Here is a 72,089-nt window from a genome sequence, read left to right on the forward strand (position 1 = left end):
TATGGATTGGCTCGATCGAAATAGAGCCAATATCGCATGCCATGAAAAATCTATTCGAGTGAAGACCCCAAGTAGGGGAGAGTTAATTATTCACTGTGATAAGCGCAGGAGACTTGTGCCGATATGCACTTTTGCACGGGCACATCGTTCTCTTGTTAGTGGTGGCATGGCTTTTCTTACCCATGTTGTTGATACTCGTGATGAGCCACCACCCATTCGTAAAATTCCGGTGGTTAGTGAATTCGAAGTCGTTTTTTCGGACGAGTTACCGGGTGTTCCGGCGGAAAGACAAGTAGAATTTTGCATTGAGTTGGTTCCGGGAACTACTCCCATTGCTAAAACTCCTTATCGTTTAGCGCCGACGGAAATGCAAGAGTTGTTAAATCAAACCCAAGAATTGCTTGAAAAGGGTTTCATTCGACCGAGTTCCTCGCCATGGGGTGCTCCGGTTTTGTTTGTGAAAAAGAAAGATAGAAGTATGCGGATGTGCATCGATTATAGGGAGTTGAATAAAGTGACGATCAAGAATCGTTATCCATTGCCTCGGATTGATGATTTGTTTGACCAACTCCAAGGTGCGACGTATTTTTCTAAGATTGACTTACGGTCCGGCTATCATCAAGTGCGGGTCCGTGAGGAAGACATAGAGAAAACGGCTTTTCAAACGCGTTATGGGCATTTTGAGTTTGTAGTTATGCCTTTTGGTCTTACGAATGCACCGGTGGCATTCATGGATCTTATGAACCGAGTGTGCCAACCTATGTTGGACAAGTCGGTAATTGTGTTCATCGACGACATACTTGTTTATTCTAAGAGTATGAAAGAACATGAGCACCATTTGCGTGAAGTGTTGAAGACATTGCGGAAGGAGAAGTTGTATGCAAAATTCTCCAAATGTGAATTTTGGCTAAGGGAAGTTCAATTCCTTGGCCATATTGTGAATCAAGAAGGAATTCAAGTATACCCGGGGAAGATAGAAACGGTGAAGAGTTGGGGACAACCGACTACGCCTATGGAAATTCGAAGCTTTCTCGGATTGGCCGGTTATTATTGTCAGTTCCATCACCACATTTGACTTGGATTGTGCTTATACCTGTTGAATTGAAGTAAAGTTTGTAGCTTTAGTTGTTATTGTGAATTGAAATTGTGTTAAGACTAAGGATATGATGTAACCTTGGTTCATCATTCATCTAAGACTCATGAATGAGTTGTGTTCTTACTTGGTCTTAACATATTGTGTATTGATGGTGAATCTTGGTCAAAAGTTATGCTAAACCATCAACGAGTTGTACACTTGAAGCTACAAGCATCAAGGATGAGAACCGTGATGAGGATCAAGCACCAAGAACCCCACCGGAGCACTTACCTACTGTTTTTAGTATCTGATCACACCACCTGGGCCACTGTAAAGTTGATTTTCAGTTAGTTCGGTTCGAGTAGATGATTTTTCGTTTAGGCCTCGTCTTAATCCGAGTTACGGTTTAGGATTTATGGCCCTCTGATAGTCACTACACCCTATTAACGTTGTGCTGAAATTTCTGACCTACTCGCACTTAAACGGTCGCCACGGTCAAACGAAGACGAGTTAGGTTCTGAAAATTGGTCAGATGTTAGGGGACTCATATACGGAGCCATGGCCACTGATATGCGTCTTTTCGATTTACGTAGAGGTCGTAGAAGCTGACCGAATTCAGCCTATTGTTTCGATCTCTATTCTTGTCGAACTTACTTAGCTTTTATGATGATGAATGATGATGATGATGACACTTAAACTTATTTTATGCACTATTAGAATTTATAAAGACAACCTACTGACCTAGTAACCTTTGATTTAGGTTGATGACCTTTCGGACCGACTTACTACTTGAGTGCTTTCATTACCGACTTTACCGCTTTTATCACTGTGAGTTATAGCATCCCTTTTTACTTTAACTATTTTGGGACTGAGAATACATGCGATTTTTACGTTTTACATACTAGGCACGAGTACTTAAACTTTATATGTGTGTGGGTTATACAACGGCATAAACATTCCCCTTAGCACGGTAACGTTTAGTCATTGGTTTTTGAACCGGTGAACGCAAATCTTAGATATGGATCCATAGGGTTTGACATCCCCACTCGGGCTAGTCATGCTAGCATTTAACGGGTGTTTAATACTTCGTGAACATACGCACTCGCCAAGTGTACTTTCAGGGGGTTATAAACGTTAAGTCTAGTTACTGAGTGCCCACGGTTATGCATATACTTTTCATACTGTTTTGATACGCTGTTTGCAGCACAGAAATCTCGTGGCCTATCTTATGTTAATATTACAACTTAAACTATAGCTCACCAACATTCATTTTGACTTTTTAAGCGTGTATTTCTCAGGTGCCTAGAGGTTTATTGCTTCCGCTGTTAGACTTGATGTCATGCTGTTATTGAATTGCTGTTAAGGACCTGCTGTATTAGTTATCCGCTGCATTACTAGAGATGTCTCATTCATGGAACTTTTCTTTTGCATTCGTAGTTTATGTTAATTTCAAACTATGGCTTTGTAACGACCTTAGGGTCAAATAATTATGTTTATGCTCCTATTCATAGGATGCACGCTATCTTTTGTAAAAACGTTATCTTTTATGAATGCAAATCGGTTTTCAAACAGCATATAGTGTTTGACCATGTAATGATCCTGTTGATTAACGAACTGTACACGATAGTTTTGTACGGGGCGTCACAATAAGTGTAGCTAACATGTCAGTTTCATCAATTGATTCAGTTCCTTCTCCTAAAGAACATTCTCCTGTTCTTTGTAATTCTGGAAATTCTTCTAACAATTCTGCATGTGAATCTATAGTTTGAATATAATAATATGTATCATCTGCAGATTACGGTTGTTGCATGGCTCTATCAACAGAAAAGGTAACACTCTCGTCCTCTATACTTACGGTCAGTTTCTTACCAAACACATCTATTATTGCTTTAGCCGTGTTTAAGAATGGTCTTCCTAATATGAGAGGAACTCGAGAATCTTCTTCCATGTCCAAAATAACAAAATCTACTGGAAATACTAAAGTACCAACTTTAACTAGCATGTTCTCCATTATCCCTCTAGGATATTTTACTGATCGATCGGCTAGTTGTATACTTATTCGTGTTGGTTTCAATTCTCCAAGGTCTAGTTTAGCGTATAGTGAATACGGCATTAAATTTATACTAGCACCTAAATTTTCCAATGCTTCTATTGAACTAAGACTACCCAGAAAACATGGAATTGTGAAACTTCCTAGATCAGATAATTTTTCTGGTGTCTTATTCAACAGCACTGCAGAACAATTAGCATTCATAGTAACAGCTGAGAGTTCTTCCATTTTCTTTCTATTTGTGATTAGATCTTTCAGAAATTTAGCATATCTAGGCATTCCTGAAATCACATCAATGAAAGGAAGATTAACATTTATCTGTTTAAACATATCCAAGAATTTGGATTGCTCGGCTTCAAGTCTCTCTTTTCTCATTTTACTTGGGTAAGGAAGTGGTGGTTGGTATGGTTTAACATAAGGTTTAGCCTTAACTGTGTTATCTTCATTAACCTTTTCAACTACCGGTTCTTTTTCCTTATCTTGTTCAGGTTGTGGTTCTTGTGGAGTAGGAATAGCTTCATCAGAAATTACAGGTATTTCAGGTGGTTTAAGTGTAATACCACTTCTTGTGCTAATGGCTTTAGCTGTTTCATTCCGGGGGTTAGTATTTGTATCACTAGGTAGACTTCCCGATTTTCTTTCACCTATCAACTTTGCTAGGTTACTCACTTCTTGTTCAAGATTTTGAATAGAAGCTTGTTGATTTCTAAATGCTTGAGCATTTTGTTCATTGGTTTGTTTCTGAGATGTGAAAAATTGAGTTTGAGATTCAACTAGCTTCGACATCATATCTTCTAAATTTGGCTTTTTATCATCGGTTTGTGGTGGTTTGTTTTGAAAAATAGGTCTTTGCTGATTGTAAGTATTGTTGGATACTTGTTGATTGCTTGGACCTTGTTGGTTGTTGTATGGAACATTTCGGTTATAATTCTGGTTTTGATTGTAGATTAGTCTTGGCAGTTGATAATTATTCTGATAATTATTTCCAGGCGTTTGGTTTATGTATGAAACATTCTCTCTTTGTTCCATTGTTAGTTCAATACTGAGACAATCTTTTGTTAAATGTGGTCCTCCACACTGCTCACAACTAATTCGTATTGAGTGGATATCTTTAGCCATCTTTTTCATTCGTCTCTCGACAGCATCTATCTTTGCAGAAATGGAATCTAAGTCATGGCTAGAATCGGCTCTAGCTGCTTTAGATGATCTAACAATATCTTTTTCTTGGTGCCACTCATGTGAGTGGGAAGCAGTGTTATCAATAATTTTATAAGCGTCAGTTGCGGTTTTCTTCATAATGGAACCACCAGCTACTATATCTATATCTTTTCTTGTAGTGATGTCACATCCTTGGTAGAATATTTGTACTATTTGACATGTGTCTAAGCCATGTTGCGGACATCCTCTTAATAACTTTCCAAATCTTGTCCACGCTTCATATAGAGTTTCATTTGGCTTTTGTGTGAACGTAACAATTTCTCCTTGAAGTCTTACGGCTTTAGATACCGGAAAGAATTGTTTAAGAAATTTTTCAACTAAGACATCCCATGTATCAATCGCCCCTTCAGGTAACGATTCTAACCAATCTTTGGCTTCTCCCTTTAAACTCCAGGGAAATAACATGAGATATATCTGTTCATCCTCAACTTCTCTGATTTTGAATAGTGTACAGATCCTATTAAAGGTACGAAGATGTTCATTTGGATCTTCCTTCGGCGCACCACTAAATTGGCATTAATTAGTCACCATGTGTAGGATTTGTCCTTTGATTTCATAATCTGGTGCATTAATGTATGGTTGAGTAATTGCGTGACCTTGGCCAGTGCGTTTAGCTCTCATTCGGTCTTCCATACTTAGAGGTTCCAGATTCTCCATGATTGAATTTGTTGAATCTGAATCACTAGAGTATTCTGATTTAATGGGTTGTTCCACAACAATCTCTGTTTGAATGATTGGTGGTTCCGGAGGAAAGATTAATGGTTCAGGATCTCTGAATTGTCTCTGAATATTCTCCGGATTCTCAATTGTGAGGTCGGGTTCAAAAAATGGATTATCGAAAATTTGAATTGGAGTACTTGGTCGACTGGATGACGATTCTAAAGAAAAATCAACGGCGACAATATTTGCTAGATGTCTTGATCGAGTTACAGGTGGTGAACGTACAAAAGGTGGTGAACGTTTTGCTCGGTGCATTCACTGAATATCCTATTAGTTTTAAAAATAAAAATTATATAAGTTATCAAATTAATAGACTTTTCTGATTTTGCTCACGTTTCGAATAGCCAATAGATGCAGCAGGGAGCCAGAACCCTTTAAATCGGAAGCTCACAACTCAGCCACTAACAAATCCAACTATTACTACGAACCAGAAAATTTTGGATGTCTATCAATTTAACCGCTTAAAATAATTTTTCGTTGAAATTTAAAGAAATTTTAGAGAAGATATATAAAATTCTATGTCCTAAAAACTAGAGCGTTGAGAAATAAGAAAGAAAAATAGCGCGTCGAAAAACGTCGAAAAAAAATAAAAGGCTGAAAAATAATAGGCGTCGAAAAATAAAAATAAGAAAGTAGCGCGTCGAAACTTAAAAAGGAACTAAAAACTAAAAATTAAAAGTTGTGTCTAAAGGTATTAAAGCTTAAAAGAAATACTATATCCAAAACGGTAATTACTTAAAAAGTACAAAAATTTATAAAATGGTGTCGCAAAATTCTAAAGCACTTAAATCTTAGTCTAAAGAAAAAGCACTTAAGGGATTTTACGGCAAAGCCTAAAAATCTAAAAATAAAAATAACTATGGCAAAATACTAAGTTTAAAACTAAGTACGAGCGAAAAATACAAATATTACGCTAAAACGAATAAAAAGATACAAAATATAAAAATAAACTTAAAGTTGTAAAAAGTATAATTTTTATAAAACAGGGTCACCATGTGATCAGACTTATCCTAACCGTGAGAGGATCTTTCTCGTAAAATGGGGAGGGCGCCGTGCAAATTAGCTTGATAAGACTAATGAATCAGACCCCCAGTAAGGATAATCTCCTTAAAGATTAAAAATTAGCTTTTAAGCCTGATATCACTCAATCCTTGAGATTGACCTTAAAGATTGAGAATTACAAACTCATGGAATTCGATGATATCTAAACTCGAGCTTGAACGAGAAAATATTTTGATCAAAATTACAAACCGATTTGTTTTCTGAAAACCCATTTTTAATGCGTTCATTACCATTGAACGTAAAATCCTAGGAATTCACCTGGATTTCATTAGGTCACCTGAACCAAATCGGGTGTCAACCGTAAGAACGGTGGTTGTATAGCATGGTCGAAGACAGGACCTTGTGCCAGACCGAAAAACTATAGGGTGATCTTTACTATTGCTCCTACAAAGGATAGTAATTGCATCCGACAAGATATAGACCATAATTAAAAGCATGTCATGGGACATTGCCTTAACAGTTGCTTGTTCAACGCTTTCCTTTACAACCGGACGGTAGTTTACCGAAAGGTAATATACGGAACAAGTAAATTGGACTTTCCCAATACAAGGTTAGCAAGTGGGTGACACAAAACCATAAGTTTTGAGCTAAAATTTTCAAATCTGAAACCCACAAAACCCACAAAAACATTTTGCAAACACCGGTGAAGGGTTATTTCGAAAAACTTATCTAGGGTAAAAGCTAGATTGAATTTTCAAAAGATCAAATGTTTTCATAAAGATTCAATTTCCTAAAAGATCTAAATTTTCATAGTCATGTGGTACTATAAACCACAATGTTACTACCATTGTTCATGCCACCGTATAGAAATCACTGATGTACAAAGTGTGAAGAATAAAGAAGTGATTCTAGTATTTTTATTTCAAAACTATATTGCTTGAGGATAAGCAACGCTCAAGTGTGGGAATATTTGATAATGCTAAAAACGAACATATATTTCATAGCATTATCCTTCAAGAAAGACAAGCTTTTAGTTGCAATTGTTCTATTTACAAGTGATATTCGTTTAAATAATAAAAGGTGAAGACAAAAGACAGATTCGATGATTTGAAGACGCAAATGACCAAAAAGCTAAAAAGTACAAAGTACAATTCAAGTGGTTCAATTTATTGATGAGAAACGTCTCAAAATTACAAAAGTACAAGCCGCAAAACGCAAAGTACAAGATATTAAATTATACGAAAAGGCGTTCGAAAATTCAGAACCGAGACATGAACCAACTTTCAACGCTCGATGCAATGGAGCTGAAAGTACAAGTCAACTATGCACAAGAATATAATATAATATTTAAATAATTCATAATAAGAATAATAATAATAAATAATAAAAAGTTGTTAATTGAGCATAGTTAAAGGGTCATAAGTGAAAATTTTAAATCAATAATTCGCAACGAGATATTATTGATTCAACTTTGAATGGTAGCCAGCTAACATTTCACCTACAACAGCGTCAATCATTTGCCTATAAAAGCAAGGCAATGAGTAATGAAGAAACTACACCTTTTTCTTTTCCTTTCTCATATAATATACGATATATATAAATATATATATATTTATATTTTATAATTATAATTTTAATTTAAGTTTAATAATAATTGGGTTATTGTAAGAATGTTTTACGGGTTTTAAATCGAAACTCTGTCCGTGTAACGCTACGCTATAAATAATCATTGTAAGTTATGTTCTTCCTTTTTAAATTAATGTCTCGTAACTAAGTTATTATTATGCTTATTTAAGCCGAAGTAATCGTGATGTTGGGCTAAATATTAAGATTGGGTAATTGGGCTTTGGACCATAATTGGGGTTTGAACAAAAGACCGACACTTGTGGAAATTAGACTATGGGATATTAATGGGCTTTATATTTGTTTAACTGAATGATAGTTCGTTAATTTAATATAAAGATTTACAATTTGACGTATCTATAAATAACCACATACACTCGATCGGATTCGATGGGCGGGATATTTATAAGTACTAATAATTGCTCATTTGACCGGACACGGGGATGAATTAATAGTCAATGGACTCATTAAAACAGGGGTGGATTACATACAAGAAAAATTGGTGTAATTGTTAACAAAGTATTAAAACCTTGTTACAGTTTAAGTCCTTAATTAGTTGGAATATTTGACTTCGGGTATAAGGGTAATTTGACGAGGATACTCGCACTTTATAATTATGGCCGATGGACTGTTATGGACAAAAACCAGATAGACGTATCGAATAATCCAGGACAAAGGACAATTAACCCATGGTAATAAATTAAAATTAAAACGTCAAACATCATGATTACGGAAGTTTAAATAAGCATAATTCCTTTATTTTATATCTCATCGTACTTTCATTTATCGTCATTTTATTTATCGTACTTTAAATTATCGCACTTTTATTTTTACGCTTTATTTATATTTTTAATTATTGCACTTTTATTTGTTGTTATTTACTTTACTCTTTAAAATAAGTTATATTTATATTTAATATTTTGCATTAGGTTTTAACTGTGATATAAGTCTCAAAATCGACAAACCGGTCATTAAACGGTAAATCCCCCCAAAGTTACCTATAATTACTATATATTACTAAATCTAGTTTAACTACTTAATTAACTAATTTGACCTAGTAAGACACCTAATAATAGTGTCCACGGATCGACCTCCCGAGCTTTTCCTTAGCTATATTATTACACGATAGGTATACTTGCCTTTTGTGTTTTAGTTTAATTTATGTGATTTCCTGTAGTAAATAAATATAAAACTGATGTGTGCGAGGCGTACTAGGAAATAGTTTATATTTTATTAGGAAATACTATTAAATACGATACAATTTTACACCAGTTATTTATTTATTTATAGAGTGGATATACCTAAACCTTGCTACAACACTTATAGGCAGTGTACCTAATCGTACAGTAGCGTAGTTTTTAGTAAGTCCGGTTCATTCCACAGGGATCTTAGCCAAGTTTAACGCTATATTAGTTTTAACTTATAATTATAAAAATACAAATATATATATAAGTAATATTATTATTATTATAAAAGGGGGATTTTACCGTTTAATGACCGGTTTGTCAATTTTAAAACTTTAGTCGCAGTTAAAACCTAATGTAAAATTTTAAAAATAAATATAACTAAATTTTAAAGCGTAAAGTAAATGACGATAATGAAATTGCGATAAATAAAAGTATAATAAAATAAAATTGCGATAATTAAAAAGTACGATAATTAAAAGTGCAATTAAATAAAATGACAGTAAATAAAAGTGCGATAATTAAAAGTGAAATTAAATATGAAAATAAAGGAATTATGCTTATTTAAACTTCCATAATCATGATGTTTGACGTGTTGATTTTAGTTTATTCCCATGGGTTAATTGTCCTTTGTCCTGGATTATTTAATATGTCCGTCTGGTTTTTGTCCATAATAGTCCATCAGTCATAAATATAAAGTGCGAGTGTCCTCGTCAAATTATCCTTATATCCGAAGTCAAATATTCCAACTAATTGGGGACTTAAACTGTAACAAGGTCTTAATACTTTGTTTAATAATTACACCAGGATATCGACTGCGTGTAACCCAAGGTTTTAATACTTTGTTAACAATTACGCCAAGTTCCTTGTACATAATCCACCCCTTTTTTAATAAGTCTATTAACTATTAATCCATTCCCGTGTCCGGTTAAATGAACAATTATTAGTATTTATAAATATCCCGCCCATCGTGTCTGATCGAGTGTATAAGGTTATTTATAGGTACATCCAATTGTAAATCTTTATATTAAAATTAACAAACTATCATTTAGTTAAACAAATATAAAGCTCATTAATAGCCCATAGTCTAATTTCCACAAGTGTCGTTCTTTTGTCCAAACCCCAATTATGGTACAAAGTCCAATTACCCAATTTAAGTATTTAGCCCAACATCACGATTACTTTGGCATTAAATAAGCATAATAATAACTTAGCTACAAGACATTAATTTAAAAAGGTTGAACATAACTTACAATGATTAATAATAGCGTAGCGTTACACGGACAGAATTTCGACTTACACCCTTACCACATTCGCTAACATACACTTATTATTAGAATTTAAAATTAAAATTATAATATATATAAATATATATATGAGTGAGAGATGAAAGGAAAAAGATGGTATTTTGATCAACCAAACTGCGAAATTTATAGGGATGTGGCCAGTTACTATTCACCATGCGATCGCATGGTATTATAACTACCAGGCCATGCGATCGCATGGCCTCTTTTTCCAGCTCACATGAGTTTGTTTCTTCTTGGCGACGGTTTTATAAATATAATATAATATATATATAATTTTAAGAATTAATTATATATTATATTATATTCATGTGCATAGTTGACTTGTAATTTTTAGTCCGTTGCGTTGAGCATTGAGAGTTGACTCTGGTCCCAGTTCCGGATTTTCGAACGTCCTTGCGTACAATTTAATATCTTGTACTTTGCGTTTTGTGTCTTGTACTCTTGTAATTTCGAGACGTTTCTCATCAATAATTTGAACTACTTTGATTGTACTTTGTACTTTTGAGCTTTTTTGGTCGTTTGCGTCTTCAATTCGTCGAATCTGTCTTTTGTCTTCACCTTTTATTATTTAAACGAATATTACTTGTGAATAGAACAATTGCAACTAAAAGCTTGTCTTTCTTGAGGGATAATGCTATGAAATATATGTTCGATTTTAGCATTATCAAAAACTGATAGCCATTTCATACACATCCTCTAGAACACATCAATTATTATTAATATTGTTAGTATTATTATTATGACTAGTATTATTATTATTATCATTATTATTGACTATTGTTATTATTATTAGTATTATAGTTATTATCAAAGTTATACGTAATATGACTATTATTATTATTATTATTATTATTAGTATTGATATCATTTTGTGATTATAAGTATTATTATTAACCTTATCATAGTTATTATTATGAGTATCATTCTTAATGAACTATTACTAAAATTAATATCACTAGTAGTAAAAATGGTTATTTTATAGTTATTATTAATATTAGCATTATTATAGTTATCTTTAAAACTAAAAGTATCATTAATTTTAAATCTATCATCTTATTAAAAATTAGTATTATTACTAAGAATATTATTAGTAGTATCATAATTACTAACATCATAAGTATTATTAAAATTAGTACTTTACATAAAAATCAACATTTCGTGTATTATCCTTATCCTTATTATTATTAAATCTAATAGTATTAATATCATTATCTTAGTATAATCAATAATTTAAAAAACAAATGATATTTATATAAACATATACTTAATACACATAAATAAACTATATTAACACCTTATGTATTAAAACATATAAAATGAATACATTTAATTAAATAATGAAATATATAAGTTATTAATATAAAAACTATATCAATAATAATAATATATATATTTGTTCAATTACAAGTATATGTTTTAACGTATATACAAATAATATAGGTTCGTGAATCCGAGACCAACCCTGCATTGTTCAATGTCTTCATATGTATTTTTACTACAAAATACAGTATTGTGAGTTTCATTTGCTCCCTTTTTAAATGCTTTTGCAATATATATTTTTGGGACTGAGAATACATGCGCTTTTAAAACTGTTTTACGAAATAGACACAAGCAATCGAAACTACATTATATGGTTGAATGATCGAAGCCGAATATGCCCAACAAACCCCATCCGTTGTAGCGGATGCTTTAGTACTTCGATGTTATTTTTATCATGTCCGAAGAATTTCCCGGAATGATAGGGGATATTCTTATATGCATCTTGTTAATATCCGTTACCAGGTGTTCAACATATGAATGATTATTTTTGTCTCTATGTTTGGGACGTATATTTATGAGAACTGAAAATGAAAATCTTGTGGTCTATTAAAATGATGGAAATGATTATTTATGTTAAACTAATGAACTCACCAACCTTTTGGTTGACATTTTAAAGCATGTTTATTCTCAGGTATGAAAGAAATCTTCCGTTGTGCATTTGCTCATATTAGAGATATTACTTGGAGTCATTCATGACATATTTCAAAAGACGTTGCATTCGAGTCATTGAGTTCATCAAGATTATTACTAAGTCAATTATAGTTAGATATTTTATGAAATGGTATGCATGCCGTCAACTTTCAATGTAAAGAAAGTTTGTCTTTTAAAAAAGAATGCAATGTTTGTAAAATGTATCATACAGAGGTCAAGTACGTCGTGATGTAACCAAATGTAATGTATTCGTCCAGATGGATTAGGACGGGTCATTAGACTTGGATTTGGGTTGCTCCAACCATATGTGCGGCAATTATGGTACGTTTATTAATATTGATGACGCATTCAAACATACTGTTAAAATGGGGCAGATGATCAAAATGCAGAAACAAGTGATCAAACTGAAAGTGTTGGGCCTGAAATTCATCGACCAGCAGGTATTGAATCTGAATTTTAGCATGAAAATTTGGGACTAAGGGAGGGACAAAGTCAGAGGCAAAGACAACCTCCAATCTGGTCTCATGATTATGTGAGTGGAGAAGGGTTGTCTGATGAAGATTTGCAGAATATGGCATTTATGATATCCTTTGATCAAGGGCTGTCTGATGAAGATTTGCAGAATATGGCATTTACGATATCCTCAGATCCGGTGAACTTTGAGGAAGCAGTGAAGCACAATAATTGGAAGATGGCAATGGATGATGAGATCAATGCCATAGAAAGAAATGGCACCTGGGAACTTGTTCAATTACCAGCAGGTGCAAAAGTTATTGGAGTTAAATTGTAACAACCCTGCTTTTTCCGTTACTTTCGTTAACCTTCCGTTAGTTTATTTAACGGCGCTACTTGACGTTTATGTGTTTAAGTGTTATAAATGTGTACTTGATCCTTGGAGGGTTACAATAATTAATATGGGTTGATATTAATGCGAATAAATATTTCGGATAAAGAAATACGATAAAAATGATACAGTTTTGATAACTGCCTTTTGAACAACGAAACGCTCGGGTTTATTTTAATAATTAAATTATTAATTATTAACTTTTCAAAAATATTTAATTTATTGGGTTTTTTTAATAAATTAAGCGATTGTTTGCGTTTAACGATCGGGTTAGCGTTCCGAGCCTTCGGTACGACTAAACGGCACTTAAAACGGACTACGAATACGCGCTTTTGCAAAACGAGAGCCCGAGGACTCCCCCATGGGCCATTCGGCCGAAATCCCCAACCCCATCCCTTTTAATTTTAATTTTTGCAACTTAAGGGACTTATTTGTATTTAGTGATAATTAAACCATAGTATAAATTGGAGTGTTAACCTAAACTAGTGCATAACCCTCACAAAAGAATAGACAGTCGACTTTTTTTGCTTCTCCTCTCCCTCCCAACTGTAGCCATTCATCACCATCACCATACCTTCAATTTTCAATTTTTGATCAAGTCTTGAACACGAAAAGTGCAATTCGCATCGTCCTCTACGCGTTGGTGTATTTAATTTATTGATCAAAGGTATAATTTTACAAACCCTAGCTCTAAAAATTCTGATTTCATAAAGTTTTATAGTTTATGTTGTTCAATTGCTCGATTCATCGCGTTTGTATGTATTGTTAGTCATTAATTCGATCGTATTGATTGTTTTGCATGAAAACCGAATTTGATTCTTGTGTGTACAGAAAATTGAATTTTTTAAATGTTAATTATTATATTATAATCAGATTCCTTGCGAAAAACTATTGATTTTAGGCTTTGGATTCGCTTGATTTCGTTTCCGGATGATCAAGTTATGACTAATTGAAATTAGCGTTGTGTTTTTATGTGTAAGCAGAAATATGGGTTTGATAGTCCACGAATTGGCATGTGAAACTTATACCACTGGAAAGATAATTTAAAAACACTCAAGTTACACTAGGATATCAAGTCGTTTGCTTATGTATAACCCGAGATATGCTTGATTTAGTGTAAAAGTGGATTTATATAGCACTTGCATGAAAACAGCCTTGTATGATAAAATGTGTTAACTTCTGTGATTAAATCTTTGCATATTTGAAATGAACACAAAAATTACTTCACCTTTCATGTAGATATCATAGGCTAATTGTATCTAGATCTTCGGATAATCACGTGCGAATGTGACTAGCTAAACTAGAATCAAATCTGTAAATTGCTCTCTGTTTTATACTCTGTGGATTGTGTTTATTGAATGAGCATGTAAGCTTCTGGAATATGAATTTTTACATGACATGTGACTTATGGTTAGTTTATTGAAAACTCCGAAACTTTATGCATTGGGCACACTAGTGTCATACTTTGTGTGACTTCTGAATTGAGCTGAAAAACTGATCATTCAACTTGCATGAATAAACTGTACAAATTAGCTGAACAAAAATTGCTCGATTTTTTATATGTGTTAGTTTGACTTGTCCTTGAACTATTTCCATTGGTCTTGTATCAATTTCATGTTCTTAGCTCCGGTTATAGCCAAAACGAAATCAGTGCGCGGTCAGAAACTGACTTGGCAAACCCCAAATGTACCCCTTCTGATTCCTGACCTTTGATAATCGTATGAGACCCTGGCCAGACTTTTTGGAATCGATTTTGAGTATACCTATGATCTGGAGTTTTCTATGTTTACTTGAATTTTTTACTATGAGATAATGTGCTAAGTATGCTACGTGTTCATGAACATTGTGCACAACGGTAAACTGAAATTTTGAAAATGATCATTCATGGTCTAAAACGTGTTGTTTGACTTAGGATTGACATGTTGACCAACATTTGACATGAAACTATTTATGTTGACTTTAGTTGACCACATTGACCAAGTTTGACTTCCGGTTTGACTTCGGTTGACTTTGTTTGACCTGCATGAATTACTTGACATTCCGTTAAAGGGATTTTTGACGGGGTGTTACATATGGTATCAGAGCTGTGGCTATAGGGAACTAGGATACATTAGTGTGTCTAACTGTAGGTCGCATTAGTGAAGTCTAGTCTATAGCTGTGTGTCTCAGACAACTTTTATACACCATACCTGCACTATTTGCTTCACAATGCTACATGTAGGGCTACACATTACACCACATACATATACGCCTTATACCATACAACATGGACTTGGACTAAATATACTATATCACGAAACACATACGTACACACGAAGCCAGATTTAACTAAATTAAATTGACTACGCCATCTTGAACTTATGGAGTGATGTCGAATGGAAATGTGAGATATCGTAATGTAATGATCGGGATTACATTACGGTAACTCATATAGAAATTTCGACATCGCAAAATAAGGAATTGGGGCCGAGTCAAGTAGGTTACTTGGGTAAACAACGTTTAGAAAACAAACCGTGTAATCTTAAATGTGAGTAGAAACTTACACTGTGCAAATTAATTGTATTATAACTTGTAATCTTGACACAACTCGTCACTGCTCGACACTACCTGCCACCACCGATCACTACTTCTCACTACAAGGACACTACTTGAACACACTCGTCATTTCATACCACTATTCAGTACTATTTATCGTTGTTAACTACTACTCAACACCGCCTCTCACTGCTAGTCACGACTGAACACTACTTCTCACTGCTTGTCATTACTAAATACTACTTACTACTACCCCTTGCTACTTGCTACTACTCAATACTACTCATTACTGCTTACCACTACTAGGTAGTACTCGACACTACCAACACCTCTGTAAAGACCCGTCCTAATCCATAAGAACGAATACAATAACATATGATTACATCGTGAGGTATTTGACCTCTATATGATACATTTATAAACATTGCATTCGTTTTAAAAGACAAACTTTCATTACATCGAAAGTTGACAGGCATGCATACCATTTCGTAATATCCACTATCCAACTAAAAATTGACTTAATAATAATCTTTGATGAACTCAATGACTCGAATGCAACGTTCTTCAAAATATGCCATGAAAGACTCAAAGTAATATCTTTAAAATGAGCAAATGCACAGCGGAAGATTTCTTTATCACATGAGAATAAACATGCTTTAAAGTGTCAACCAAAAGGTTGGTGAGTTCATTAGTTTATCATAATCATTCATTTTCATCATTTTAATAGACCACAAGAATTTCATTTATCATTTCTCATAAATATCGTGCATGCAAAAATCATTCATATGGATTGAACTCCTGGTAACCGACATTAACAAGATGCATATAAGAATATCCCCTATCATTTCGGGACATCCATCGGACATGATAAAACAACATCGAAGTACTAAAGCATCCGCAACCATGGATGGGGTTTGTTAGGCCTAATAGATCTATCTTTAGGATTCGCGTCAATTAGTAGATCGGTTTACTAATTCTTAGGCTACCAAGCAAAAGGGGCATATTCGGCTTCGATCATTCAACCATATAATGTAGTTTCGATTACTTGTGTCTATTTCGTAAAACAGTTATAAAAGCAGCGCATGTATTCTCAGTCCCAAAAATATATATTACAAAAGCATTTAAAAAGGGAGTAATGAAACTCACCATACTGTATTTCGTAGTAAACATACATATAACATCATTGAACAAGTGCAAGGTTGACCTCGGATTCACGAACCTAAATCATTCATATATATATTAACACACATATTTGCAATCGAACAAATATATATATATATATATATATATATATATATATATATATATATATATATATATATATATATATATTAAATTTATTAGTTATATCATTTTTATATTAATAACGAATGTCTTAATTCATTTGATAGATTTTAAATAAATAAAATATTAATCTTGTTACGTTATATGTATTACGTATATTTTCATGTAACTAATATTTATTTGGAAAAATAAGATTAATAATAAAAATAAAAAAATTTGTATCTTTTTATGATAATAATAATACTACAAATAATTAGATTTAGTAATGATACTGATATTAATAGTTTTGATAATAATACTAATAATGATAATAACTATAATAATAATTTTTAATATTAGTGCTAATGGTTTTAATCTTAATAATACTACTGATAATAACCTAATGATAATACTAATAGTAATACTTATAATAATAATAATAATAATAATAATAATAATAATAATAATAATAATAATAATAATAATAATAATAATAATAATAATAATAATTATAATAATTATAATAATAATAATAATAATAATAATAATAATAATAATAATAATAATAATAATAATAATAATAATAATAATAATAATAATAATAATAATAATAATAATAATGGTAATTGTAATACTACATCAAAGAAGTATCCCTAAAAAAAACCCAAGTCCGAGTTTGAACCTGCGCGTCCCACTAACCCGATAACGCCTTTAACCATAACACCAATTCTATTTTTTTTTCTGATATAATGTGTGACCCATTTATTTTTATTCCCTTCATCGACACCTCATTATCTTTATCATCATCAAACTAACATCAATACTTATCTTAACTTCATAAAATCGTCATCATACTAAACCATATCAATTCATTATCGTCATCAAATTACTATTGACCTCATTATCTTTTATCATTTTTGATTCGTTCCAACCCCATGATCATACGTAACCCTCGTCATCTACTTCATTGTTTTTAAGCTTCTCGGCCCAATAAAAAAATAATCAACACATAAGCCCAACCGAGCACATGGTTCTCGGCCCAATTGTTTAACGGTTTATCACTAACCTATGTCTCGGCCCAACAAACTAATTAATTATACGGCCCAACCTCTCATATAAGTGAAGCCTCATTTGGTAACCCAATTAATAAGTCCAATTAAGTCTGGTGGCTGTTTGATTTCCACAGGTTGATCGACCATAAAAAAAATATTATAAAAACCGCAGCTAGTTGACATCATTTTATTCATCTTCATCGTGGCTTATAGCATCATGACATCATTTTTATAAAAGCATAATATCATTATTCTAACATTATAGCTCATTCTTCCATTTAAACATTCTTAGAATTTTAATTGATGGTTTTTAACATCATTCATCTCCATCATTCTTATTCTGCGAATAACATATACTCTCATCCCTCCATCGTCATCATGCTCACCATCATCATCATTCGTTAAATCTAATCATCATAAAATCACGTATCATTATTGTTATCGTATCATTATCTATTTCTTTTCAATCTCACGTCATTCATTATGATAAATATAATCATCCTTAATCATCTATTGGTGTAACAGAAAGCTTGCAAGGAATCTCGACCCATTCAACGAGTACACGCCCGACATGATATACATATCGGCCCAAATCGATTAAACAAAAGAGGATCCGTTCCTTTTTGCTATACTATAACTATTTGGAAGTTTAAAAACATATAGAATGATAGAAACAAGCGTTTCATTGGTTACCACTTTGGCCCCCACCTTTTCATGCTAGTCCACTAAAAAATCGATTCTATATACTTTCATTTCTTAATCAAAACGGTGGGGCACCAAGGAAATGTAAGAAACGATTAAAGTCATATGAGTTTAACTTTAATACTTATAATTGCACCCACTATCGAAAAGGAATTGATAAGTGGGGTAATCCGACTAGATAGATGTCGGCCAAATGCACAAGAAAAATATATAAAAGCAGCCATGTTACCTTATGCAAAAAGAACCTTCGGTGTTTGGTTTTTGGTTTTCTTTGTCTGATCGAGACGAGAAACAGTAAACGGGCAAGTGCAGCGGTTATGATGTTGGGCAATTTTTGTGGTGAATTGAAACAGAAAATACAACGGTTAAATGGTGGTTTACAAAGGAAGAAGTCAAGAAGAAGAAAGAAAGAAAAGAGATTGAAGGTGGCATTTAAGTGTCGATCATAGGTTTGTTCGAAGGGTTGTAGCTACAGCAACAACATAGTCACAATTGTGGTGCTTCAAGGGGTTGTGGTTGAGATGATGGTTCGTTGGGTTTTGGTTTCGTTTTTGTATCAGACGAGAAACAACCTGCAGTTGGTGATGGTTTATTCACGAATGGAACAAGAATATGTTTATGGTGATGTTCGAGGGTTTATGTGGTTTTGGGTCTGAAACCGAATAGAAACATAACCAAATAGCAGTGATCGATGGTGGTTTGTCAGTGGTGGTAGAATGTGATGAAGTGTTGGTTATAATCGGCGGGTTGTCAAAGTAAGAGGAGAAGATTTTTAATGACTCCTGTCTAATGAGATAGTTGCTTGTGTTATAATGAAAATGGTTGACAAGAATTATTCGTTCTAGCGAAAAGAAGACAGAAGAATAGAATTTAGATAAGGACATCAAATTGATTTGTAGTGATGATTGAGGCTCAATTGAATTCACGAGCCGAATAGAAAAGAAGAAAAGCAATAAAGGATATATTGATCTGTATAAATATCTAATTCATTTGTCTAGATTTATTATGTATTATAATATACTAAATTAGTAATTAATAATAATTAGCTAAATAAAATGGATCTTACAAATATTTAGATACAATATTTATAAATTACTATATACATATAATGATTTTGTATAGAAATTATATATTATATAATATATAATATAATATATATATATATATACACACACAAATCTATTTCAAATTAATTGTTCGCGAATCGTTGGAATTTGGTCGAGGTTAAATGAGTGTAAAAACACAGTTTAAAATTCTTGAGATTTAACTTAACAAACTTTGCTTATCTTATCGGAAACATATAAAGATCAAAGTTTAAATTTGGTCCGAAATTTCCGGGTTGTCACAGTACCTACCCGTTAAAGAAATTTCGTCCCCGAAATTTGATCGAGATCGTCATGGCTAACGATAAGAATGTTATTATGACGAATATGAGTCGATAAATATAGTTTTATCATCATTGAGTAATATGGATAAAACAATTCATTTATGTGAAGAGTACGAGTGAAGCTATCATAAAATAGTGAAATAAGTAAGTGTAGATTCGTCATATCTTTTGACGTAGATAGGATTTATTTCCGAAGTTCAAGAGATTTAGAGAAAATCTTTGTGATAAGATTTAATTCTTCGGTGATTGAGGAAATTAGAATCCTCTTCGGTTAATTGCGATGATCTGTCTCAATTGCTCTGTCGGATATTTCACTATAAACCCACCCCCTTCGTTTCCTTATTTCCACATCTCACACCTTCTATTCTTTCTCCCTCAATTCATACTTTAAAGCATTTGTCAATATGCTTCATCCAGTTCTGCTTCTTGATATATTCCTAACTTTCATATCGGTCATTCTTCTTTTTCATCTACCGCCGGAAGAATCTATTTACTTCTACTATACACTTGGTTTTATAGTGTTTTTAGTTCTCCTGTGTCTTTATATTGCTATATGTATTGATATATACGGTTTATAATTTCTGGGTGGTTGTTGGGTTTTATATCTTCTCTTATATTTCGATGTCCCTGCTTCTGTTTCTCAAAATCATTGTCATCTCCAGTTAATGCTTTCTTTTATTTGCTGCGATTTATACCCCAATTTCTATTTTGGAGCTTTGTCCTTTCGTTTCTTCTTCTTGCGATTAAGCACTGCTTGTAATGGTACAGAATTTGCAGATATGAATTTTGAAATGAACATTGTTAATGTTCTAGGAAGGAAATTGTAGTGGCACGATCTTAACTTGTCAAATTACCAGAATACCTCGGAAAAAGCCGAATCATCAAGAAATATTTTCTTGATATTTTAGAGATTAAGTAGAATACAAGAGTCGTGTAACATGGCACATGATGACGATATGGTCTGTAAATCATCATGTTCCATTTAAAAACTCAGCATGACTTACTGTAATATAATCACGTTGATCAAGTGTCATTATATTATACTAACTCATGCTTCAGCTCCCAACAGTTCTTAAAAATATTTCTATTTGAAACTCGAATGTTTCAGAATTTAGAAACTAAAATAGTTTCTTTTATGATGTAATACAGATAGCGCGAAGAGGTAAATGATTTCAGATAAGAATAATTATGAAAATATCTTCAGAAATATAGAGGATATCTATAATGAAAGATACGATGATATCTTAGAATTTCTAATATTAGAGAATGATGAAGAATATTATCCGCTGGGGTTTAGAGTCAGGAGCAAGGTATTCGTTAATGACTTCAGCAGGTACTGAATCATTTGGATTCTTTGAAGTCAGGTTCAGTCTTTGTTATTTGTCCACAGCCTCCTTCATACTTTGCTCAATCCGGTTTCCAGTTCCAAGACTTCTCTTTTTCTGCGCTTTGCCCGCACACTTATTCATTATTGATGTTATGCGAGGCGTATATGAAATAGCTTTATTTTTACAACTAAATACTATTAAATATGCTACAATTTTACACAAGTTATTTATTTATTTATCGAGTGGATATACTTAAACCTAAGGGTGGTCAGTATTTAGTTTGAAACCATTTAACCCGAACACCAAACCGAAACCAAACCGGAAAAAACCAAACCGAATTTGAAAAACGATTTTCGGATCGAGTCAAAACCGAAACCGAATTTGAATTCGGTGTTCGGTTCGGTGTTCGGTTTTGAAAATTTTGAATTCGGTTTAACCGAAAACTGAATTCAAAACCGAATTCAAAATTTTTATATATTTAATCTGTATATTTATGTTTTAATGTCATTATAATTTGGGATCCAATCAATAAAATAGTTTCTCACCAATATGACGATTTGGTAGCTCATATTATAATTATGTTACTCAAATTATTATGTTCTTTTTCGTAATAATAGAAGTAGTAAACGTCATAATTAAGCTGAAAATATTAATAAATCATCGAATTCTTGATAATTTAATAGTATGTCATTGTTTTAGGTTGTAAATAACTAAGACATTAGTAATGCCAAAATTAAACTACCATCGTTCTCAAAATTTTCATAATATTTGGTTTTAACCGAAAACCAAACCGAATCCGAATTCGAATTCGGTTTTCGGTTTGGTTCGATTTCAACTTTGAATTCGGTTTTCGGTTCGGTTTTCAGTTTTGCCCAAAGATATTTCAAAACCTAATACACCGAACCGAATACACCGAACAAACCGAAAACCGAACCGATGAACACCCCTACTTAAACCTTGCTACAACACTTATAGGTAGTGTATCTAATCGTACAGTAGGGTAGTTTTTAGTAAGTCCGGTTCGTCCACAGGGAATCTTTTAAACAAAGCTTAACGCTATATTAGTTTAATTTATAAAAATACAAATATATATATATATAAGTAATATTATTATTTTAAAGGGGGGTTTTTACCGGTTAGTGACCGGTTCGTCGATTTTAAAACTTAGTCGCAGTTAAAACCTAATGTAAAATATTAAAAATAAATATAACTTAATTTAAAGCGTAAAGTAAATAACGATAATGAAATTGCGATAAATAAAAGTGCGATAAAATAAAATTGCGATAATTAAAAAGTACGATAATTAAAAGTGCAATTAAATACAATAACAATAAATAAAAAGTACGATAATTAGAAGTGCAATTAAATATAAAATAAAGGAAATTAAATATGAAATAAAAGAATTATGCGTATTTAAACTTTCGTAATCATGATGTTTGATGTGTTGATTTTAGTTTTATGCCCATGGGTTAATTGTCCTTTATCCTGGATTAATGTCCGTCTGGTTTTTGTCCATAACAGTCCATCAGTCATAAATATAAAGTGCGAGTATCCTGGTCAAATTATCCTTATACCCGAAGTCAAATATTCCAACTAATTGGGGACTTAAACTGTAACAAGATTTTAATACTTTTTTAATAATTACACCAGGTTATCGACTGCGTGTAACCCAAGGTTTTAATACTTTGTTATCAATTATGCCAAGTGTCCTTGTACATAATTTTACCCCTGTTTTAATAATTCCATAGACTATTAATCCATTCCCGTGTCCGGTTAAATGAACGATTATTCGTACATATAAATACCCCGCCCATCGTGTCCGATCGAGTGTATATGGTTATTTATAGGGACGTCCAATTGTAAATCTTTATATTAAAATTAACAAACTATCATTTAGTTAAACAAATATAAAGCCCATTAATAGCCCATAGTCTAATTTCTACAAGTGTCGTTCTTTTGTCCAAACCCCAATTATGGTACAAAGCCCAATTACCCAATTTTAGTAATTAGCCCAACATCATGATTACTTCGTTTTAAATAAGCATAATAATAACTTAGCTACGAGACATTAAATTAAAAAGGTTGAACATAACTTACAATGATTAAAAATAGTGTAGCGTTACACGGACAGAATTTTGACTTACACCCTTACAACATTCGCTAACATACCCTTATTATTAGGATTTAAAATTAAAATTAAAATTAAAATATAAATATATATATATACGTTTACATATAGATAGAGAGATTGATATATATTTTTAAAACGGATCAAATGCGTTGGCTTTTATAGGCAGTTTCAGAATTTGGGGCTCCGCGAGTCGCGGCCCCTTTGCTCTTAGAACTCCGCGAGTCGCGGAGAGATCGGATCCAGCTCACACCTTTTGGATCTTTGTTTGCCGACGGATTTTATAATATAAATATTATATAAATATATAATTTATATAATTAATTATATATTATATTATATTTATATACATAATTAATTTGTAACTTTTGGTCCGTTGCGTCGAGCATTGAGAGTTGACTCATGTCCCGGTTCCGGATTTTCGAACGTCCTTGCGTACAATTTAATATCTTGTACTTTCCGTTTTGAATCTTGTACTCTTGTAATTTCGAGACGTTTCTTATCAATAATTGGAACCACTTTGATTGTATTTTGTACTTTTGAGCTTTTTGGTCGTTTGCGTCTTCAATTCATCGAATCTGTCTTTTGTCTTCACCTTTTATTATTTAAACGAATATCACTTGTAAATAGAACAATTGCAACTAAAATCTTGTCTTTCTTGAGGAATAATGCTATGAAATATATGTTCGTTTTTAGCATTATCAAATATTCCCACACTTGAGCGTTGCTTGTCCTCAAGCAATATAGCCTTGAAATACTAGAATCACTTCTTTATTCTTCACACTTTGTACATCAGTGATTTCTATACGGTGGTATAAACAATGGTAGTAACGATGTGGTTTACAGTCCCACATGACTATAAAAATTTAGATCCATTAAGGAAATTGGATCTTTATGAAAACATTTGATCTTTTGAAAATTAAATCTAGCTTTTACCCTAGATAAGTTTTCCGGAATAACCCTTCACCGGTGTTTGCAAATTCTTTTGGTGGGTTTCATATTTGAAATTTTTAGCTCAAAACTTGCGGTTTTGTGTCACCCACTTGCTAACCTTGTATTGGAAAAGCAACACGTCCAGTATATTGCTCCGTATATTACCTGTCGATAAACTACCGTTCGGTTGTAAAGGAAAGCATTGAACAAGCAACTTTTAAGGCAATATCCCCTGACATGCTTTTAATTATGGTCTATAACGTGTCGGACGCAATTACTATCCTTTGTAGGAGCAATAATAAAGCTCACCCTTATAATTTTCCGGTCTGGCACAAGGTCCTGTCTTCGACCATGCTATGCAACCACCGTTCTTACGGTTGACACCCGATTTGGTTTAGGTGACCTAATGAATTCCAGGTGAATTTCTAGGATTTTACGTTTAATAGTAATGAACGCATTGAAAATGGGTTTTTAGAAAACAAATCGGTTTGTAATTTTGATCAAAATATTTTCTCGTTCAAGCTCTAGTTTAGATATCATCGAATTCGATGAGTTTGTAATTCTCAATCTCTAAGGTCAATCTCTAGGATTGAGTAATATCAGTCTTAAAAGCTGATTTTTGATCTTTTAAGGAGATTATCCTTTCTGGGGATGTGATTCATTAGTCTTATCCAGCTAATTTGCACGGCGTCCTCCCCATTTTACGAGACAGATCCTCTCATGGTTAGGATAAGTCTGACCACTTGGCGACCCTGTTTGATGCTGAGGTTCGTGGATTTCCTGTTGATTTTAGTGTTGACTTTTCTAGATTTTTCGTCAACCTACAGCTGGTCTGAACGACAACTTCTTGACCTAAATCAAGAAGCGGGTGTCTTTTTCGGAAGACTTTACTTCCTTTTAATGATGGAATTGATTCATCGTGTAGATCCATCTTTCTTACAGTAAATCGGGTAAAACTTTTTAGTTTAGTCCAAAGCAAAAGTATTTTCAGTTATTTGTTACAGAAATATGTGACATATGTTTAAAATAACTTGGTAAATTTTCCCACACTTGGCTTTTATTTTCCTTTTTATTGTCCTCTATTCCATTTTAAATGAATTCTAACATTTTGGTTTGTTTCTCAATTTATGTCATTTCCAAGGTAACAATAATTTCGGTGTTAACACCTAGTTTTATCGTTCATAAATAAGTATAAACATGATTTTAAATTCATTTAGTTGAAAATTTTAAAAATTTTTACTAGAATTGGGTAGTCAGTATATAAGACTAGGGTTGTTCTTTGTTATCAGAGAGCACTAGATTCTAATACAACTACTGCTTTACAAGTATTTCTAATGGTAACCAAGTGTATAAAGTAAAAATTTTAAAAATCCGAAAGAATTTAACCCCTTCCCATACTTAAGATCTTGCAATGCCCTCATTTGCAAGAAATCAGTAACAATTTAAATTATTGAGGGTGATTAGCGTAGAAAAATGATTAAATTTTACCAAAGTTTCCAAACATATTGTTCTTTGTTGTTGAATGATAAATGGTGCACATCATTTGTTCATTCCGTTTGTTGTTACATCACATTTGTTTTTCATTTTTTTTATAAAACTTTACACTTTTAGAACATATAATTAATTAAATTTAAAATTTTGTTTCTTTTTAGGATGAGGGTGTTTCGGAACAATGTCCTAGTCCGTCCCTCGACAAAATTTTAAAATTTGTCAATTCAAAGCGCGGTTTTAAAAGTAAAGATTTTTGGGTTTTTTTAATGTTTTTGGCATACTTTAATTCAATAAGATTAAAATAATGATAATAAAAGTTCTCGTCCCTCCCTTGGGTAAAGCAATTTCGGTTCAACGACCTAGTCTTCAACTTATGACGAATTTTTAAAAATCATATTTTTAACTTAGCAAAATAAAGTAAATTTTTGTTTTTAAATTCTCACCAAACTTAAATTTAAAATGCATAAAATTAAAAATTCATATTTTTTTAAAAATTAAAAATTCACACCAAACTTATATTATATTTTTTTTATACATACAAACTTATATTAATTTTTCAAATATTTACAATTTTAAATAAGTTTACAATATTAAATTAATATTTATATATTAATTTTAAAAAAAACATGGTAAAAATAAAATTAAAAATCTTTTTGGTCTTTTATCCCACTTTAATCAATCAAATATTATCAAAAATATATGCCCCTCTTTTCGGTAAAGTAATTTCGGTTCCATAACCTAATTTAACTCATGACGAATTTTTGAAATATTTTGAGTTGATTGATTAAAGATATTTATACCTTAAGAATAAACGTTAAATTTTGCAGTGATGTAATAAATTTTTGTATGATATCAATAATTTCGGTCGCAAGACCTAATTTTATTGAATACCAATTTAATACTTTATAGCGAACAAATTAGCGTTTATTATCAAAAGGTTAAAAATAAAAATAAAAATAAAAACTGTACAAACTTACCGGTGAGATAGTATTCTTAGTGATATGCTCTAGCCCACTCATAAGATAGTTGGACTAATTGATTTTCCATGGCTACATAGGCGTAACCTCGAGCATTCAGTGTTTTTTCTTCTAAACATATGAACGGTCCATCTCTGCATAAAGTAACAAATTCGGTGTTTGAATAGGTTTGATTATTTGAACATTTACCTTCGTGTGACCATTTTCCGCATTTGTGACATCTTTCAAGGTGTCATGCTCTTCTTTTCGCTGCGGATTTTGATTTTCCTTTACCAAATTGTAACTTATTATTTTCGCATCTGGATTCTTTTCTTACTTCGTCCAATTTTTCTCTGATTACTGATACCAGTTCACTCGGAAGTGTGTCATTATTACGTTTAGTAATCAAAGCGTGTAGCATTAGACCATGGTTCAGTTCACAGGAAGTCTTCATTTCGTAAAAACCTAAAAAAATAAAAATTCAGAATGGGGGGAGAAGACTAGTTCTTTAGGGTCTGCTAGGGAAAGACCATTCGGGTTCCATTTTCGAGAACTACATGAAAACATAAAATCTAGTTCTAACAGAAATACATATTATCCTTTAAAGACTTGATTCTCCCCACACTTAGTTAGCTGTGGTATCGAAATTGTGATTAACTTCGTTGTCGACTACCATCGGACTATCTATGTAGTGTTTAACTCTGTGACCATTAACTTTAAATTTAATCCCATTTGAATTTATTAATTCTATCGTTCCGTATGGGAAAACTCTTTTGACTATGAATGGTCCAGACCATCTTGATTTCAATTTTCCAGGAAATAGCTTGAATCGTGAATTGAAAAGAAGAACTCTGTCTCCTTCTTTAAATTCTTTTGAACTTCTGATTCTTTTATCATGCCATTTCTTCGTTCTTTCTTGATAGATTAATGAATTTTCGTATGCTTCATGTCTTAATTCTTCTAATTCGATTAATTGACTTAACCGTAAACGTCCAGCTTCATGTAAATCAAGATTACATGTCTTCAAAGCCCAAAATACTTTATGTTCAATTTCTACTGGAAGATGACATGCTTTTCCGTAAACGAGTTTAAAAGGTGTGATTTCAATTGGAGTTTTGTAAGCTGTTCTAAAAGCCCAGAGTGCATCCTCCAATTTTATGGACCATTCCTTCAGATTTGATCCTACGATTTTCTCTAGAATACGTTTTAAAGCTCGGTTGGTATTTTCAACTTGTCCACTTATTTGTGGATGATATGCGGTGGAGATTTTATGAGTTACTCCATATCTTTTAAGAACTTTCTCAAGTTGATTATTACAGAAATGAGTTCCCCGATCACTTATTAAAGCTTTCGGTGTTCCAAACCTTGCAAAAAGACGTTTTAAAAAGTTGACTACAACTCGTGCATCGTTAGTTGGGAGAGCTTGTGCTTCCGCCCATTTAGATACATAATCAATGTCTACGAGAATATATAGATTATTATGAGATTTTGGAAATGGACCCATAAAGTCAATACCCCAAATGTCAAATACTTCACATACTTGAATGACATTTTGTGGCATTTCATCACGTTGACTTATTTTTCCGGCCCTTTGACAAGCATCACAGGATTTACAAAGAAGGTGTGCGTCTTTGTAAATTGTAGGCCAATAGAATCCAGCATCATAAACTTTTCTTGCTATTAGTTGAGGCCCATAATGCCCTCCTGTTGGTCCTGTGTGACAATGGTTTAAAATTTTACTAGCTTCATCTCCGAATACACATCGGCGTATTATTCCATCGGGACAACTTTTAAACAAATGTGGATCTTTCCAGAAATAGTGTTTTATATCACTAAAGAATTTCTTTCATTTTTTGTACGACAATCCTTTTTCAAGGAATCCACATACTAAGTAGTTTGCATAGTCTGCAAACCATGGAATTTCATTATGATCTATCTTCAATAGATATTCATCAGAAAAGTTGTCTTGTATGGCCGATTCATTTAGAACTTCTAATTCGGGATTTTCAAGACGAGAAAGATGATCAGCGGCGAGATTTTCTGCTCCCTTTTTATCTTGGATTTCAATATCAAACTCTTGTAATAGTAAGATCCAACGGATTAATCGTGGTTTGGCATCTTATTTCAAAAATAGGTATCTAAGAGCAGAATGATCGGTATAGACCACCGTTTTTGCTAGAACGAGATATGAACGAAATTTGTCAAAAGCAAAGACAATAGCAAGGAGTTCTTTTTCAGTAGTTGTGTAATTTGTTTGTGCTCCTTGTAACGTCTTACTAGCATAATATATAGGTTGAAATTGTTTTTCAATCCTTTGTCCTAAAACGGCTCCCATTGCAAAATCACTTGCATCGCACATAAGTTCAAATGATAGATTCCAATTTGGAGTTATCATGATCGGCGCATTAGTGAGTTTTTTTTTAAGAATATTAAAAGATTTGATGCATTCATCTGAAAAGATGAATGGAGCATCCTTTTCTAGGAGTTTATTCATAGGAGTGGCAATTTTAGAAAAATCTTTTATGAAACATCAGTAAAAACCGGCATGCCCAAGAAAACTCCTAACTCCTCTAATATTAGTGGGATGTGGAATTTAGCAATTACATCTACTTTAGCTCTATCCACTTCAATTCCTTCCTTTGAAATTTTATGTCCAAGAACGATGCCTTCTTTAACCATGAAATGACATATCTCCCAATTAAGAACTAGATTTGATTGTTCGCATCTAATAAGCATTCGTTCAAGATTAACTAGATATGATTCAAATGTATCACCGAAGACTGAAAAGTCGTCCATGAAAACTTCCATGCATTCTTCTATCATGTCGTGAAAAATCGCCATCATGCACCTTTGAAAGGTTGCAGGGGCGTTGCAAAGTCCAAATGGCATGCGTTTGTAAGCAAAAGTACCATAAGGGCACGTGAATGTGGTTTTCTCTTGATCCTCGGGTGCTATTGGAATTTGAAAATATCCGGAAAAACCATCAAGAAAACAATAGTTACTATTTCCGGCTAATCTTTCTAACATTTGATCAATGAAAGGTAAGGGAAAGTGATCTTTTCTGGTGGCGTCATTTAATTTTCTATAATCAATACAAACACGCCATCCTGTTACAGTCCTAGTAGGAATAAGCTCATTTTTCTCATTTGTGATGACAGTCATGCCACCCTTCTTAGGTACGCATTGAACTGGGCTTATCCATGGACTATCAGAAATTGGATAAATTAAACCTGCATCAAGTAGTTTAATAATTTCTTTTTTAACAACATCTTGCATATTAGGATTTAGTCTTCGTTGGCGTTGCACATACGTTTTATAACCTTCTTCCATAAGGATTTTATGTGTGCAATACGAAGGACTTATTCCTTTAATATCATGAATTTTCCATGCAATAGCTGGTTTATGAGCTTTCAACACAGAAATGAGTTGAGATTTTTCACTTTCAGTAAGAGCAGACGATATTATTACAGGTAATTCAGATTCACCATGTAAATAAGCGTATTCCAAATGATTTGGAAGTGGCTTTAACTCTAATGTCGGAGGTTCTTCTATCGATGATTTGTATCGATATCTGTCTTCTTCTTTTAGCATTTGAATTTCTTCTGTTGTTGGTTCATATCCATTAGCTATTAGTGTAGCTAACATTTCAGTTTCATCAATTGGTTCAGTTCCTTCTCCTAAAGAACATTCTCCTGTTCCTTGTAATTCTGGAAATTCTTCTAACAATTCTGCATGTGAATCTATAGTTTGAATATAATAACATGTATCATCTGCAGATTGCGGTTGTTGCATTGCTCTATCAACTGAAAAGATAACACTCTCATCCTCTATACTTAGGGTCAGTTTCTTACCGAACACATCTATCATTGCTTTAGCCGTGTTTAAGAATGGTCTTCCTAATATGAGAGGAACTTGAGAATCTTCTTCCATGTCCAGAACAACAAAATCTACTGGAAATACTAAAGTACCAACTTTAACCAGCATGTTCTCCATTATCCCTCTAGGATATTTTATTGATCGATCGGCTAGCTGTATACTTATTCTTGTTGGTTTCAATTCTCCAAGGTCTAGTTTAGCGTATAGTGAATACGGCATTAGATTTATTCTAGCACCTAAGTCTGCCAATGCTTCTATTGAACTAAGACTACTCAAAAAACATGGAATTGTGAAACTTCCTGGATCGGATAGTTTTTCTAGTATCTTATTCAACAGCACTGCTGAACAATTAGCATTCATAGTAATAGCCGAGAGTTCTTCCATTTTCTTTCTATTTGTGATTAGATCTTTCAAGAATTTAGCATATCTAGGCATTCTTGAAATTACATCAATGAAAGGAAGATTTACATTTATCTGTTTAAACATATCCAAGAATTTGGATTGCTCGGCTTCAAGTTTCTCTTTTTTTCATCTTACTCGGGTAAGGAAGTGGTGGTTGGTATGGTTTAACATAAGGTTTAGCCTTAACTGTGTTATCTTCATTAACCTTTTCAACTACCAGTTATGTTTCCTTATCTTGCTCAGGTTGTGGTTCTTGTGGAGTAGGAATAGCTTCATCAGAAGTTACAGGTATTTCAGGTGGTTTAAGTGTTGTACCACTTCTTGTGGTAATGGCTTTAGCTGTTTCATTCCGAGGATTAGCATTTGTATTACTAGGTAAACTTCCCGGTTTTCTTTCACCTATTAACCTTGCTAGGTTACTTACTTCTTATTCCAAATTTTGAATAGAAGCTTGTTGATTTCTAAATGCTTGAGCATTTTGTTCATTCGTTTGTTTCTGAGATGTGAAAAACTGTGTTTGAGATTCAACTAGCTTCGTCATCATATCTTCTAAATTTGGCTTTTTATCATCGGGTTATGGTGGTTTGTTTTGAAAATTAGGTCTTTGCTGGTTGTAAGTATTATTGGATACTTGTTGATTGCTAGGACCTTGTTGGTTGTTGTATGGAACATTTCGATTATAATTTTGGTTTTGATTATAAATTGGTCTTGGCGATTGATAATTATTCTGATAATTATTTCCAGGCCTTTGGTTTATGTATGAAATATTCTCTCTTTGTTCCATTGTAAGTTCAATACTGAGACAATCTTTTGTCAAATGTGGTCCTCCACACTGCTCATAACTAATTCGTATTGAGTGTATATCCTTAGTCATCTTTTCCATTCGTCTCTCGACAGCATCTATCTTTGCAGAAATGGAATCTAAGTCATGGCTAGAATCGGCTCTAGCTGCTTTAGATGATCTAACGATATCTTTTTCTTGGTGCCACTCATGTGAGTGGGAAGCAGTGTTATCAATAATTTTGTAAGCATCAGTTTCAGCTTTCTTCATAATAGAACCACCAGCTGCTATATCGATGTCTTTCCTTGTAGTGATGTCGCATCCTTGGTAGAATATTTGTACTATTTGACAGGTGTCTAAATCATGTTGCGGACATCCTCTTAATAACTTTCCAAATCTTGTCCACGCCTCATATAGAGTTTCATTTGGCTTCTATGTGAAAGTAACAATTTCTCCTTGAAGTCTTACGGCTTTAGATGCTGGAAATAATTATTTAAGAAAATTTTCAACTAAAACGTCCCATGTATCAATCGCCTCTTCAGGTAACGATTCCAACCAATCTTTGGCTTCTCCCTTTAAAGTCCAGGGAAATAACATGAGATATATGTTCATATTCAACTTCTCTTATTTTAAATAAAGTGCAGATTCTATTAAATGTACGAAGATGTTCATTTGGATCTTCCTTCGGCGCACCACTAAATTGGCATTGATTAGTCACCATGTGTAGAATTTGTCCTTTGATTTCATAATCTGGCGCATTAATGTCAGGATGAGTAATTGCATGACCTTGGCCAGTGCGTTTAGCTCGCATTCGGTCTTCCATACTTAAAGGTTCCAGATTCTCCATGATTGAATTTGTTGAATCTGAATCACTAGAGGATTCTGATTTAATGGTTCGTTCCTCAACAATCTCTGTTTGAATGATTGGTGGTTCCGGAGAAAAAATTAATGGTTCAGGATCTATGAATCGTACCTGAATATTCTCCGGATTCTCAATTGTGAGGTCGGGTTCAAAAAATGGATTATCGTAAATTTGAATTGGAGTACTTGGTCGACTGGATGACGATTCTAAAGAAAAATCAACGGCGACAATATTAGCTAGATGTCTTGATCGAGTTACATGTGGTGAACGTACAAAATGTAGTGACCTGAACTTTTCCTTGTTTATATATATATTAATTGAGATTGATATTTACATGATTAAATGTTTCCAACATGTTAAGCAATCAAACTTGTTAAGACTTGATTAATTGAAATATGTTTCATATAGACAATTGACCACCCAAGTTGACCGACGATTCACGAACGTTAAAACTTGTAAAAACGACATGACGATATATATATATATGGATATACATATGGTTAACATGAGATTATGATAAGTAAGTATCTCCATAAGTATATTAACAATGAGTTATATACATATAAACAAGACTACTAACTTAAGGATTTCGAAACGAGACATACATGTAACGATTATCGTTGCAACGACATTTAAATGTATATATATCATATTAAGATATATTAATATATCATAATATCATGATAATATAATAATTTAACATCTCATTAGATATAATAAACAATGGGTTAACAACATTAATTGAGATCGTTAACTTAAAGGTTTCAAAACAACACTTACATGTAACGACTAACGATGACTTAACGACTCAGTTAAAATGTATATACATGTAGTGTATTTAGATGTATTAAAATACTTTTGGAAGACTTCAAGACATATATCAAAACACTCATACTTAACGAAAATGGTTACAGTTACTTTCCCATTCTTTTCTTTCATCAAGAATTCTAGTCGTATTCTTACCCGTATTATACACAGCTTCAAAACGTACTTACTATGGGTATATACCAATAGGAACTAGCATGGGATTCCACTCTTGATTATGTCATGTATGACTAATCAATTTTAACTTCTACCATGAGCTAGTCAACTAACTAGAACTCCTTTTAACCCCACTCACCACTCACCAATTACCACTCATCATTCACTCCATTTCACTTCCAATTCTCTTTCTAATTCTCTCTCAACACACCCACACTATTATGAACGTATTTTTCCAGTAGTTAATCATCATCTTCATCAAAAATCACTTCAAGAATCAAGCTATAATCATCATAGGAAGAACACTTCAAGAACACTTCAAAAATCCCTTCAAGTTTACTAATTTACTTCCAAGCTTTCTAATCCATTCCAAGTAATCATCTAAGATCAAGAAACCTTTGTTATATACAGTAGGTTATCTTTCTTATTCAAGGTAATATTCATATTCAAACTTTGATTCAAATTCTATAACTATAAACTATCTTAATTCGAGTAAAAATCTTACTTGAACTTGTTTTTGTGTCATGATCCTACTTCAAGAACTTTCAAGCCATCCAAGATCTTTTGAAGCTAGATCATTTCTTGTCACTTCCAGTAGGTTTACCTACTAAACTTAAGGTAGTAATGATGTTCATAACATCATTCGATTCATATATATAAAACTATCTTATTCGAAGGTTTAAACTCGTAATCACTAGAACATAGTTTAGTTAATTCTAAACTTGTTCGCAAACAAAAGTTAATCCTTCTAACTTGACTTTTAAAATTAACTAAACACATGTTCTATATCTATATGATATGCTAACTTAATGATTTAAAACCTGGAAACACGAAAAACACCGTAAAACTGGATTTACGCCGTCGTAGTAACACCGCGGGCTGTTTTGGGTTAGTTAATTAAAAACTATGATAAACTTTGATTTAAAAGTTGTTATTTTGAGAAAATGATTTTTATTATGAACATGAAACTATATCCAAAAATTATGGTTAAACTCAAAGTGGAAGTATGTTTTCTAAAATGGTCATCTAGACGTCGTTCTTTCGACTGAAATGACTACCTTTACAAAAATGACTTGTAACTTATTTTTCCGACTATAAACCTATACTTTTTCTGTTTAGATTCATAAAATAGAGTTCAATATGAAACCATAGCAATTTGATTCACTCAAAATGGATTTAAAATGAAGAAGTTATGGGTAAAACAAGATTGGATAATTTTTCTCATTTTAGCTACGTGAAAATTGGTAACAAATATATTCCAACCATAACTTAATCAACTTGTATTGTATATTATGTAATCTTGAGATACCATAGACATGTATACAATGTTTCGACCTATCATGTCGACACATCTATATATATTTCGGAACAACCATAGACACTCTATATGTGAATGTTGGAGTTAGCTATACAGGGTTGAGGTTGATTCCAAAATATATATAGTTTGAGTTGTGATCAATACTGAGATACGTATACACTGGGTCGTGGATTGATTCAAGATAATATTTATCGATTTATTTCTGTACATCTAACTGTGGACAACTAGTTGTAGGTTACTAACGAGGACAGCTGACTTAATAAACTTAAAACATCAAAATATATTAAAAGTGTTGTAAATATATTTTGAACATACTTTAATATATATGTATATATTGTTATAGGTTCGTGAATCAACAGTGGCCAAGTCTTACTTCTCGACGAAGTAAAAAAATCTGTGAAAGTGAGTTATAGTCCCACTTTTAAAATCTAATATTTTTGGGATGAGAATACATGCAGGTTTTATAAATGATTTACAAAATAGACACAAGTACGTGAAACTACATTCTATGGTTGAATTATCGAAATCGAATATGCCCTTTTTTATTAAGTCTGGTAATCTAAGAATTAGGGAACAGACACCCTAATTGACGCGAATCCTAAAGATAGATCTATTGGGCCTAACAAACCCCATCCAAAGTACCGGATGCTTTAGTACTTCGAAATTTATATCATATCCGACGGGTGTCCCGGAATGATGGGTGAAAGGACCCGTCCTAATCCATCCGGACAAAGTCCACATCGATTACAACGATTCACAATAGTTGGTTACATCAATTAGGGTGTCTGTTCCCTAATTCTTAGATTACCAGACTTAATAAAAAGGGGCATATTCGATTTCGATAATTCAACCATAGAATGTAGTTTCACATACTTGTGTCTATTTCGTAAAACATTTACAAAAGCATTTCATGTATTCGCAGTTCAAAATGTATATCAAAAGCATTTAATAAAGCAGTTGTAAAAGTAGCGCATGTATTCTCAGTCCCAAAAATGTAAAGAGTAAAAGGGAATCAAATGAAACTCACCTAATGTATTTTGTAGTAAAAATACATATGACTATATTGAACAATGTAGGGTTGGCCTCGGATTCACGAACCTATATCATTTATATATTTATTAATATACATAGTTGTAACTGAACAATATATATATATATATATATAAATTTATTAGTTATACACTTTTAATAATATATATGTTTCATATATTCATTTTGTTATTACTTTTCGTTAGGTCATATGTACTAAATATATTTTTAACATATATATTTGTTTATTAATAATAGTAGTTATAGTAAAACCAAAATAATATTAATAGTGGTGAAAATGATAGTAATTATAATACTTAATGTTAATTATAATAATATTAATAATTATAATTGTAAAATATTAATTTTACGGTTAATGATAGCTATGTTACTGATTTTAGTAATTACATAATAATAATACCCGTGATAATACAAATAATACTACTTATGTTAATATTAATAATTCTATTATTTATAGAAAGATACTAATACTAATATTTACAAAAATAATAATAATTCGTATTATTTTCATACTAATAATAATCATAATCATAATTTTGATAATAATACTAAAGTGGTAAAAATTATGTTTTTAGTAATACTTATAGTAGTACTATGATAATATTAATAACATTACTACTTAATAATAAAACTAGAAATGGTAATAATATTAGTAATAACAATAATAATAATCATATTTGTAATTTTAAATATGATAAATAATAAATGGTAACTAATACTTATTTTAGTAATAATAATAATAATTTTATTGTTAATGATAATACTAATAATTGCATAAATGATACTAATACTAACCATAATAATAATAGTAATACTTATATTAATAATAATAATAATAATCATAATAACAATACTAATACTAAGAATAATAATAACAATAACAATAATGAATATAATAATAATAATAATAATAATAATAATAATAATAATAATAATAATAATAATAATAATAATAATAATAATAATAATAATAATAATAATAATAATAATAGTAATAATAATACTAATAATTATAATAAAGGAAATGATAATTATAATAAATAAAAAATGAACTACCTTCCATGAAAAGGCTGTAAAAAAAATGCTCCATTAGGGACTCGAACCCGTGACCACCCGTTAACCAACACACTCCTCAAACCATCCAGTCCGTTTTTATTTTTCTGAATATTATTACGATGCAGTTCATATAAACTGTTTCTAATTTCTATCATTTTCTTCTTCCACAACTTGTATCGATTCAACCAGGGATCAAACAATTCAAGATAATTAATACATGACAACATTTAGGACTTGTAACCAACATGGAAACAGAAAAGAGGTGCTCCTGATTGAATAAAAACGAAAAAAAAAGAAGTAAAAAAACTGCTACTGCAGTTCGCAAAAAAAGAAAAAAAAAACAAAATTAAATCTCGATTTTTAATTCGTTTTAGCCAAAAGTTCCTGAATGAAATATGTTCTACTACAATCCTATAAACTATCTAGACCATGAATTTTCCCAGAAACTTCAACATGAAAACAAATTTCATGATGAACAATTTAGTTGACTTTTTAGAAAATAAGTTTGACTCCGAAATTCATGATCAATTGGAAGAATTAAAGTTCAAAACTTTGCAGATAGGATCACGAATAGATTTAGAACACTTCTGTATTTACACATTCCTTTAATTCGTTTCAAAACGAATTTATGATTGTGTGGTTTTGGTTCAGGACCGAAGGAAGAAAAAAAAATAAATAAATAACAAAAAAAAAACGCGAATGATTAATTGGAATAGCTGAGGAAAATAATTTGGTACGATTTGTATGCTTAACTCCAAAGTATTATTTGATCAATTTCTTCATGTGGGGTTGATGAGTTTGACAGAGAATCACGAGTTTACAGCAGGGAAGAAAACAAATAAAACTGATTTTGTAGTTTTATGATTTTTATATATTACCTTTAATAAATATTAATAATTAATAGATTTATATTACAAATAATAACTCTATTAACATATTAACCTAATTAATTATAGTAGAAACACTAGTACTAATAATAATGGATCTAATGATAGTATTAGTAATAATTTTAACAATAATAATAATTAAAAGTAATAATAATAATATGATGACATTAATAATATCAACAATAATCATTTTAGTACGAATATGAGTTTATTAATAATTAATAATTTATTTAATTATGAATTATAATTTTTAATCATTCTTATAATAATAATTATACTTAAAATCTTTATTTTGATAACCAAAATCTTATAATTACTAGAATTTTAATAATTATAATTATAACAATAATATTAATGTTAATAATACCAATATTGATATTAGTATTAGCATTAATAATGATAAAGGAAATAATGATTATATCATTATAACAACTATATTTTACTTGTATTTATATTTAATTTATTAGCATTTCATATTATTGATTATGTCATATAACTATATAATATAACTTTCATAATAATTTATATTGGTTATTAAATTCTTATACATTTTAACTTATATCACAATATACATATCTACTTTCATTTATAAAATTAATGATATTAATATTACAAATATTAATATTAGTATTTATCTTAGTGAAGGTAATGATCATATTACAACACTCTCACTTTAACCTATAATATATTATCTTTACCTTTTGTTACATAGGTAATACTTATTCCATTTAATAATATATATAAATATTTAACATTTATATCTATTCCATATAAATTACAATATAATATTTATTAATAGCAATCATATATATGTATATATACATATTAAGGTTCGTGAATCGTCGAGCACGGTCAAAGGGTAATTGTTTTCATGAATATAGATTTCAAAAATTTCGAGACTCAACATTACAGACTTTGCTTATCGTGTCGGAAACATATAAAGATTAAATTTAAATTTGGTCGGAAATTCCCGGGTCGTCACAGTACCTACCCGTTAAAGAAATTTCGTCCCGAAATTTGAGTGAGGTGGTCATGGCTAACAAAAAATATTTTCATGACCAATATGAGTTGATAATTAGAGGTTTATCATCATTGAATAAAAATGATAAAATAATTCGATTATTCTAAGAATACGAATGAAGCTATCGCAAAAGAGTGAATTGAAGAAAATAAGATTTTCTTTAGCTTTTGACGTAAACAGGGTTGAATTTAGAAAATAAGGCGCGTCTTAACTTTCGACATTGACTTGGTTGAATTCCGGAATTCAAGAGATTTAAAGAAAATCTTGAAGATCTATAAGATCTGATTCTTCGGGATTTATGGAAATTAAGATCTCTTTAAATAAATACGGTGATCTGCCCCGATTACTACGTCTGATATTTCCTTTATAAATTTAACTTTTCCGTTCCATTTATTTTCACCACTTCTATACTCAATTTCTAAATTCAAAAGATTTGTGAAAATGCTTAACCCTGTTCTGATCCTTGTTCTTATTCTAACTATCGCAATGATCGTTCTTCTTTTCCAACTCCCACCTGAAGAATCTGTTTATTTCTATTATGCTCTAGGTATTATTGTATTTATAATCCTCCCGTGTCTTTATATTGCTATACGTACTGATATCCACGGTTTGTAATTTCAGTGTTGTCATTGGGCTTTATATTTTCTCTTATATTTTGGATCTCTTTGCCTTTTTATTATTCTCCCGACCTCTAGTAAAGCGAGTAATGGTCCAGAATTCGTAAGTATGGAATTTCGGATAAACATCATGTTCTAAATAAGAAAGAAGGTATTATCACGATTTAATTTGTCAAATTATCAGAATCACTGAGTATAGAACTATCAAGAATATATATTTTTGATATGTTCAGAAGTTACGCATAATGAAAGAGTTATGTAATATGGCACGTGATGACGTTATGATCTGTGAATCATCACGTCTCATTAGAAACTCAGCATGACTTACTGTAATATAATCTCGTTGATCAAGTGTCATTATATTATACTAACTCATGCATCAGTTCCCAGCATTACTTCAATAACATTCATATTTTAAGCTCGAAGGTTTACAGAATATAGAAACTAATAGTTTCTATATGATGTAACACTAATATCATGAAGAGATTAATATTTTTAGATAAGAATAGTTATGAAAATATCTACAGAAATATGGAGGATATTTATAATGAAAGATAAGATGATATCTTGGAATTTCTAATATCGATGGATGATGAAGAATATTTATCCGTAAGGGTTTAGATTCGGAAGCAAGGTATTCGCTAAAGATTTCATCAGAAACAGAATCATTTGGATTCTTTGAAGTCAAACTTATTCTTTGTGACTTGTCCACGGCTTCCTTCATAGTTTCGCATAATCCGCTTTTCGGTACACAAGAAGCACGAGGAGGTATATAATTTCGGACGAGAATATTTATGAAATTATCCTCAGAAATATCGAAGATATTGATGATGATATTTTGGAATTTCTAAGCTCGATATATGATGGAGAAAGATTTTCCGCAAGATTTTAACATGACTTCGGAGCAAGATATTCTCTAAAGATTTTAACGGATCCAGAATTACCTGAATCCTTTGAATATAGGGTTTGGTACTTGTATTTGTCCTTGGCCTCCTCCATGGGTAGCTCAATCTGTTTTTCAATACCCAATTTTCTATCGAGCGTTTCTAACACTCCTTTCTTTATCATCAAACTTTTGGCCGTTTAGACCATCTAAAATTTTTTTTTTTTTTTTCTGTTTCCTTTGCATTTAATGCTATGATATCTAAATCATCGGTTATTAATCCGAGGTGGTTTCAGGAGAATTGTGTTTTTAGATGATTAAACGCTGATGGTAATATGGTGGAATATGAAAGGTTCCCTGGTAACAATAAAAGAGCATGCATATAAATCAAGGTGATAATAAGGTTGTTTCGAACGAAAAGTCGAAGTTGATTTGTTGGAGCTGTGACAAAATTTGCTACCTTGAAAGAAATCACCAAGTTATTTTGGGTAATAATAACACTAAAGGAATTAGCACAGATATGTGTTATATGTTTACTCAAATTCTGAGTGTTTTCAGGTGCATAACTATATGTATCAATCTTTTCTTCTATAGATGAAGTGCGGTTGGTTCGTCCTCTTGATTGAGGTGTTTTCAAGAATCATGAAAGCTTTGAACGCAGAATGTAGTCGTGAAGATGCAAATGATGTTTAAGACGAAATCAAGTGGCAACTTGAAGAATTGTTTAGTTTCATATATTATAATCAATATTTTAATTCATTTTAATTGTCCAATGTTATTAGTCCACAGTCGATAGTCCACAGTAACAGTCCAATAATTCATATATAGTTTAATATACCATATTCGAATTAATTAATACGTGTCGTGACCCGTATACGTCTCAGACTCGATCACAACTCAAAGTATATATATTATTATAGAATCAACCTCAACCCTGTATAGAGAACTCGATCATTACTGCATATAGAGTGTCTATGGTGATTCCAAATAATATATATAGATGTGTCGATATGATATGTCAAAACTTTGTATACGTGTCCCGATATTTAAAGTGCGTAAAATAAATACAGAAATTAAATGACGATAAATAAAATGCGTAAAGTAAATAACAGAAATTAAATAACGATAAATAAAATTGCGAGAATTAAAATTGCGATAAAATAAATTGCGATAAATAAAATGTAATATGGAATTAACAGTTAGCTAGGAACAGTTAGCTAGGATTTTGTTAGCGTGGTTTCTTAACAAAATTTCATATTGTCAATTAGTCTGTTTCTAATCAATTTTTATTGAATCCATTATTTCTTCATTATGCCACTTGTTGGATTCTGATAAATCAAAATCCAAATATGAAATTGGATGAATATGGTTATTCTGTGGTGAACGGATACGTATATCTGTGGATGTAAGTAGGATAGTAAATGACCGTTGAATCAGGTTCGAAGAGTGTACAGTGTAACTTATAAATGTGAAATCTTAAATATTCTTCGGGTATTACCTACCCGTTAAAATATTTTCATCATTAACAGTTTGTACAAAAGAATTTTTAATTACAAACTTTATGAAAACATATATACATATATATTTTCTTCAGATGTATTCATGAATTTAATGAGTTAATATGATATTAAACTCATTTGCTTTTCGGTTGGAACTAGAATAAATAATCTCTAAAACTTCAGAGATTACATATTCGTCATGTCGAACGAAGATAAATGAGGTAGAACGATACGTAAAACGAAGATCATACTCAAAGTACAGATGATGATATTGAAGCATGGATTGTTGATGGTACTGGTGCTGTTATTGATGGTACTGTTGGTGCCGGTGATGTTGCTGAAGCTGGTACATTTTGCACCATAATCTCTGAATTGATTATTCGAGCGCGAAGTTCGTTGACTTATTACTTCAGGATGATTGTCGGTCAGAACGAGCGGATGAATAAGGTTCAGAATTGTGGATAGAATATAATCTTGTCGAGTTACCCTGGAAATGAGACTGAAAATGGTGTCTCGAACAGGTTCGCCGGTAAACGCTTCAGATTCATTGTCAAGAGGTGAATTCGGTTGGTGGAAGGGATCGCCTTCTGTGCGTCTCCATTGATTAAGTCGACTACGAACCCATCAGATGAATTGATAATGACTGATTGGTTGATTCATGCCGATGACGCTGTTTTTGGAGCTTAGGTGAACATCTATGTCGGAATAGCTGCCGGAATAACTATCAGAATAGTTATCGGAATCTGAGAGACTCGAACTGATTTAGGGATTCATCTCGTACGAGCAGAGGAAGGATTTTCGATAAGAAATAGATTATAGGATGTAGATTAGTACCCTGCAATACATAATTTACATATGCATATATAATACTAAAATCTCATAAGTTACGGAGGAATCTATGGAACTGTCAGGCAAAGTTTACGGTAATAGATACGCTAAGATATGAATTAGTAGATACGATAAGATACGAATTTCGTCTATACACTATTCATGCAATCATTGCAGTAAGATGTGTCTAGACTAAGAATGATAAGCAGGTAACTTCCTAAGGATGATAAGCAGACGATTTCCGACACAAAATGATAAGCAAAACTTTTGACATGCAGACACGGTCGAAGTCCAGACTCACTAATGCATCCTAACAACTATCAGTTAGACATACTAATGCAAGACCTGGTTCGCTAAGACCACCGCTCTGATACCAACTGAAAGGACCCGTCCTAATCCATCCGGACAAAGTCCACATCGATTACAACGATTCACAATAGTTGGTTACATCGCGAGGTACTTGACCTCTATATGATACATTTTACAAACATTGCATTCGTTTTGAAAAGACAAACTTCCTTACATCGAAAATTGATGATATGCATACCATTTCATAATATATCTAATTATAATTATCTTAATAATAATCTTGATGAACTCGACGACTCGAATGCAACGTCTTTTGAAATATGTCATGAATGACTCCAAGTAATATCTTTAAGGCGAGCAAATACACAGCGGAAGATTTCCTTCATACCTGAGAATAAACATGCTTTAAAGTGTCAACCAAAAGGTTGGTGAGTTCATTAGTTTAGCATAAATAATCATTTCATAATTTTAATAGACCACAAGATTTCATATTTCCAATTCTCATAAACATACGTCCCATACATAGAGACAAAAAAATATCATTCATATGGATTGAACACCTGGTAACCGACATTCACAATATGTATATAAGAATATCCCCATCATTCCGGGATCCTCCATCGGACATGATATAAATTTCGAAGTACTAAAGCATCCGGTACTTTGGATGGGGCTTGTTGGGCCCGATAGATCTATCTTTAGAGTTCGCGTCAATTAGGGTGTCTGTTCCCTAATTCTTAGATTACCAGACTTAATAAAAAGGGGCATATTCGATTTCGATAATTCAACCATAGAATGTAGTTTCACATACTTGTGTCTATTTCGTAAAACATTTACAAAAGCATTTCATGTATTCGCAGTTCAAAATGTATATCAAAAGCATTTAATAAAGCAGTTGTAAAAGTAGCGCATGTATTCTCAGTCCCAAAAATGTAAAGAGTAAAAGGGAATCAAATGAAACTCACCTAATGTATTTTGTAGTAAAAATACATATGACTATATTGAACAATGTAGGGTTGGCCTCGGATTCACGAACCTATATCATTTATATATTTATTAATATACATAGTTGTAACTGAACAATATATATATATATATATAAATTTATTAGTTATACACTTTTAATAATATATATGTTTCATATATTCATTTTGTTATTACTTTTCGTTAGGTCATATGTACTAAATATATTTTTAACATATATATTTGTTTATTAATAATAGTAGTTATAGTAAAACCAAAATAATATTAATAGTGGTGAAAATGATAGTAATTATAATACTTAATGTTAATTATAATAATATTAATAATTATAATTGTAAAATATTAATTTTACTGTTAATGATAGCTATGTTACTGATTTTAGTAATTACATAATAATAATACCCGTGATAATACAAATAATACTACTTATGTTAATATTAATAATTCTATTATTTATAGAAAGATACTAATACTAATATTTACAAAAATAATAATAATTCGTATTATTTTCATACTAATAATAATCATAATCATAATTTTGATAATAATACTAAAGTGGTAAAAATTATGTTTTTAGTAATACTTATAGTAGTACTATGATAATATTAATAACATTACTACTTAATAATAAAACTAGAAATGGTAATAATATTAGTAATAACAATAATAATAATCATATTTGTAATTTTAAATATGATAAATAATAAATGGTAACTAATACTTATTTTAGTAATAATAATAATAATTTTATTGTTAATGATAATACTAATAATTGCATAAATGATACTAATACTAACCATAATAATAATAGTAATACTTATATTAATAATAATAATAATAATAATCATAATAACAATACTAATACTAAGAATAATAATAACAACAACAATAATGAATATAATAATAATAATAATAATAATAATAATAATAATAATAATAATAATAATAATAATAATAATAATAATAATAATAATAATAATAATAATAATAATAATAATAGTAATAATAATACTAATAATTATAATAAAGGAAATGATAATTATAATAAAAAAAAATGAACTACCTTCCATGAAAAGGCTGTAAAAAAAAATGCTCCATTAGGGACTCGAACCCGTGACCACCCGTTAACCAACACACTCCTCAAACCATCCAGTTCGTTTTTATTTTTCTGAATATTATTACGATGCAGTTCATATAAACTGTTTCTAATTTCTATCATTTTCTTCTTCCACAACTTGTATCGATTCAACCAGGGATCAAACAATTCAAGATAATTAATACATGACAACATTTAGGACTTGTAACCAACATGGAAACAGAAAAGAGGTGCTCCTGATTGAATAAAAATGAAAAAAAAAGAAGCAAAAAAACTGCTACTGCAGTTCGCAAAAAAAGAAAAAAAAACAAAATTAAATCTCGATTTTTAATTCGTTTTAGCCAAAAGTTCCTGAATGAAATATGTTCTACTACAATCCTATAAACTATCTAGACCGTGAATTTTCCCAGAAACTTCAACACGAAAACAAATTTCATGATGAACAATTTAGTTGACTTTTTAGAAAATAAGTTTGACTCCGAAATTCATGATCAATTGGAAGAATTAAAGTTCAAAACTTTGCAGATAGGATCACGAATAGATTTAGAACACTTCTGTATTTACACATTCCTTTAATTCGTTTCAAAACGAATTTATGATTGTGTGGTTTTGGTTCAGGACCGAAGGAAGAAAAAAAATAAATAAATAACAAAAAAAAAACGCGAATGATTAATTGGAATAGCTGAGGAAAATAATTTGGTACGATTTGTATGCTTAACTCCAAAGTATTATTTGATCAATTTCTTCATGTGGGGTTGATGAGTTTGACAGAGAATCACGAGTTTACAGCAGGGAAGAAAACAAATAAAACTGATTTTGTAGTTTTATGATTTTTATATATTACCTTTAATAAATATTAATAATTAATAGATTTATATTACAAATAATAACTCTATTAACATATTAACCTAATTAATTATAGTAGAAACACTAGTACTAATAATAATGGATCTAATGATTGTATTAGTAATAATTTTAACAATAATAATAATTAAAAGTAATAATAATAATATGATGACATTAATAATATCAACAATAATCATTTTAGTACGAATATGAGTTTATTAATAATTAATAATTTATTTAATTATGAATTATAATTTTTAATCATTCTTATAATAATAATTATACTTAAAATCTTTATTTTGATAACCAAAATCTTATAATTACTAGAATTTTAATAATTATAATTATAACAATAATATTAATGTTAATAATACCAATATTGATATTAGTATTAGCATTAATAATGATAAAGAAAATAATGATTATATCAGTATAACAACTATATTTTACTTGTATTTATATTTAATTTATTAGCATTTCATATTATTGATTATGTCATATAACTATATAATATAACTTTCATAATAATTTATATTGGTTATTAAATTCTTATACATTTTAACTTATATCACAATATACATATCTACTTTCATTTATAAAATTAATGATATTAATATTACAAATATTAATATTAGTATTTATCTTAGTGAAGGTAATGATCATATTACAACACTCTCACTTTAACCTATAATATATTATCTTTACCTTTTGTTACATAGGTAATTCTTATTCCATTTAATAATATATATAAATATTTAACATTTATATCTATTCCATATAAATTACAATATAATATTTATTAATAGCAATCATATATATGTATATATACATATTAAGGTTCGTGAATCGTCGAGCACGGTCAAAGGGTAATTGTTTTCATGAATATAGATTTCAAAAATTTCGAGACTCAACATTACAGACTTTGCTTATCGTGTCGGAAACATATAAAGATTAAATTTAAATTTGGTCGGAAATTCCCGGGTCGTCACAATGGGGATATTCTTATATATGCATCTTGTTAATGTCGGTTACCAGGTGTTCACCATATGAATGATTTTTATCTCTATGTATCGGATGTGTATTGAAATATGAAATCTTGTGGTCTATTGTTACGATTTGATATATATAGGTTAAACCTATAACTCACCAACATTTTTGTTGACATTTAAAGCATGTTTATTCTCAGGTGAATATTAAGAGCTTCCGCTGTTGCATACTAAAATAAGGACAAGATTTGGAGTCCATGTTTGTATGATATTGTGTAAAAACTGCATTCAAGAAACTGATTTCGATGTAACATATTTGTATTGTAATCCATTATGTAATGGTCGTGTGAAAACAGGATATTTTAGATTATCATTATTTGATAATCTACGTAAAGCTTTTTAAACCTTTATTTATGAAATAAAGGTTATGGTTTGTTTTAAAAATGAATGCAGTCTTTGAAAAACGTCTCATATAGAGGTCAAAACCTCGCAACGAAATCAATTAATATGGAACGTTTTTAATCAATAAGAACGGGACATTTCAGTTGGTATCCGAGCGTTGGTCTTAGAGAACCAGAATTTTGCATTAGTGTGTCTTATCGAGTTTGTTAGGATGCATTAGTGAGTCTGGACTTCGACCGTGTTTACTTGAAAAATGATTGCTTAACAAATTTTGTTAGAAACTATATATTTTTAACATGTGAATATTATGTGATATATTAATCTCCTAACGCGTTTGATATTATGTGATAGATATCTACCTCTAGAACAAGTCCCATTGACTCACCTAATAATAATGAAGAGTCAAATGTAAATTGGAATGATTCGTGGACTGATTCACAAGTTCCCGAAGAGGAATCGGAAGAAGAGTCGGAACCAGAAGAAGAATCGGAACCGGAAGAAGAATCGGAACCGGATGAAGAAATAGAACCGGTGGGGGAAATAATAAAACGGTTAAGTAAAAGAAAATCCTCAACCAACCGACCAAGGTTAATTATGGTCAATGGTGTTTCCGCTAAGGAAGCAAAATATTGGGAGGATTACCAATTCTCCGATGAATCGGATTCTGACGAGAATTCCGATGATGTTATAGAAATTACCCCAACTGAATTTAAAAAAGCAAAAGAAAATAATAAGGGAAAGGGCATAAAAATAGAGAAATCTAATTCCAACCCTGATGAACTTTATATGTATCGTCAACCCCCGAAGTCCTTAAGTTGTAACAATGACCCGGGAACCTCTAAACCACCAGGTTTTTTCTAAACCAATGTGAAAAACGACGGCTCGTATTAGGGGAACATCATATATCCCTAGAAACTTGGCAAAACGAACCAAAACCGAAGAAGAAGAAACAAGCGAGTCGGAATAAGATAGTTGTATTCATGTGGTGTAATATATGTAATATAGTGTGCTTATGCTTTATGATATATGTAAAAATTGCTTGTATTAATAAGTATTTTTTTTATGAATCTAACTCTTGTCTATTTTACAGTATAAAAACACAAAATGGATAGACAACCCAATATTTTAAGAGACCTACCCGGAGACATGATTGATGAAATCTTGTCTAGAGTCGGTCAGAATTCTTCGGCACAACTATTTAAGGCGAGATCAGTTTGTAAGACATTCGAAGAACGTTCCAAGAATGCCTTGGTTTATAAAAGGCTTTCGTTCGAAAGATGGGGGATATCACATTGGGAAATCCATAAGTTACGATGTGTTTACTTTGACGCATATATTGCGGGGAACCCAAATGCTATTTTACGCAATGGGTTAAGAAATTATTTTGACTCAATATATCCGAATATTGGACTTCGTGATTTAGAAAAAGCGGCTAACATGCAACATAAAGAAGCATGTTATGCTTACGGATTAGTAATGTTCGCTTCTCACCAAAGTGAGAACAAGAACATCGGCCTACAACTATTAAACAAAACGTTCCCACAAGTGACGGAGTCGGTAATTGGGGTAAGAAATGAGGTTTTTAGATTGTTACGGGACTGTTGGACATTACGTAAACCTCGTCCCTTTGACGACGTTACAACACACTGTCTTATCAACGGCCATAACGGTTATGTTCCACAAGACCAAGGATGGGAAGTAATCCTAGTAAAACCAGAATGCATGACTTGTTTCTGGACGTATGAATTACGTGTCTTTATTTCCTTTGCTGAACGACTTGTGTACTAGCTAGAATTATCTTCACAACCATCTTGTATCAAATTTATTGTGTGCTATATTTCATGTTATATGTAAAATAAGCGGTATTGTAAGTTTGTAAAATATTGTGTAAAAGTTTGAACGCAAAATATTATTATAATCAGTTTTTCATATAGAATTGTAGTAGTTGAATTGTATATTAGCTACTAAGTATGAACTTAACGGGTAGGTACTACCCGAATTTAAACTTATAAAACGCTAATATGAAGAAAAAGCTTTTATAAATGAGTTCATATTATGCTACGAAATACTATTAACTACTCTTAATATTCTGTATGATTAACTTGTTCCATTTGACTATTTTGAAGGAAATGGCACCGACTACTCGACACACCGTGAATATGAATGAAGAGGAATTCCGTACTTTTCTAGCTTCAAACATAGCCGCAGTACAGGCTGCGCTACATACCAACAATAACCTTGGATCTAGCAGTACAGGAAATCGTGTAGGATGCACCTACAAAGAATTCACTGCCTGCAAACCGTTGGAATTTGATGGAACCGAAGGACCGATCGGATTGAAACGGTGGACCGAGAAGGTCGAATCGGTGTTTGCCATAAGTAAGTGTACTGAAGAGGACAAAGTAAAGTACGCTACGCATACCTTCACAGGTTCTGCGTTAACATGGTGGAATACCTATCTAGAGCAAGTGGGACAAGACGATGCGTAAGCACTACCGTGGTCAGCATTCAAGCACTTGATGAACGAGAAGTACCGTCCCAGAACCGAGGTCAATAAGCTCAAGACATAACTTAGAGGGTTACGAACCCAAGAATTTGATATTACCACGTACGAAAGACGATTCACAGAATTGTGCCTATTGTGTCCGGGAGCGTTCGAAGATGAGGAAGAGAAGATCGACGCGTTTGTGAAAGGATTACTGGAAAGAATCCAAGAAGATATAAGTTCACACGAGCCCGCCTCCATACAACAGGCATGTAGAATGGCTCACAAACTAGTGAACCAGATTGAGGAAAGAATTAAAGAACAGACGGCTGAAGAGGCCAATGTGAAGCAAGTCAAAAGAAAGTGGGAGGAAAACGGTGATAAGAATCACCAATACAACAACAACAGCAATTACAACAATAATCGCAACAATTATCCCAACAATCGCAACATCAATCGCAACTACAACAAACGGCCCAACAACAACAACAACAACAACAACAACAACAACAACAACAACAACAACAACAACAACAACAACAACAACAACAACAACAACAACAACAACAACAACAACAGCAACTACAACAATCATCTCAACAACAATAATAACCGCAACAACAACAACAATCAGAAGCAGCTATGCCAAAGGTGTGAAAAGTATCACTCGGAGTTCTGCACCAAATTTTGCAACAAGTGTAAAAGAAATGGTCATAGCGCGGCGAAGTGTGAGGTCTACGGACCAGGGGTTAATATGTAGTGACCCAAACTTTTCCATGTTTATATATATTAATTGAGATTGATATTTACATGATTAAATGTTTCCAACATGTTAAGCAATCAAACTTGTTAAGACTTGATTAATTGAAAGAGGTTTCATATAGACAATTGACCACCCAATTTGACCGGTGATTCACGAACGTTAAAACTTGTAAAAACTATATGATGACATATATATAGTTATATATATAGTTAACATGATATTATGATAAGTAAACATATCATTAAGTATATTAACAATGAACTACATATGTAAAAACAAGACTACTAACTTAATGATTTTTAAACGAGACATATATGTAACGATTATCGTTGTAAAGACATTTAATGTATATATATCATATTAAGAGATATTCATACATGATAATATCATGATAATATAATAATTTAAAATCTCATTTGATATTATAAACATTGAGTTAACAACATTTAACAAGATCGTTAACCTAAAGGTTTCAAAACAACACTTACATGTAACGACTAACGATGACTTAACGACTCAGTTAAAATGTATATACAGGTAGTGTTTTAATATGTATTTATACACTTTTGAAAGACTTCAATACACTTATCAAAATACTTCTACTTAACAAAAATGCTTACAATTACATCCTCGTTCAGTTTCATCAACAATTCTACTCGTATGCACCCGTATTCGTACTCGTATAATACACAGCTTTTAGATGTATGTACTATTGGTATATACACTCCAATGATCAGCTCTTAGCAGCCCATGTGAGTCACCTAACACATGTGGGAACCATCATTTGGCAACTAGCATGAAATATCTCATAAAATTACAAAAATATGAGTAATCATTCATGACTTATTTACATGAAAACAAAATTACATATCCTTTATATCTAATCCATACACCAACGACCAAAAACACCTACAAACACTTTTATTCTTCAATTTTCTTCATCTAATTGATCTCTCTCAAGTTCTATCTTCAAGTTCTAAGTGTTCTTCATAAATTTCAAAAGTTCTAGTTTCATAAAATCAAGAATACTTTCAAGTTTGCTAGCTCACTTCCAATCTTGTAAGGTGATCATCCAACCTCAAGAAATCTTTATTTCTTACAGTAGGTTATCATTCTAATACAAGGTATTAATCATATTCAAACTTTGGTTCAATTTCTATAACTATAACAATCTTATTTCAAGTGATGATCTTACTTGAACTTGTTTTCGTGTCATGATTCTGCTTCAAGAACTTCGAGCCATCCAAGGATCCATTGAAGCTAGATCCATTTTTCTCTTTTCCAGTAGGTTTATCCAAGGAACTTGAGGTAGTAATGATGTTCATAACATCATTCGATTCATACATATAAAGCTATCTTATTCGAAGGTTTAAACTTGTAATCACTAGAACATAGTTTAGTTAATTCTAAACTTGTTCGCAAACAAAAGTTAATCCTTCTAACTTGACTTTTAAAATCAACTAAACACATGTTCTATATCTGTATGATATGCTAACTTAATGATTTAAAACCTGGAAACACGAAAAACACCGTAAAACCGGATTTACGCCGTCGTAGTAACACAGCGGGCTGTTTTGGGTTAGTTAATTAAAAACTATGATAAACTTTGATTTAAAAGTTGTTATTCTGGGAAAATGATTTTTATTATGAACATGAAACTATATCCAAAAATTATGGTTAAACTCAAAGTGGAAGTATGTTTTCTAAAATGGTCATCTAGACGTCGTTCTTTCGACTGAAATGACTACCTTTACAAAAACGACTTGTAACTTATTTTTCCGACTATAAACCTATACTTTTTCTGTTTAGATTCATAAAATAGAGTTCAATATGAAACCATAGCAATTTGATTCACTCAAAACGGATTTAAAATGAAGAAGTTATGGGTAAAACAAGATTGGATAATTTTTCTCATTTTAGCTACGTGAAAATTGGTAACAAATCTATTCCAACCATAACTTAATCAACTTGTATTGTATATTATGTAATCTTGAGATACCATAGACACGTATACAATATTTCGACCTATCATGTCGACACATCTATATATATTTCGGAACAACCATAGACACTCTATATGTGAATGTTGGAGTTAGCTATACAGGGTTGAGGTTGATTCCAAAATATATATAGTTTGAGTTGTGATCAATACTGAGATACGTATACACTGGGTCGTGGATTGATTCAAGATAATATTTATCAATTTATTTCTGTACATCTAACTGTGGACAACTAGTTGTAGGTTACTAACGAGGACAGCTGACTTAATAAACTTAAAACATCAAAATATATTAAAAGTGTTGTAAATATATTTTGAACATACTTTGATATATATGTATATATTGTTATAGGTTCGTGAATCAACCAGTGGCCAAGTCTTACTTCCCGACGAAGTAAAAATCTGTGAAAGTGAGTTATAGTCCCACTTTTAAAATCTAATATTTTTGGGATGAGAATACATGCAGGTTTTATAAATGATTTACAAAATAGACACAAGTACGTGAAACTACATTCTATGGTTGAATTATCGAAATCGAATATGCCCCTTTTTATTAAGTCTGGTAATCTAAGAATTAGGGAACAGACACCCTAATTGACGCGAATCCTAAAGATAGATCTATTGGGCCTAACAAGCCCCATCCAAAGTACCGGATGCTTTAGTACTTCGAAATTTATATCATATTCGAAGGGTGTCCCGGAATGATGGGGATATTCTTATATATGCATCTTGTTAATGTCGGTTACCAGGTGTTCACCATATGAATGATTTTTATCTCTATGTATGGGATGTGTATTGAAATATGAAATCTTGTGGGCTATTATTATGATTTGATATATATAGGTTAAACCTATAACTCACCAACATTTTTGTTGACGTTTTAAGCATGTTTATTCTCAGGTGATTATTAAGAGCTTCCGCTGTCGCATACTTAAATAAGGACGAGATTTGAAGTCCATGCTTGTATGATATTGTGTAAAAACTGCATTCAGGAAACTTATTTTGTTGTAACATATTTGTATTGTAAACCATTATGTAATGGTCGTGTGTAAACAGGATATTTTAGATTATCATTATTTGATAATCTACGTAAAGCTTTTTAAACCTTTATTGATGAAATAAAGGTTATGGTTTGTTTTAAAATGAATGCAGTCTTTGAAAAACGTCTCATATAGAGGTCAAAACCTCGCAACGAAATCAATTAATATGGAACATTTTTAATCAATAAGAACGGGACATTTCAGTTGGTATCAGAGCGTTGGTCTTAGAGAACCAGAATTTTGCATTAGTGTGTCTTATCGAGTTTGTTAGGATGCATTAGTGAGTCTGGACTTCGACCGTGTTTACTTGAAAAATGATTGCTTAACAAATTTTGTTGGAAACTATATATTTTTAACATGTGAATATTATGTGATATATTAATCTCTTAACGCGTTTGATATTATGTGATAGATGTCTACCTCTAGAACAAGTCCCATTGACTCACCTAATAATAATGAAGAGTCAAATGTAAATTGGAATGATTCGTGGACTGATTCACAAGTTCCCGAAGAGGAACCGGAAGAAGAGTCGGAACCAGAAGAAGAATCGGAACCGGAAGAAGAATCGGAACCGGAAGAAGAATCGGAACCGGTGGGGGAAATAATAAAACGGTTAAGTAAAAGAAAATCCTCAACCAACCGACCAAGGTTAATTATGGTCAATGGTGTTTCCGCCAAAGAAGCAAAATATTGGGAGGATTACCAATTCTCCGATGAATCGGATTCCGACGAGAATTCCGATGATGTTATAGAAATTACCCCAACTGAATTTAAAAAGGCAAAAGAAAATAATAAGGGAAAGGGCATAAAAATAGAGAAATCTAATTCCAACCCCGATGAACTTTATATGTATCGTCAACCCCCGAAGTCCTTAAGTTGTAACAATGACCCGGGAACCTCTAAACCACCAGGTTTTTCTAAACCAATGTGGATAACGACGGCTCGTATTAGGGGAACATCATATATCCCTAGAAACTTTTCAAAACGAACCAAAACCGAAGAAGAAGAAGAAACAAGCGAGTCGGAATAAGATAGTTGTATTCGTGTGGTGTAATATATGTAATATAGTGTGCTTATGCTTTATGATATATGTAAAAATTGCTTGTATTAATAAGTATTTTTTTTTATGAATCTAACTCTTGTCTATTTTACAGTATAAAAACACAAAATGGATAGACAACCCAATATTTTAAGAGACTTACCCGGAGACATGATTGATGAAATCTTGTCTAGAGTCGGTCAGAATTCTTCGGCACAACTATTTAAGGCGAGATCAGTTTGTAAGACATTCGAAGAACGTTCCAAGAATGCCTTGGTTTATAAAAGGCTTTCGTTCGAAAGATGGGGGATATCACATTGGGAAATCCATAAGTTACGATGTGTTTACTTTGACGCATATATTGCGGGGAACCCAAATGCTATTTTACGCAATGGGTTAAGAAATTATTTTGACTCAATATATCCGAATATTGGACTTCGTGATTTAGAAAAAGCAGCTAACATGCAACATAAAGAAGCATGTTATGCTTACGGATTAGTAATGTTCGCTTCTCACCAAAGTGAGAACAAGAACATCGGCATACAACTATTAAACAAAACGTTCCCACAAGTGACGGAGTCGGTAATTGGGGTAAGAAATGAGGTTTTTAGATTGTTACGGGACTGTTGGACATTACGTAACCCTCGTCCCTTTGACGACGTTACAACACGCTGTCTTATCAACGGCCATAACGGTTATGTTCCACAAGACCAAGGATGGGAAGTAGTCCTAGTAAAACCAGAATGCATGACTTGTTTCTGGACGTATGAATTACGTGTCTTTATTGCCTTTGCTGAACGACTTGTGTACTAGCTAGAATTATCTTCACAACTATCTTGTATCAAAGTTATTGTGTGCTATATTTCATGTTTTATGTAAAATAAGCGGTATTGTAAGTTTGTAAAATATTGTATAAAAGTTTGAACGCGAAATATTATTATAATCAGTTTTTCATATAGAATTGTAGTAGTTGAATTGTATATTAGCTACTAAGTATGAACTTAACGGGTAGGTACTACCCGAATTTAAACTTATAAAACGCTAATATGAAGAAAAAGCTTTTATAAATGAGTTCATATTATGCTACGAAATACTATTAACTACTCTTAATATTCTGTATGATTAACTTGTTCCATTTGACTATTTTGAAGGAAATGGCACCGACTACTCGACACACTGTGAATATGAATGAAGAGGAATTCCGTACTTTTCTAGCTTCAAACATAGCCGCAGTACAGGCTGCGCTACATACCAACAATAACCTTGGATCTAGCAGTACAGGAAATCGTGTAGGATGCACCTACAAAGAATTCACTGCCTGCAAACCTTTGGAATTTGATGGAACCGAAGGACCGATCGGATTGAAACGGTGGACCGAGAAGGTCGAATCGGTGTTTGCCATAAGTAAGTGTACTGAAGAGGACAAAGTAAAGTACGCTACGCATACCTTCACAGGTTCTGCGTTAACATGGTGGAATACCTATCTAGAGCAAGTGGGACAAGACGATGCGTAAGCACTACCGTGGTCAGCATTCAAGCACTTGATGAACGAGAAGTACCGTCCCAGAACCGAGGTCAATAAGCTCAAGACAGAACTTAGAGGGTTACGAACCCAAGGATTTGATATTACCGCGTACGAAAGACGATTCACAGAATTGTGCCTATTGTGTCCGGGAGCATTCGAAGATGAGGAAGAGAAGATCGACGCGTTTGTGAAAGGATTACCGGAAAGAATCCAAGAAGATATAAGTTCACACGAGCCCGCCTCCATACAACAGGCATGTAGAATGGCTCACAAACTCGTGAACCAGATTGAAGAAAGAATTAAAGAACAGACTGCTGAAGAGGCCAATGTGAAGCAAGTCAAAAGAAAGTGGGAGGAAAACGGTGATAAGAATCACCAATACAACAACAACAGCAATTACAACAATAATCGCAACAATTATCCCAACAATCGCAACATCAATCGCAACTACAACAAACGGCCCAACAACAACAACAACAACAACAACAACAGCAACTACAACAATCATCCCAATAACAATAATAACCGCAACAACAACAACAATCAGAAGCAGCTATGCCAAAGGTGTGAAAAGAATCACTCGGGGTTCTGCACCAAATTTTGCAACAAGTGTAAAAGAAATGGTCATAGCGCGGCGAAGTGTGAGGTCTACGGACCAGGAGTTAATAGAACGAAAGGAACAAATGGTGTCGGAACGAGTATTGGCGGAGCAAGTAGTGTCGGAGCAAGTTATGCCAATGTAGTTTGTTATAAATGTGGAAAACCGGGCCACATTATTAGAAATTGCCCGAACCAGGAGAACACGAATGGACAAGGCCGCGGAAGAGTTTTCAATATTAATGCGGCAGAGGCACAGGAAGACCCGGAGCTTGTTACGGGTACGTTTCTTATTGACAATAAATCTGCTTACGTTTTATTTGATTCGGGTGCGGATAGAAGCTATATGAGTAGAGATTTTTGTGCTAAATTAAGTTGTCCATTGACGCCTTTGGATAGTAAATTTTTACTCGAATTAGCAAATGGTAAATTAATTTCAGCAGATAATATATGTCGGAATCGAGAAATTAAACTGGTTAGCGAAACATTTAAGATTGACTTGATACCAGTAGAGTTAGGGAGTTTTGATGTGATAATCGGTATGGACTGGTTGAAAGAAGTGAAAGCAGAGATCGTTTGTTACAAAAATGCAATTCGCATTATACGAGAAAAAGGAAAACCCTTAATGGTGTACGGAGAAAAGGGCAACACGAAGCTACATCTTATTAGTAATTTGAAGGCACAAAAACTAATAAGAAAAGGTTGCTATGCTGTTCTAGCACACGTCGAGAAAGTACAAACTGAAGAAAAGAGCATCAATGATGTTCCTGTCGCAAAAGAATTTCCCGATGTATTTCCGAAAGAATTACCGGGATTACCCCCACATCGATCCGTTGAATTTCAAATAGATCTTGTACCAGGAGCTGCACCAATAGCTCGTGCTCCTTACAGACTCGCACCCAGCGAGATGAAAGAACTGCAAAGCCAATTACAAGAACTTTTAGAGCGTGGTTTCATTCGACCAAGCACATCACCGTGGGGAGCTCCTGTTTTGTTTGTCAAGAAGAAAGATGGTACATTCAGGTTGTGTATCGACTACCGAGAGTTGAACAAACTTACCATCAAGAACCGCTACCCACTACCGAGAATCGACGACTTATTTGATCAACTACAAGGCTCGACTGTTTATTCAAAGATTGACTTACGTTCCGGGTATCATCAAATGCGGGTGAAAGAAGATGATATTCCAAAGACTGCTTTCAGAACACGTTACGGTCATTACGAGTTTATGGTCATGCCATTTGGTTTAACTAATGCACCAGCTATGTTCATGGACCTTATGAACCGAGTGTGTGGACCATACCTTGACAAGTTTGTCATTGTTTTCATTGATGACATACTTATTTACTCAAAGAATGACCAAGAACACGGTGAACATTTGAGAAAGGTGTTAGAAGTATTGAGGAAGGAAGAATTGTACGCTAAATTTTCAAAGTGTGCATTTTGGTTGGAAGAAGTTCAATTCCTTGGTCACATAGTGAACAAAGAAGGTATTAAGATGGATCCGGCAAAGATAGAAACTGTTGAAAAGTGGGAAACCCCGAAAACTCCGAAACACATACGCCAATTTTTAGGACTAGCTGGTTACTACAGAAGGTTCATCCAAGACTTTTCCAGAATAGCAAAACCCTTGACTGCATTAACGCATAAAGGGAAGAAATTTGAATGGAATGATGAACAAGAGAAAGCGTTTCAGTTATTGAAGAAAAAGCTAACTACGGCACCTATATTGTCATTGCCTGAAGGGAATGATGATTTTGTGATTTATTGTGACGCATCAAAGCAAGGTCTCGGTTGTGTATTAATGCAACAAACGAAGGTGATTGCTTATGCGTCTAGACAATTGAAGATTCATGAACAAAATTATACGACGCATGATTTGGAATTAGGCACGGTTGTTTTTGCATTAAAGACTTGGAGGCACTACTTATATGGGGTCAAAAGTATTATATATACCGACCACAAAAGTCTTCAACACATATTTAATCAGAAACAACTGAATATGAGGCAGCGTAGGTGGATTGAATTGTTGAATGATTACGACTTTGAGATTCGTTACCACCCGGGGAAGGCAAATGTGGTAGCTGATGCCTTGAGCAGGAAGGACAGAGAACCCATTCGAGTAAAATCTATGAATATAATGATTCATAATAACCTTACTACTCAAATAAAGGAGGCGCAACAAGGAGTTTTAAAAGAGGGAAATTTAAAGGATGAAATACCCAAAGGATCGGAGAAGCATCTTAATATTCGGGAAAACGGAACCCGGTATAGGGCTGAAAGGATTTGGGTACCAAAATTTGGACATATGAGAGAAATGGTACTTAGAGAAGCTCATAAAACCAGATACTCAATACATCCTGGAACGGGGAAGATGTACAAGGATCTCAAGAAACATTTTTGGTGGCCGGGTATGAAAGCCGATGTTGCTAAATATGTAGGAGAATGTTTGACGTGTTCTAAGGTCAAAGCTGAGCATCAGAAACCATCAGGTCTACTTCAACAACCCGAAATCCCGGAATGGAAATGGGAAAACATTACCATGGATTTCATCACTAAATTGCCAAGGACTGCAAGTGGTTTTGATACTATTTGGGTAATAGTTGATCGTCTCACCAAATCAGCACACTTCCTGCCAATAAGAGAAGATGACAAGATGGAGAAGTTAGCACGACTGTATTTGAAGGAAGTCGTCTCCAGACATGGAATACCAATCTCTATTATCTCTGATAGGGATGGTAGATTTATTTCAAGATTCTGGAAGACATTACAGCAAGCATTAGGAACTCGTCTAGACATGAGTACTGCCTATCATCCACAAACTGATGGGCAGAGCGAAAGGACGATACAAACGCTTGAAGACATGCTACGAGCATGTGTTATTGATTTCGGAAACAGTTGGGATCGACATCTACCGTTAGCAGAATTTTCCTACAACAACAGCTACCATTCAAGCATTGAGATGGCGCCGTTTGAAGCACTTTATGGTAGAAAGTGCAGGTCTCCGATTTGTTGGAGTAAAGTGGGGGATAGACAGATTACGGGTCCAGAGATTATACAAGAAACTACCGAGAAGATCATCCAAATTCAACAACGGTTGAAAACCGCCCAAAGTCGACAAAAGAGCTACGCTGATATTAAAAGAAAAGATATAGAATTTGAAATTGGAGAGATGGTCATGCTTAAAGTTGCACCTTGGAAAGGCGTTGTTCGATTTGGTAAACGAGGGAAATTAAATCCAAGGTATATTGGACCATTTAAGATTATTGACCGTGTCGGACCAGTAGCTTACCGACTTGAGTTACCTCAACAACTCGCGGCTGTACATAACACTTTCCACGTCTCGAATTTGAAGAAATGTTTTGCTAAAGAAGATCTCACTATTCCGTTAGATGAAATCCAAATCAACGAAAAACTTCAATTCATCGAAGAACCCGTCGAAATAATGGATCGTGAGGTTAAAAGACTTAAGCAAAACAAGATACCAATTGTTAAGGTTCGATGGAATGCTCGTAGAGGACCCGAGTTCACCTGGGAGCATGAAGATCAGATGAAGAAGAAATACCCGCATCTATTTCCAGAAGATTCGTCAACACCTTCAACAGCTTAAAAATTTCGGGACGAAATTTATTTAACGGGTAGGTACTGTAGTGACCCGAACTTTTCCATGTTTATATATATTAATTGAGATTGATATTTACATGATTAAATGTTTCCAACATATTAAGCAATCAAACTTGTTAAGACTTGATTAATTGAAATAGGTTTCATATAGACAATTGACCACCCAATTTGACCGGTGATTCACGAACGTTAAAACTTGTAAAAACTATATGATGACATATATATAGTTATATATATATAGTTAACATGATATTATGATAAGTAAACATATCATTAAGTATATTAACAATGAACTACATATGTAAAAACAAGACTACTAACTTAATGATTTTTAAATGAGACATATATGTAACGATTATCGTTGTAAAGACATTTAATGTATATATATCATATTAAGAGATATTCATACATGATAATATAATAATTTAAAATCTCATTTGATATTATAAACATTGGGTTAACAACATTTAACAAGATCGTTAACCTAAAGGTTTCAAAACAACACTTACATGTAACGACTAACGATGACTTAACGACTCAGTTAAAATGTATATACATGTAGTGTTTTAATATGTATTTATACACTTTTGAAAGACTTCAATACACTTATCAAAATACTTCTACTTAACAAAAATGCTTACAATTACATCCTCGTTCAGTTTCATCAACAATTCTACTCGTATGCACCCGTATTCGTACTCGTATAATACACAGCTTTTAGATGTATGTACTATTGGTATATACACTCCAATGATCAGCTCTTAGCAGCCCATGTGAGTCACCTAACACATGTGGGAACCATCATTTGGCAACTAGCATGAAATATCTCATAAAATTACAAAAATATGAGTAATCATTCATGACTTATTTACATGAAAACAAAATTACATATCCTTTATATCTAATCCATACACCAACGACCAAAAACACCTACAAACACTTTCATTCTTCAATTTTCTTCATCTAATTGATCTCTCTCAAGTTCTATCTTCAAGTTCTAAGTGTTCTTCATAAATTTCAAAAGTTCTAGTTTCATAAAATCAAGAATACTTTCAAGTTTGCTAGCTCACTTCCAATCTTGTAAGGTGATCATCCAACCTCAAGAAATCTTTATTTCTTACAGTAGGTTATCATTCTAATACAAGGTAATAATCATATTCAAACTTTGGTTCAATTTCTATAACTATAACAATCTTATTTCAAGTGATGATCTTACTTGAACTTGTTTTCGTGTCATGATTCTGCTTCAAGAACTTCGAGCCATCCAAGGATCCATTGAAGCTAGATCCATTTTTCTCTTTTCCAGTAGGTTTATCCAAGGAACTTGAGGTAGTAATGATGTTCATAACATCATTCGATTCATACATATAAAGCTATCTTATTCGAAGGTTTAAACTTGTAATCACTAGAACATAGTTTAGTTAATTCTAAACTTGTTCGCAAACAAAAGTTAATCCTTCTAACTTGACTTTTAAAATCAACTAAACACATGTTCTATATCTGTATGATATGCTAACTTAATGATTTAAAACCTGGAAACACGAAAAACACCGTAAAACCGGATTTACGCCGTCGTAGTAACACAGCGGGCTGTTTTGGGTTAGTTAATTAAAAACTATGATAAACTTTGATTTAAAAGTTGTTATTCTGGGAAAATGATTTTTATTATGAACATGAAACTATATCCAAAAATTATGGTTAAACTCAAAGTGGAAGTATGTTTTCTAAAATGGTCATCTAGACGTCGTTCTTTCGACTGAAATGACTACCTTTACAAAAATGACTTGTAACTTATTTTTCCGACTATAAACCTATACTTTTTCTATTTAGATTCATAAAATATAGTTCAATATGAAACCATAGCAATTTGATTCACTCAAAACGGATTTAAAATGAAGAAGTTATGGGTAAAACAAGATTGGATAATTTTTCTCATTTTAGCTACGTGAAAATTGGTAACAAATCTATTCCAACCATAACTTAATCAACTTGTATTGTATATTATGTAATCTTGAGATACCATAGACACGTATACAATGTTTCGACCTATCATGTCGACACATCTATATATATTTCGGAACAACCATAGACACTCTATATGTGAATGTTGGAGTTAGCTATACAGGGTTGAGGTTGATTCCAAAATATATATAGTTTGAGTTGTGATCAATACTGAGATACGTATACACTGGGTCGTGGATTGATTCAAGATAATATTTATCGATTTATTTCTGTACATCTAACTGTGGACAACTAGTTGTAGGTTACTAACGAGGACAGCTGACTTAATAAACTTAAAACATCAAAATATATTAAAAGTGTTGTAAATATATTTTGAACATACTTTGATATATATGTATATATTGTTATAGGTTCGTGAATCAACCAGTGGCCAAGTCTTACTTCCCGACGAAGTAAAAATCTGTGAAAGTGAGTTATAGTCCCACTTTTAAAATCTAATATTTTTGGGATGAGAATACATGCAGGTTTTATAAATGATTTACAAAATAGACACAAGTACGTGAAACTACATTCTATGGTTGAATTATCGAAATCGAATATGCCCCTTTTTATTAAGTCTGGTAATCTAAGAATTAGGGAACAGACACCCTAATTGACGCGAATCCTAAAGATAGATCTATTGGGCCTAACAAACCCCATCCAAAGTACCGGATGCTTTAGTACTTCGAAATTTATATCATATCCGAAGGGTGTCCCGGAATGATGGGGATATTCTTATATATGCATCTTGTTAATGTCGGTTACCAGGTGTTCACCATATGAATGATTTTTATCTCTATGTATGGGATGTGTATTGAAATATGAAATCTTGTGGGCTATTATTATGATTTGATATATATAGGTTAAACCTATAACTCACCAACATTTTTGTTGACGTTTTAAGCATGTTTATTCTCAGGTGATTATTAAGAACTTCCGCTATCGCATACTTAAATAAGGACGAGATTTGAAGTCCATGCTTGTATGATATTGTGTAAAAACTGCATTCAGGAAACTTATTTTGTTGTAACATATTTGTATTGTAAACCATTATGTAATGGTCGTGTGTAAACAGGATATTTTAGATTATCATTATTTGATAATCTACGTAAAGCTTTTTAAACCTTTATTGATGAAATAAAGGTTATGGTTTGTTTTAAAATGAATGCAGTCTTTGAAAAACGTCTCATATAGAGGTCAAAACCTCGCAACGAAATCAATTAATATGGAATGTTTTTAATCAATAAGAACGGGACATTTCATAATAGAACGAAGGGAACAAATGGTGTCGGAACGAGTAATGGCGGAGCAAGTAGTGTCGGAGCAAGTTATGCCAATGTAGTTTGTTATAAATGTGGAAAACCGGGCCACATTATTAGAAATTGCCCGAACCAGGAGAACACGAATGGACAAGGCCGCGGAAGAGTTTTCAATATTAATGCGGCAGAGGCAGAGGAATACCCGGAGCTTGTTACGGGTACGTTTCTTATTGACAATAAATCTGCTTACGTTTTATTTGATTCGGGTGCAGATAGAAGCTATATGAGTAGAGATTTTTGTGCTAAATTAAGTTGTCCATTGACGCCTTTGGATAGTAAATTTTTACTCGAATTAGCAAATGGTAAATTAATTTCAGCAGATAATATATGTCGGAATAGAGAAATTAAACTGGTTAGCGAAACATTTAAGATTGACTTGATACCAGTAGAGTTAGGGAGTTTTGATGTGATAATCGGTATGGACTGGTTGAAAGAAGTGAAAGCAGAGATCGTTTGTTACAAAAATGCAATTCGCATTATACGAGAAAAAGAAAAACCCTTAATGGTGTACGGAGAAAAGGGCAACACGAAGCTACATCTTATTAGTAATTTGAAGGCACAAAAACTAATAAGAAAAGGTTGCTATGCTGTTTTAGCACACGTCGAGAAAGTACAAACTGAAGAAAAGAGCATCAATGATGTTCCCGTCGCAAAAGAATTTCCCGATGTATTTCCGAAAGAATTACCGGGATTACCCCCACATCGATCCGTTGAATTTCAAATAGATCTTGTACCAGGAGCTGCACCAATAGCTCATGCTCCTTACAGACTCGCACCCAGCGAGATGAAAGAACTGCAAAGCTAATTACAAGAACTTTTAGAGCATGGTTTTATTCGACCAAGCACATCACCGTGGGGAGCTCCTGTTTTGTTTGTCAAGAAGAAAGATGGTACATTCAGGTTGTGTATCGACTACCGAGAGTTGAACAAACTTACCATCAAGAACCGCTACCCACTACCGAGAATCGATGACTTATTTGATCAACTACAAGGCTCGTCTGTTTATTCAAAGATTGACTTACGTTCCGGGTATCATCAAATGCGGGTGAAAGAAGATGATATTCCAAAGACTGCTTTCAGAACACGTTACGGTCATTACGAGTTTATGGTCATGCCATTTGGTTTAACTAATGCACCAGCTGTGTTCATGGACCTTATGAACCGAGTGTGTGGACCATACCTTGACAAGTTTGTCATTGTTTTCATTAATGACATACTTATTTACTCAAAGAATGACCAAGAACGCGGTGAACATTTGAGAAAGGTGTTAGAAGTATTGAGGAAGGAAGAATTGTACGCTAAATTTTCAAAGTGTGCATTTTGGTTGGAAGAAGTTCAATTCCTCGGTCACATAGTGAACAAAAAAGGTATTAAGGTGGATCCGGCAAAGATAGAAACTGTTGAAAAGTGGGAAACCCCGAAAACTCCGAAACACATACGCCAGTTTTTAGGACTAGCTGGTTACTACAGAAGGTTCATCCAAGACTTTTCCAGAATAGCAAAACCCTTGACTGCATTAACGTATAAAGGGAAGAAATTTGAATGGAAGGATGAACAAGAGAAAGCGTTTCAGTTATTGAAGAAAAAGCTAACTACGGCACCTATATTGTCATTGCCTGAAGGGAATGATGATTTTGTGATTTATTGTGATGCATCAAAGCAAGGTCTCGGTTGTGTATTAATGCAACGAACGAAGGTGATTGCTTATGCGTCTAGACAATTGAAGATTCACGAGCAAAATTATACGACGCATGATTTGGAATTAGGCGCGGTTGTTTTTGCATTAAAGACTTGGAGGCACTACTTATATGGGGTCAAAAGTATTATATATACCGACCACAAAAGTCTTCAACACATATTTAATCAGAAACAACTGAATATGAGGCAGTGTTGGTGGATTGAATTGTTGAATGATTACGACTTTGAGATTCGTTACCACCCGGGGAAGGCAAATGTGGTAGCCGATGCCTTGAGCAGGAAGGACAGAGAACCCATTCGAGTAAAATCTATGAATATAATGATTCATAATAACCTTACTACTCAAATAAAGGAGGCGCAACAAGGAGTTTTAAAAGAAGGAAATTTAAAGGATGAAATACCCAAAGGATCGGAGCAGCATCTTAATATTCGGGAAGACGGAACCCGGTATAGGGCTGAAAGGATTTGGGTACCAAAATTTGGAGATATGAGAGAAATGGTACTTAGAGAAGCTCATAAAACCAGATACTCAATACATCCTGGAACGGGGAAGATGTACAAGGATCTCAAGAAACATTTTTGGTGGCCGGGTATGAAAGCCGATGTTGCTAAATACGTAGGAGAATGTTTGACGTGTTCTAAGGTCAAAGCTGAGCATCAGAAACCATCAGGTCTACTTCAACAACCCGAAATCCCAGAATGGAAATGGGAAAACATTACCATGGATTTCATCAATAAATTGCCAAGGACTGCAAGTGGTTTTGATACTATTTGGGTAATAGTTGATCGTCTCACCAAATCAGCACACTTCCTGCCAATAAGAGAAGATGACAAGATGGAGAAGTTAGCACGACTGTATTTGAAGGAAGTCGTCTCCAGACATGGAATACCAATCTCTATTATCTCTGATAGGGATGGCAGATTTATTTCAAGATTCTGGCAGACATTACAGCAAGCATTAGGAACTCGTCTAGACATGACTACTGCCTATCATCCACAAACTGATGGGCAGAGCGAAAGGACGATACAAACGCTTGAAGACATGCTACGAGCATGTGTTATTGATTTCGGAAACAGTTGGGATCGACATCTACCGTTAGCAGAATTTTCCTACAACAACAGCTACCATTCAAGCATTGAGATGGCGCCGTTTGAAGCACTTTATGGTAGAAAGTGCAGGTCTCCGATTTGTTGGAGTGAAGTGGTGGATAGACAGATTACGGGTCCAGAGATTATACAAGAAACTACCGAGAAGATCATCCAAATTCAACAACGGTTGAAAACCGCCCAAAGTCGACAAAAGAGCTACGCTGACATTAAAAGAAAAGATATAGAATTTGAAATTGGAGAGATGGTCATGCTTAAAGTTGCACCTTGGAAAGGCGTTGTTCGATTTGGTAAACGAGGGAAATTAAATCCAAGGTATATTGGACCATTCAAGATTATTGATCGTGTCGGACCAGTAGCTTACCGACTTGAGTTACCTCAACAACTCGCGGCTGTACATAACACTTTCCACATCTTGAATATGAAGAAATGTTTTTCTAAAGAAGATCTCACTATTCCGTTAGATGAAATCCAAATCAACGAAAAACTCCAATTCATCAAAGAACCCGTCGAAATAATGGATCGTGAGGTTAAAAGACTTAAGCAATACAAGATACCAATTGTTAAGGTTCGATGGAATGCTCGTAGAGGACCCGAGTTCACCTGGGAGCGTGAAGATCAGATGAAGAAGAAATACCCGCATCTATTTCCAGAAGATTCGTCAACACCTTCAACAGCTTAAAATTTCGGGACGAAATTTATTTAACGGGTAGGTACTGTAGTAACCCGAACTTTTCCATGTTTATATATATTAATTGAGATTGATATTTACATGATTAAATGTTTCCAACATGTTAAGCATTCAAACTTGTTAAGACTTGATTAATTGAAATATGTTTCATATAGACAATTGACCACCCAAGTTGACCGACGATTCACGAACGTTAAAACTTGTAAAAATGACATGACGATATATATATGGATATACATATGGTTAACATGAGATTATGATAAGTAAGTATCTCCATAAGTATATTAACAATGAGTTATATACATATAAACAAGACTACTAACTTAAGGATTTCGAAACGAGACATATATGTAACGATTATCGTTGTAACGACATTTAAATGTATATATATCATATTAAGATATATTAATATATCATAATATCATGATAATATAATAATTTAACATCTCATTAGATATAATAAACAATGGGTTAACAACATTAATTGAGATCGTTAACTTAAATGTTTCAAAACAACACTTACATGTAACGACTAACGATGACTTAATTATACATGTAGTGTATTTAGATGTATTAAAATACTTTTGGAAGACTTCAAGACATATATCAAAACACTCATACTTAACGAAAATGGTTACAGTTACTTTCCCATTCTTTTCTTTCATCAAGAATTCTAGTCGTATTCTTACCCGTATTATACACAGCTTCAAAACGTACTTACTATGGGTATATACCAATAGGAACTTGCATGGGATTCCACTCTTGATTATGTCATGTATGACTAATCAATTTTAACTTCTACCATGAGCTAGTCAACTAACTAGAACTCCTTTTAACCCCACTCACCACTCACCAATTACCACTCATCATTCACTCCATTTCACTTCCAATTCTCTTTCTAATTCTCTCTCAACACACCCACACTATTATGAATGTATTTTTCCAGTATTTAATCATCTTCTTCATCAAAAATCACTTCAAGAATCAAGCTATAATCATCATAGGAAGAACACTTCATGAACACTTCAAAAATCCCTTCAAGTTTACTAATTTACTTCCAAGCTTTCTAATCCATTCCAAGTAATCATCTAAGATCAAGAAACCTTTGTTATATACAGTAGGTTATCTTTCTTATTCAAGGTAATATTCATATTCAAACTTTGATTCAAATTCTATAACTATAAACTATCTTAATTCGAGTAAAAATCTTACTTGAACTTGTTTTTGTGTCATGATCCTACTTCAAGAACTTTCAAGCCATCCAAGATCCTTTGAAGCTAGATCATTTCTTGTCACTTCCAGTAGGTTTACCTACTAAACTTGAGGTAGTAATGATGTTCATAACATCATTCGATTCATATATATAAAACTATCTTATTCGAAGGTTTAAACTCGTAATCACTAGAACATAGTTTAGTTAATTCTAAACTTGTTCGCAAACAAAAGTTAATCCTTCTAACTTGACTTTTAAAATTAACTAAACACATGTTATATATCTATATGATATGCTAACTTAATGATTTAAAACCTGGAAACATGAAAAACACCGTAAAACTGGATTTACGCCGTCGTAGTAACACCGCGGGCTGTTTTGGGTTAGTTAATTAAAAACTATGATAAACTTTGATTTAAAAGTTGTTATTCTGAGAAAATGATTTTTATTATAAACATGAAACTATATCCAAAAATTATGGTTAAACTCAAAGTGGAAGTATGTTTTCTAAAATGGTCATCTAGACGTCGTTCTTTCGACTGAAATGACTACCTTTACAAAAACGACTTGTAACTTATTTTTCTGACTATAAACCTATACTTTTTCTGTTTAGATTCATAAAATAGAGTTCAATATGAAACCATAGCAATTTGATTCACTCAAAACGGATTTAAAATGAAGAAGTTATGGGTAAAACAAGATTGGATAATTTTTCTCATTTTAGCTACGTGAAAATTGGTAACAAATCTATTCCAACCATAACTTAATCAACTTGTATTGTATATTATGTAATCTTGAGATACCATAGACACGTATACAATGTTTCGACCTATCATGTCGACACATCTATATATATTTCGGAACAACCATAGACACTCTATATGTGAATGTTGGAGTTAGCTATACAGGGTTGAGGTTGATTCCAAAATATATATAGTTTGAGTTGTGATCAATACTGAGATACGTATACACTGGGTCGTGGATTGATTCAAGATAATATTTATCGATTTATTTCTGTACATCTAACTGTGGACAACTAGTTGTAGGTTACTAACGAGGACAGCTGACTTAATAAACTTAAAACATCAAAATATATTAAAAGTGTTGTAAATATATTTTGAACATACTTTAATATATATGTATATATTGTTATAGGTTCGTGAATCAACAGTGGCCAAGTCTTACTTCTCGACGAAGTAAAAAAATCTGTGAAAGTGAGTTATAGTCCCACTTTTAAAATCTAATATTTTTGGGATGAGAATACATGCAGGTTTTATAAATGATTTACAAAATAGACACAAGTACGTGAAACTACATTCTATGGTTAAATTATCGAAATCGAATATGCCCCTTTTTATTAAGTCTGGTAATCTAAGAATTAGGGAACAGACACCCTAATTGACGCGAATCCTAAAGATAGATCTATTGGGCCTAACAAACCCCATCCAAAGTACCGGATGCTTTAGTACTTCGAAATTTATATCATATCCGACGGGTGTCCCGGAATGATGGGGATATTCTTATATATGCATCTTGTTAATTTCGGTTACCAGGTGTTCACCATATGAATGATTTTTATCTCTATGTATGGGATGTGTATTGAAATATGAAATCTTGTGGTCTATTGTTACGATTTGATATATATAGGTTAAACCTATAACTCACCAACATTTTTGTTGACGTTTAAAGCATGTTTATTCTCAGGTGAATATTAAGAGCTTCCGCTGTTGCATACTAAAATAAGGACAAGATTTGGAGTCCATGTTTGTATGATATTGTGTAAAAACTGCATTCAAGAAACTGATTTCGATGTAACATATTTGTATTGTAAACCATTATGTAATGGTCGTGTGAAAACAGGATATTTTAGATTATCATTATTTAATAATCTACGTAAAGCTTTTTAAACCTTTATTTATGAAATAAAGGTTATGGTTTGTTTTAAAAATGAATGCAGTCTTTGAAAAACGTCTCATATAGAGGTCAAAACCTCGCAACGAAATCAATTAATATGGAACGTTTTTAATCAATAAGAACGGGACATTTCACAAAAGGTGGTGAACGTCTTGCTCGGTGCATTCACTGAATATCCTATTAGTTTTTAAAAAGAAAGAAAAATTATATAAGTTATCCAATTAATAGACTTTTCTGATTTTGCCCACGTTTCGAATAGCCAAAAGATGCAGCAGAGGGGCAGGATTCGTTTGGTCTCAATATAATTGAGTACTGTTTGGCTCCAATAACCCGGTCCACGTACAAATCCAACTATTACTACGAACCAGAAAATTTTGATGTCTATCAATTTAACCACTTAAAATAAATTTTCGTAATTTAAAGAAATTTAGATAAGAAATAGAATAAAAATCTATGTCCTAAAAACTAGAATGGCGAGAAATAAGAAAGAAAAAGAGCGCGTCGAAAAAGGTCGAAAAAGAAAAGGGTTGAAAAATAAAAGGCGTCGAAAAAGAAAAAAAATGACTATAAAACTTTAAAACACTCGACTAACCCAACCTTATTACTATCACTAACTTAAAATTAAAATTGTAAATTGAGATTACTAATTGGAGTGATAATTGATACATAGGTAAAAGGCGTCGAAAAATAAAAATAAGAAAGTAGTGCGTCGAAACTTAAGAAGGAACTAAAAACTAAAAATTAAAAGTTGCGTCTAAAAATATTAAAGCTTACAAGTAAAACTATATCCCAAATGGCAATATCTTTAAAAAAAATACTAAAACTTAGATAGGCGTCGCAAAATTCTAAAGCACCTAAATCTTAGTCTAAAGAGAATGCACTTAAGGGATTTTACGGCAAAACCTAAAAATCTAGAAGTAAAAAATAAGCTACGGCAAAATACTAGAACTTAAAACTAAAAATGAGCGAAAAATACAAAAATTACGCTAAAAACGAATAAAAAGGGACAAAATATAAAAATAAACTAAAAGTTGTAAAAAGTATAATTTTTATAAAAATATTATTTTTATATTATTTATTTTATAAAACTATTAATTTTATAAACTAATTAAACTAATTAAACTTAAAATACAAATTAAATAAATAAAACTAAATTAATTAATTATTTAAAATACTAACCCTAATTAGGGTTTTAATTAAATAATAATAATAATAATAATTACACCGTAATTAATGCAGAATAGGGTTTCTGTTCGTGTCAGGGTGGCTCCGCGAGTCGCGGTGTCACGTACCAGAAAAACTCCGCGAGTCGCGGGGTTTGAAAATTCAAATGAGGTGCAGGTATAAATTCGATAGTTTCATTTTTTTTTATATTTTTTTCTTTTCTGTTTTTAATTTAATTAAAATATTTAAATAAATTAAATAAAAGTTATATTTTAAAAACTAAAATAGAAATAAAATACTTTATAATTTTAAAAATCTTAAAAATAAATTTATATATTTATTTTTTTTATTCGGTTTTTAATTTTTTATATTTTTTTTAATATTTAAAAAGTATATATTTTACAAAAACTAATTAAAACTTAATAAATTTTTTTTTTTTTGTGGCGTTTCGCTTCGG

The sequence above is a fragment of the Rutidosis leptorrhynchoides genome, chromosome 8 (genome assembly GCF_046630445.1).
Source record: "Rutidosis leptorrhynchoides isolate AG116_Rl617_1_P2 chromosome 8, CSIRO_AGI_Rlap_v1, whole genome shotgun sequence".
Taxonomy (NCBI): domain Eukaryota; kingdom Viridiplantae; phylum Streptophyta; class Magnoliopsida; order Asterales; family Asteraceae; genus Rutidosis; species Rutidosis leptorrhynchoides.